This window comes from Paroedura picta, chromosome 11 (genome assembly GCF_049243985.1).
Source record: "Paroedura picta isolate Pp20150507F chromosome 11, Ppicta_v3.0, whole genome shotgun sequence".
Lineage (NCBI taxonomy): Eukaryota > Metazoa > Chordata > Lepidosauria > Squamata > Gekkonidae > Paroedura > Paroedura picta.
Window position 1 is genome coordinate 13,278,192 of NC_135379.1, and position 71,453 is coordinate 13,349,644.

Below are 71,453 nucleotides of genomic sequence, written 5' to 3' on the forward strand. Positions count from 1 at the left end.
TTGAGTTCCACTTTAGATTACTGTGAATTCCCTCCCGGGGAGGGGGAAAGTCCCGTTTTCCTGGGATTCACAAAATGCACAGCATACAGGGAGCAAAGTCAGGGCTGCACCTGAATCAGTGTGCAAGTAAGGAAATTCAGCAGAGTTTTATGGTTGCTGCAACAAAGTTTTGAGTCACTGCAGAAATGGCTCAGGAGAAAAGTTGGAATGGATGACTCTGGAGGTCCCTTCCAACCCTGCAGCCTGGAGGCCAGCTGTAAAAACTAGGGATCCCCAGGTCCCACCTGGAGGCTGGCATCCCTACACGAAGCGGACTTCAGAGTGCATCCCACCACAGGCCTTCCAGGTCAGTCCGGTCTCCCAGGAGGGAAGCGGCTCTCCTGCCTAAGGTGACCAGATTGTCCCACTTCTGGAGGGACATCTGGGGCTACCCGGCAAATTGTACTTATGTTGCAATTTAAATATATATATATATATATAGTAAAGGTAAAGGTATCCCCTGTGCAAGCACCGAGTCATGTCTGACCCTTGGGGTGACGCCCTCCAGCGTTTTCATGGCAGACTCAATACGGGGTGGTTTGCCAGTGCCTTCCCCAGTCATTACCGTTTACCCCCCAGCAAGCTGGGTACTCATTTTACCGACCTCGGAAGGATGGAAGGCTGAGTCAACCTTGAGCCGGCTGCTTGGATTGAACTCCCAGCCTCATGGGCAGAGCTTTCAGACGGCTGCCTTACCACTCTGCGCCACAAGAGGCTCATATATATATATATATATATATATATATTACAATACTATTTTTGCATTCTATGTGTTCTATGAAACTTTTTGTTGCTCCATATAGACCAAATTTTTAATCAAGACCCCCCCCCCCCCCCGTGTCAATGGTGTCCTCCTTTACCAATCTGGTCACCTCATTCCTGCCAGCTGAGGGGGCGCCGCCCCCCCCCTTTAGAGCCAAAGCCTAACTTGGGCCCGCCTTCCAGGTGCCGCTTGCCGAGAGAACGCCACACCTGCGGGGGCTCCCTCCCGCTCTCCTGCAGGCGCCGGTCCACGACAGCGCCCCCCGCCCGCCCGCCACGAGGGCGCGGGCGCGGGGACTTCCTCCGGTCCCTTTCCTCTTTCGAGAGGCCAAGCGAAATCGAAACCGGCCGCCGCCGCACACGAGCCTCGCCGGCCCGGACGGAGCGGTGCTCTGAGTCACGCGCGGGCTGCGGGCTCCTCCCCCGGGCGGCCGGGCGGCCTGCCTTGCTCCGACGCGCACCGGCCGAGCACAACCTGCGCCGCTGCGCCTGATGGTGGCCGCTGCTGGGCGCTCGCTTGACCCGCTGCCGTCCCGGACGTGCGCTCTCCGCCGCTGGACACGGGCCGCCCGCCGCGACGCCACCCCCGAGGGGCTCCACGGCGCCCCACACAGCCAGTGAGTGGGAGTGGGGTTGGGGTTGGGGTTGGGGTTGTCGGTCGGCTCTTCGTCTCGCCCGCTCTCCTCTCCTCCCCTCCCCGGGTCTCCTTTTGGGTTAAAATTCCATTACTCGGAGACCTCGTCACCCGCCCCGTGTCCCCGATATAGGGCGGGATACCAAAGCGCCCCGTCGGCCCGGCTTTGGGAAGGCGCTTTCCCGGTGGCGCTCTCCGAGCGGGGAGCCGAGCGGGGGAAGGTCAGCGCTGGTTTCCCATTTTGCTGCTGGGAAACTGAGGCTGGCGGCGATGGGGCGGAGGGCTTTGCCGGGGGCCGAGGGGCTGCCTTCGATGAGGCGGCTGAGATCGTCGTTCAAGCGGCTGCCAGTCAGAGCGGGCAATCCCCAGCTGGACAGGTCTGACTGGCAGCTGGCGGCTTCGGGTGTTCACGGTGGCAAAGCGGCATTAGCTTCATGCGGCCCCTTTTGCCCTTGGAGGTGAGAGTGTTGCTTCTTTTAGGGCTTTTGAAGAGTCAGGTGGGAATCAGCCTCGCACCTGGTATCTCCTGCTCTGACTTTATGGTAGATGCGACCAGGTCTCTGGGATCCCAACTCCACTCTGTGCATCAGATCCCGGGATCCCTTGTACCAGATCAGCAATGTCTACATGCCTTTCATAGCTCTTGGTAACAACCTCATAAGACAAACAAACATCAGAGGAACCCTGCTGGACCAGACCAAAGGTCCATCTAGCCCAGCATCCTGGCGCCAGCTGGCTCCAAGCAGCTTCATGTGACCCCCCCCCCCCAAGCTCACAGGCGGGGCTGATGGCAGAGCCCCCTCCTCTTTCACCCACCGAAAGAAAACACCACCCACCCCCTTGAGGAAATGGGGGACTCATCTGTTAAAACAGGGGTAGTCAACCTGTGGTCCTCCAGATGTCCATGGACTACAATTCCCATGAGCCCCTGCCAGCATTTGCTGGCAGGGGCTCATGGGAATTGTAGTCCATGGACATCTGGAGGACCACAGGTTGACTACCCCTGTGTTAAAATATACTGACAATGGTTCATTCTTCAGTCTGATCAGAGTGGGAAGCTAAATCCCTATGCAGATGAGGAGGCTCAATTGAATTATCAGTGCTGCTTTTGTGCAGAACAAAGGTTTGGAGGACTCAGGGCTTGCGTAGAGAAACCCAAGCAGTGGCGATCTGGGAATCCCCACTTCACAGCTCCTTTCTGCCGTGAATTCCCTCATCCAGGGTGCTGGGCAGGGTGCGTCTTGCAACCAAACGTCAGATGATGCCGGACGCTGTGCTCGAAAGGCCAGGGAGCTCTTGTTTTGCCAGCGCCGGCGTTGAAAACAACCTGTTGTGGAAGTGCGGCGTATTCCTCCCAGCCATGTCAACACAACCATTTTTTCTTAATGATGATCGGATGGCACTGGTTAACGAGGAGGTTCTAAGCGTCTTTACTGTACTGCCCTCGGTGTTTGTGGCGTTTCGTTAAGTGGCACAGAAGGAGAGGGAAAACAACCGGGGAAGGAGAGCAAAGGAGCAAAGAGGAAATGCGCTGACGTGCCGTGACGCTTAAGGTTTGCTTCTGTGGAAGGGAGGGGAGGCATGGGAAAGGCAAGTTTGGAAGGAGTATTTGAGAGAACGCCCCCCCCCCCGCCAGGAGAACATTGGTGCAAGGAATTGAAAGGAAGAATTTGGCGCTGCTTGCATATTAGGAGAGAGTGGAGTAAGAAAATCCGTATTTAGGGTTTAACATTGTCTGCATGCTAGAACTGTGGATATTTGTATAAAACAGATTGTATAAAAGCAGATGGCTGGAGTGTGGAGGGGACACATTGGCAGAGGTTGAATCTGTCACTGACTAATTTGTTTTATGTCTTTAAAAAGGTAAAGGTATCCCCTGTGCAAGCACCGGGTCATGTCTCACCCTTGGGGTGACGCCCTCCAGCATTTTCATGGCAGACTCAATATGGGGTGGTTTACCAGTGCCTTCCCCAGCAAGCTGGGTACTGATTTTACCAACCTCGGAAGGATGGAAGGCTGAGTCAACCTTGAGCCGGCTGCTGGGATTGAACTCCCAGCCTCATGGGCAGAGCTTCAGACTGCATGTCTGCTGCCTTACCACCCTGCGCCACAAGAGGCTCTTTTTATGTCTTTAGTACAGCCCTTTTCAACCTTTTTAGTGTCGAGAAACCCCTGAAACATTCTTCAGGCTTCGTTAAACCCCAGAAGTGGCACAAACATGCAGAATATTGTTGGGAAGCATAGCTGTGTACATGCCCACCCAGGGGTCTCTCCCTTTCTTACCCCCTCTAGGCCCATCATTGTAAATTTTGGGAGAAGAGGGTGGGTCAGCATGACCGTATGTGGTCATGTCTCCTGACAAATGTCTAAAATATAAAATATAAAAAATAATTAACTCCCCCCCCCATTCGGGAAACCCTTCCAGGGCTGTCAAGAAAACCCAGGGTTTCATGAACCCCTGGTTGAGAAAGCTTGCTTTAATACCTTGGTCTACATTGATTGATCTGTTATACATTCCAAAAATGAATTCTGACTTGTGCAAAATGCAGTAAAACAAATGCAGGAGCCTGAGCATTAGCAATAGAAACACAGCCTAAAACGCGAGTGGCCCAAACCACTGAGAAACGATGTGATCCGGCACAGCCAGAATATGCATAAATTCAGAAGAACACCTCCCCGTTAATTATTTGGAGGAGTAAGAAAAGGTGGTTGTTGTTTTTTCGAGCACTAAAAAGTTACTAAGTTTAATGCCAGGTGGAGAGCTCCAAAGAAGGGCTCTGGAGACCTGGGGCCACAGCAGACGAGGCCCTGACGCTTGTGGCCACATACTGTACTCTAGGACAGGGGTAGTCAACCTGTGGTCCTCCAGATGTTCATGGACGACAATTCCCATGAGCCCCAGCCAGCAAACGCTGGCAGGGGCTCATGGGAATTGTCGTCCATGAACATCTGGAGGACCACAGGTTGACTACCCCTGCTCTAGGAAGTGAAAGCGCTGGGAGCAGGACCACCAAAACTGGATCCTAGAACTTGGACAAGCCCATGGAGAAGCAGGAGATCCTTAAGTGACCCTTAGAGCTTTCAAGCTTTGAATTGAACTTGGAAAGGGCCAGGCAGGCAGGGACATTTTCGAAGCCCCGACAATAAGCATTTTCTCTTTCTTTTTGGCCCTTTTAATATAAGAAACATCACATCAGCAAGCAGTGTGTGTGTGTGGGCGGGAAGATGCTGCTAACCTGAGTGAACAAGAAAGTGAAGGGCTCCCATCTCTCATTTCATTGGGTCAGCAGCCCGTGGGTAGCGGAGGTGGGGTTGAAACCCCAGGGGAATTCTCAGATCTCTGAAATAGTGCTTAGATTTTCATCACGATGCACCTGGGTGTGTTTATCTGTGGATTCTGGACTGCTGGATCCCTGGAGTAGTCCTAAGACACACAAGTCGATCGCAGTTCATTTCTTTAAGGCTGCCTTTGCCTTGAGGTGTGACTATCTGATGGTAGATAGAGGCTTGGCTGGGACCTTTCCAGCCAGAGCCGTGTGTCAATTCCAGGCCAGCTGGACCAGTGGTCTCACTCAGAACCAAGTGGCTTCCCCATTTACCACGGTTCCTGTGTCCGGTGGTGACTCACGTGTGGTGTCCTCTCAAACCCTCTGCCTTCCCGTTTAAGGGAGAAGGAAGTTGTTGTGGGGGGGGGGGAAACTGTGCTCTTCTCATTCATCTCCAGCGTCGTGTCTGTCTGGGTGCCCCAGTCCTCTTGACTCACTTGCGGTGTTAATCTGATCGGCGTGTGTTGCATGATGCGGGTTAATGGAGAAGTGCGCTCGGAAAACGCCGGCCTCTGAAATTAGGTCACGTTTCTGCTCGACCGGGAAGGCACATGGGAGGCACAGGGAAAGGAATGCCGGCTTACGCCTCTTTTAATGGGCCGGCTGGCCAGCCACTTGATGCTGGGGTTCGGTGGAATGCTGCCGGAGTGGACCCTGGAGCCTCCCAGCAGGGCAATGGCCTTGCATCCCATCCAGAGTCTGCAGAGAGAGGTTGTCCGTGCCGGTTTCCTTGCAAGGGACGTCACCCTTTGTACTTGATTGTGCAAGCAGGTGTGAGGGGCAGGAGCGCTTCGGTCTGCCTGGAATTGCCTCCCAAACATCCTCTCTTTTTCCTGACAAATTTCCTTTCTTGAGAAATTCATCACTGCGTTTGCAGTCGGGGAACAAGAGGAAGGGACGAGGCAGGGCAGAATTCCCTTGCTCTTTCTTCTAGCCGGGTGACTCTGTAGAAAGGGCCAAACAATCGGGACGAGGAAGAGCATCAAATGCTTTGTGTGCAAAGGAGATACGTTGTTAGGAGATTCAGTTCTGATATTTTCCCACGGGGAGTTCTGGGATCTGTAGTTTGCAAGTGGGTGGAACAGGCATCTTTGGCAGAGGATTCTGAGCAATCTCGCCACATTACAGTTTTTAGGACTCTTTGGAGAGAATCACGTTTTGGGCTGAGATGCAGGCCCCCCAAAATACCGCAGCCCTTTCCTGTATCACTGGTGCCTGTTGTGCAGAGAAGTGCTGCCTGGCTAATGCATGTTTTCTAATGCGGCTTCTTCTGTGAGCTCCAAACACATGTGCAGGAATCGTAATCAGTTATTTTCTGTAGGCCTCTCCCCTTAAGAGCTCATTGGCATTCTTCATTATCTTGAGAGAGTTTGTCCCGACGTTATGAAGGAGCTTGAAAGGAGCTTGGAGGACAAGAGAGTTTGGGATGTGTGGGGCTTTGTGACTCACTACGACCTGGTTTTTGAAGAAGTGGACCTATATGCAGTAGGCAGGTGCTTCCCTCTGGTCAGGACATCCGAGAAGACAGGGCGGAGTTCAGCATTCTTTGGAAAGGGACCTGGCCTATCAGTTAAAGGGATGTGGGTCAACATCATGGGGTTCTCTGACAACAGATCTAAAGGTCTTATTCAAGATAACTTGCAAATGTCAACAGATGATCAGGCAAACAAACCCTAAATCGTGAACAGAACCGAGGGCAGACACATGCAGCTGCCTTGCCCAAGGTGAAGCGATTCTTTGTCTTGTAATTTTATGCAGTTTGTAAATAATAATTTATTGGTATCCAGCAGTCAACATGACATAAGGAGCCCTCAGACTAGGGATGCCGGCCTTCAGGGGGGACCTGGGGTTCCCGTGGAATTACAGCTCATCTCCGGGCTACAGAGATTAATTCCCCTGGAGAAAATGGATGATATAGATTGTGAACTCTATGACATTGCACCCCATTGAGGTCTTTTACCTCTCCAGGCTCCATCCCCGAATCTCAGCCTAGATCTGGTGACCCTACTCCTCCGTCCCCATGCTGGTGGTCAGGGGGACATGGCAACCTGACTCATAACTTACGTTTCCTAGGCTTGTGCTGCCGTACAGTTCTGATACAACCTCGAATATACCACACAAGCCTCCTCTTTGAGAGACCTCCACAAAGCCACTCAGTTGTCGGGGAAGTGTTGGGATGAATCTGTTCTCTGCTTGTTGAATTCCAAACAGGAGCTGCTTCATAGCTTGTATGTCTATAGCAGGCTTTCTCAACCAGGGGTTTGTGAGATCCTAGGGTAGCTTGACAGCCCTGGATGGGTGTCCTTAATGGGTGGGAGTTAATTTTTTAATATATTTTTAAAATTTGTTAAACGTTTATCGGGTAACATAACCATATATAGCCAACGATAGGCCTAGAGGGGGTGACAAGGGGAGGATCCCTGAGTGGGAGTGTCCACAGCTCTGCTTCCCAACCATATTCTGCATGATCATGCCACTTCTGGGGTTTCTCGAAGCCTGGAGAATATTTCAGGGGTTTCTCAATGGTAAAATAGTTGCGAAAGGCTGGTCTGTAGATCCCGTTTGTTTTGACAGCAATTCTAACACAAGTGCAATCCTAAACAGAGTTATACTCTTCTGAATCCATGGAAATCAGCGGGCGTACAAGAGGGTAACTCTGCTCAGGACTGCACCGACAAAGTGTTAGCCTGAGTCAGAAGAGTGCTAAAATCTCTTCCGGCTGCAGTTGTAACTGCTACGGGGCATTGGAGACTGTTGTGGACAACTGGGGCTAAACAACACAAAGGCTCTTGAACCCCCCCACAGAGGGAGAGAGTCTACTGGAGAATGGACATCCATTCTAAACCCATAAGAGCTTTGTCAAATTCTGCAGCAACTCTGGAGGTCTTCAGGTTTGAGGAAGCCATAAGTTTAAAAAGTTATCTTTCGAAGCCGTGAAATGTATGAGCCTTTTTTTTTTTTTGTTCATCGGAAAAAAAGAGGGCAGATTTCTCGATTTCTGCAGTGCGCCCGTGCTGTTGTGGTTTTAAATACTTTAGCCTCCAATTGAGAACTTGCCAGTTTGGAGTTGGAACTTGATACTGCTTGGGCTGAAGATCAGTCGCAGCCCTGCAGACACACCGTCTTTCCAGCAGCAGCTTCCCTGTGACTTTTGGTGACCTTTGTGCTTCGCAGTTTGGTGCACCCCTTAAAACAGTCTCCAGTTCACAGGCTTTGGGGCTGTAAATTGCAGGCACTCCTCTTCTGTAGCTAGCTCAGGAGCCGGCCATTGTGGAGTTCTGTTTCCAGGACCAGTAATAGGAATAGGAAATTGGGGGGGGAGGGGGAGTGACTATTCCAAGCCCACTAAAATGTAGAGCAGGGGAAGTCAAACTGCGGCCCTCCAGATGTCCAGCAGGGGCTCGTGGGAATTGTAGTCCATGGACATCTGGAGGGGCGCAGTTTGACTACCCCTGATGTAGAGGATGGGGAAATACCAGCTGGAAATCTCAGTGCTTTCTACCTTGTTCCGTCTACTTATGGGAGAAGCTGTAACAACTGAACTCGTAAATCTTAGCTTAGGCAGTCCAGAGAGAAGAGATACGGATCATGGAAATCCACAACGTCAGAGATAGCATTCTTCTAAAAAAGATGACAATCTCAAAATGTTTGCCGTGCTCCTTAATGACGCCATAAGGCCGAAACCACCCCGTGAGTGAGTGTTTCCCCTTCCCAGCTCTCGGGAAGAGCTCAGTCAGATTTGCCACTTCTCTTTTCAAGGACGGCAGAGGTTTGCTGACTGCTGTTTGCAGAGCGGGCCGTGATCCTGGGCTTGTGGCTCGGGCAGTGAGGCCTGGCCAGCACGCAGTTTCTGTGGATGCTTCATGAAGACCCTCACCCAAAAGTTTCCACCGTTTTGTAGCCAGGAACGTGAAGATAAGAACCTCGACCAAAAACTACAGCTAAGCAGCTACGCAGCCTGTCACCCCAGCTGGCCAGGTGGGGAGGAGCTGGCTGGCCTCTGGCTCTGCCTCCAGGTTTTTCTTTCCGTTTTGTTGCCTATGTGGGGTTAAGCCAGGGGTGGGGGTGGGTGGGAAATGAGACTTGCTGCTCTTTAGCCTGCCGACAGAAACAACTGGCAGAAAGGAAGTTAACTCAGATCATATCTTAGAAGAAGAGGGTCTACTTGTTCAGTCCTCTTGGGAAGTCCTGCTTAATCATGGGAAGGTTTTAATTTGTGCCTGCTGTTGTTAGGGGTTCCTATGTTTTCTCTCTGCCTTTTTAGTGGGTTTTCTTAGCAGTTCCTTCTGCTGCTTTAAACAAAGTAGACTCTCTCTGTTCTGCCTGCATGCTGGCAACAAGACACAGTCTGAACCGACTGGTTTTATCTTGTACGATCTCGGGGAGGCATTGTTGGTCTTCCTCGCAGCCACATAAGGCTGAAGTCCAATTTCTCTTTTCTTAAAATAAAAGCATTGTCTTTGGAAAAAGGTACGCGTTGGGGGATTTCCAGTTGCCGGCTTGTCCAAAATAATGCAATCCTCGTATTTTTTTCTTCTTCCAGATTTGTAAGGAGTATGTTGGGCACAGGCAGGTTTTTTCTGCTTTTGGACTGGGAAGGGCTTCCTAGTTGGCATGTCAGGTTTGGATTCCTGTATGTCCCTCCCCTCCCTGACCCACTTACTGAAACTATGTCAAGAATCTACCTGGAAAAGGAGTGCAAATATAAGCGGGAAGCAAGGCAGGAGGAGAGGTAGTCATGTGATAGTGTCACTATTCAACTTTAGAATATTCTTGGGAAGCCCCCAAAGGCAGACCTGCAATTTTCGTAGATGGTTGCATTTGCTTTGGAGCCCTGTCTCTGGACAGTGTTTCAACCCCTGTTTCAGGTTCCCTGTCTAACAGAAGGGCAGCTGTCCTGTTGGGTCATTACGGACTCAGTCTAGAGCAGGGGTAGTCAACCTGTGGTCCTCCAGATGTCCATGGACTACAATTCCCATGAGCCCCTGCCAGCGTCTGACTACCCCTGCTCTAGACTGAGTATAGTCTTTTGGCACAATGTCTTCGAAACTTGCGGGTGATGGCTGCCCGGATCCAGGCATCTTCTTCTAAGGTGCGCTTCTGTTTCGGCAATATTGCAATTTCTCAGCATGTCAGATACTGTATCTAGGTCCGGGGGAATGGGGGCTCTCCCAGCAGTGTTGCGCCATTCGGATAACTGCAGTTGGAATGTCATAGGCACCGATTGGCTAGTGCTCGTGACGTAATCTGCCACCAGAGACATATCCGTTCTGCTGTCTGCGCTGAATCGGAAGCTGTATTTGCTTTATTACCCCCCTTTATCTCCTTTCTTTGTTTGCTGGACGATTGTACCTATCCCACACTGTTCCAGCCGAAAGGCTGCGGCTACAGGCACTCTGAGGCATGTCACAACTAGACTGACCACATCACTATCGGGAACGAGTGCAATCACAACCATAGCAAGCCCTGTCTCTTCTTCAGCCGAAGGCACTGTTTTTCAAGCCCTGCTGGGAGGTGGAGGTGGGGATGAAAAAGCAGCTGGTGGCCCTTCTCTTGCTGAGTAGCTGCAACAGACCATTGTTCCTCCTGCAGAAGCAACAGGGTGCCATAAGGACAAAGACTCTCCCCCACACACACACCAGCCATCTGCATGGGGGGCTCCTGACAGTGAGCTGCCTCAGGGCTGCTTCTCTCATCTCTCCTCTGCTCCCTTCCTCTCCCCACCCACTGGAGATGGTTCAGTCCAACGATGATCTCTGCTCCATAGGATTGCCAACGAGGGGAGAAGGAGGGGGAGTCCTTTCCCTTTAACAGAGGCCTAATGTGTGGAAATGGGCATGGCATGGCATGGGGATAAGTGGCATCACCTGGAAAACAACACCCGAGCAAGTTGCGGTTAACGATACAGGACACTTTTCCATGCAGGCTGCTGCCAACCCACCCTGTGTGCTGGGAGCTGTTGCAGGGCCCCCTCCCTCCTCTTCTTGCCTCCTTGTGCCAGAGGGTCCCTCCCAGGGCACGAGGCAAGTACTGTGCCACTGTGTTCTCTTAGTGGTTAAGCCCTCTTGAGTTTGTTCTCTGGAAAAGGCTCTTGTCAAGCCCCTGTGAATTCAGTGGAAAAGTACGGAGGGAGCAGGCAGGTTCCAGTGAGTCAAATGGGCCTTAAGCATGCATAGTTCTGGATTGCCACAGTGTCTGATTCAATTACTTAATGTTTGTTTGTGTCTCATTGCCCTGTGGGATTGCAACGCTCGCTTGGGAAATTCCTGGAGATTTGGTGGCTGAGTTGGGTGGAGTTTGAGAAAGGGAAGCTGGGGAAGCTGGGGATCTCAGCAGGGATGGGACATCACTCTAGGGCAGGGGTAACCAAACTGGCTGTCCAGATGTCTATGGACTACAAGTTCCATGGGCCCCTGCCCCATGAGTTTGGCCACCTCTGCTCTACGGTTTGTGTCCTCTAGAGCAGGGGTAGTCAACCTATGGTCCTCTAGATGTTCATGGACTACAATTCCCATGAGCCCCTGCCAGCAAACACTGGCAGGGGCTCGTGGGAATTGTAGTCCATGGACATCTGGAGGACCACAGGTTGACTACCCCCTGCTCTAGACCAGGCTTTCTCAACCAGGGTTTTGTGAACAGGTTGGAGTTAATTAATTTTTAATATATATTTTTTAAATTTGTTAAACATGTATCAGGTGATATGGTCACGTCAGATCCAGTGATGGCGGTAGGAGGAGGGGTCCTGGTGGGTGTGTACATAGCCATGCTTCTCAATCATGTTGTGCACGATTGCACCACTTCTGGGGATTCTTGAAGCTTGAAGAATGTTTCAGGGATCTCTCAACAGCAAAAGAGTTGAGAGACAATATGGTATGCCAGAAAGTCCTCCTCCCCATGCCAAGTTCCAGGGAAACTGACCCCCTGGTCTGGAAATTCCAGGAAAAACCAAGACCCCACCTTGAGGTTGGTGACCCTGTTGCTTTACAAGGCAGCTTGAGCCTACGGGCGTTGATTTGGGGGTAAGTCCCACCATGTTTGATGGACTTGTTTCCAAGGACTTGCCCACCAAATAGCTTCTGTAGCCTTCTGCTGGGTCGCAGAAGATTGGGTGCACATCTGTAGACCCATGCGGAGATGCTTCCAGCTTCAATACCTCTTCGTTTAGCTCTTGAGTTGACTGTGAAAGCTGATCTTTTGTTTGTTTGTTTTTTCCTTTCCATTTGCAGATAAAATTAGGAGGAGAGGACAGCCAGTAATGGAGTATATGAGCACAGACAGTGTCAATAAAGAGGAACTTGACTTATTGCTAAGAGATTTAAATATGTCAGAAGTCATCGACATCATGGAGAACCTTTACCCAAATGGGGACCTGGCGGATTATGAAGGCAGCCTCATCTCTCTCTGCCCAGAGGACAATAAAAATGAGGACCGCGCAGATTCCTTGCTGTTCGGCGGGAGGGAGGTTTCCCTGCTGTCGTCCGTCAAGTACGGGACCGTGGACGACTTGCTTGCTTTTGCAAATCAAGTCTCCAACACCACAAAGCAGTTTGGCCGGCTCCGAAGACAGGAATCTGGGATCATATTAAATATGGTATGTTGTTTTCTGGAGACGCTGGCTGCTGTTGCTCACACAGTCCTTTGAGATTGCTGCTGGAGGCTACCGGAATAGCTTATAAATATGAAGACTTAAGGCCTGAAGGTCTTCAAGATCCACGTCTGGTTGAGTCCACACGATTTAAAGTTCACAGCACTCTCGAATGGACATCCAGATCGTGGTCCTGTGAGAGAGACCTGTAAAGAAATACAGCTTGTGCCAGTGGGTGTGACCATTCATCCTGTGACGAGGGAGGGGTGATGAATTATGTCATTTCTGTTCTAATTGTGGCCTGCACAGCTACACCCATAGCTTGTGGAAGGGGCCATAGCTGAGTGGTAGAGCACATGCTTTGCAAGTTGAAGGCCCAGATTCAGTCTCTGGCACTTCTTGGTTTGGAGAGAGGGCGAATGGCACTTCCAGTTTTGGGGTGGGGGGCTGTGTCAAGAATTCTGATTAGATTCTGCAAGAAGGTATCCTGCTGCAGCTCTGGCAGTGATGCAGATCAATCCTATGTGGCAGAAGATCTGGGAAAAGGAAAAGCTGATCTAGATGAGGGACCTTGGCTGGTGTGCTTAGATTCCAGCACAGGGCCTTCTGAGCTGATGCACATTTGTTGGGAAAGCTTTGAAGAATATAATGAGATGAAGATTTTGCAAATGTGAGGTTAGCCAGAAGTCCTGTAGCAAGCTATCCTCTGAATGTTCTTCAGATTTTATTTTTTTTTTAAATTCTGGAAGACAAACAAACAGCCCAGCTCTTTTATTGATGTTTCTTTTTTCAGACATCAGCCCAAAGTTGTCTCTGGGATTTTTTATCTGACAACCTTTTATTTTTATTCTATGAGATAACGCAATGAGAAATAGATCTTCCAGATGCAGCTCTCAGGAAGAAACATATCCATGGGAAAGTTTGCTGTAGTCCTTTCTTCCTCTTTTTAAAACGTTCCATAGCAAAGTAACCCATTGGGCCCTGAAAATGCCATGGGAAATATTTGTGTACTGATCACTACTTCTGCAAACCAGAGAGGCCAAAAGCTGCTTTTTCAAAATGAAAAGTGGATTCTCATCATACTACTGAGTGACCACATGCTGAAAATAAAGATCGGGAATGGAGACTCTGTGTTGCAAGCTCAGTAACACTTAAAAAAAAAAGAAAGTTAGGGTTTTATATAATAAAAATGGCCAATTTAATAAATTGACTAAACATCGCAACTAAACGTGACCTTTTTGTGAGATCAGAACCTCAACAGAGCTGACTCCTACTGCAGACTCTTAGCTAGGCAAACTGGTTTTGCTCGCCATTTCCTTGGGTCGATACAGACCTTCTTGAGGATGCATGACATGTCCATTCTGTCTCAGGCTTCCGTTGACACAGTCCTTTCCCTTATCTTTTGGAAAAGCTGCTTCCTGTGACCCCCCCCTCCCCCTTCCGGCACAGCCTAGGATAGTCGGAAATGTTGAAACCGTTTGCTTACTTTCCGAAGCCTAACCCATGGCTTTGTGGGGCAGCAGGTGAGCCGGTTCCAAGACAATCCTGCAGGTCGATTCATTACACAACCCTTCCTTATTAGCCTGTCAGTCACCCTGTTGTTGCCAGACGATTAATGACAATTTAGACTTCTCAGGGAGGCTGATGGCGGGCTGGAATTGTAAATATTTCCAGTGTGAATTGAATGCCTCACATGCTGTTCCCATTTGATCCTTCTTAATAAAGACGGCCGCTGATGTCACGAGGCCTTCGGCTCATTGGGAAGAAGGGATGCCACAAAGTGAAGTTGCGGGGCGGGGTCCTTTGTGGTAGAGCCCTGCCAGATTCTCATGCAGAAGGCCCTGGATGCACAAGCAGGCAATCTCCAGCTTAAAAGAGAAGCTAGGAAGGAAAAGATCCCTTTGCTGGACTTTGCAGAACTGCTGCACGGGAGAATTGGTAGCACCAGCCAAGGGAGATCGATAGTCTGACTCATGGTAAAGAAGCTCCGTGTGCTACGGCTCTTCTATTTCAATCAATGGGTCTGTCTCTACTTAGGTGTAATTGATTCAAGGGGAAACCTGTTCTAATTTCGCCATCTTTTTTTTGAAAACATTATTTTGTAGATCAGTCCTAAAAACGGGCGCTACCAGATTGACTCGGACGTGCTCCTGTGTCCGTGGAAGCTGACCTATAGGAATATCGGCTCGGACTTCATTCCGCGAGGCGCCTTTGGGAAAGTGTACTTGGCCCAGGATGCAGAAACCAAAAAGCGAATGGCTTGCAAACTGGTAGGCTACCAGGATTGGCCTTTGCTGATCTCCGCGGTACTCTGCTGGGGTTGTTGGATGCTCGCTTTTAATTGCAGTGGTTTGGGACTGTCCTTTTGTTGCTCTTTCTTCCATGATGAGGGGGGATCTCAGCGGAAGCTCTCTGGTATGCACATGGGAAGTAGCGGCACAGGTGTGGACTTGGAGCAGGGTCTGCCCTGTTCTCTTTTGGGAAATGCTTGATAGGCACATTGATGAGTGCAGCCACATCGTCCCCCACGATCAGAGGGAATAGAGCAGGGGTAGTCAAACTGCGGCCCTCCAGATGTCCACGGACTACAATTCCCATGAGCCCCTGCTAGCGTTCGCTCATGGGAATTGTAGTCCGTGGACATCTGGAGGGCCGCAGTTTGACTACCCCTGGAATAGAGCATCCATGCTCACATAGCAGAGCCTTGAGAATCTTTGATGGTTTGTTACTTGGTGGGCTGTGTCAGGCGAGAGTTCACCACTTGTGCCGTGCTTATGGCAGCTAAATGCCACAAACATGGTTCACTCCAGCACAAAGTTCAGGCAGCAGTTAAAAAGAAGAAGAGTTGGTTTTTATACCCTGGTTTTCACGATCTGAAGGAGTCTCAAAGTGGCATTACAATAGCCTTCCACTCCTCTTCCCACAACAGACACCCTGTGAGGCAGGTGGGGCTGAGAGAGCTCTGACAGGACTGCTCTGTGAGAACAGCTCTACCAGGACTGTGACTAGTCCAAGGTCGCCCAGCTGACTGCATGTGGAGGAGCAGGGAATCAAGCCCAGTTCACCAGATTAGAAGCCACTGCTCTTAGCCAGTACAGCAAGCTGGCTCACGTTTGCATAGGAAGTTGAGTGCATCAGTTAACTTACTGTAGCAAGGAAGTTATCAAATAGTATGATGTAAGTTCTGTTCTGATGCACACATTGCTACCCTTGCCTGTACTGTCCACACAAAACTACTTCCCATAAATACAGACATTGTAGCAAACCAAGGTTTGCACTGAGCACAGCCCAAGTCTGTAGGCAAACCACAGTTTAATCCTGCTGGTTTGCTTTCGTTTTCAAACAGCTTAACATTTTTGTGTCTATGGAGTGGGCAGCCCTTCAGAATCTGCCTCTAATTTGAGGTTTATCCATTCAGACATCACCCCAGACTATCAGTGACACAAGCCACAGTCTGCAAATGCACTTCAAACCGTGGCTTATGCCAGTGCTTCCTACCCTGACAGTCACAACAAGCCAGTCAAATTTCCATAAGGGTGATTTTGTGTGTTGTTCAAATGGATACTGCCCAAACAGAGAATGAGTTGGTGACTCATTGGCTAACGCAGCCTTTCTCAATTTTAACCATTGAGAATCCCCTGAAATACTTTTCAGGCTTCAAGAGACCCCAGAAGTGACACCATTGCCCAGAATATGGTTGGGAAGCAGAGTTTGGGCCCTTCCCCTTCCCCTCCCCTCCAGGCCCATCATTGGCTATTGGGGGGGAGGGGAGGTTGACATGACCACATATGGTCATGCCACCGGATAAATGTTTTAAGAAATTTTTAAAAATAGATTTAAAAATTAATTAACTCCCCCCTCCCCATTCAGGAAACCCTGATTGAGAAATTCGGGGCTATTGTGTGGAGGAGAAACACTGTCCATTTCAGCTCCGGTGTGTTTTTCAAAAGCGTATTTGGAGAATGTCTCACTTCTTAAGAAGCTATGTAATATTTTTGGGCTTTCCAGTGGAAAGCACCCAAGTAGATTTTTATTTTCCCCTCAGTGTTTCCGTGACTGTCTCCTTCACAGTTGCAAAAATGTCACCTGAGGGGCTTCCCCCCCCCCCCCACAGCTCTCAGGTATATGCAAGAAAACTCACTTGGACACTCCAGGGTATGCTGTAATCCAGTTTGTATGCAGCCAGGGAACTCCGTGTCTGGCTGCTGTCCTGTGCCGTGTTATCCTCGCGTCTGTGGGCTTCTCCTTGAAGGGTGGGGCTCAGGACTGTGGAGGCTCCCATGCAGCGCTGGGGTGGCTGCAGGCAAGACGGTGCTGCCTCCAGAGTGGGAATTCTCTCCCTCTGTAATCTTCCATGTTTTCGTGAGTAGCCAGCTCTGTTTTGGCAGATGACCCCGGGGTGGAGGGCTGGAGCAGAGGTATCTCTGAGCACATCTTCCCACCCCAACCTGGCGTTGACTTCAGTGGACTTAGAAGGGTGTGACTCTTCTTGGGATGGCAGGGTTGATCTGGTTCAGCTGGCTGTAGAGGATTTATGGGCCTCCACTGCCTGGGAGCTGTTTGTCCGGCCTGGAAATGATACGGAAGGCTCCCAAGAATGGCTCAGGATCTCCACCGTCCTTTCTGGAAGGCAGAAATGGGGAGGGGTCAGGGCCATCGCTTGGATACCAAAAGGCAAGTCTCGGACCCTGTCCCCAGAATTTCATTTCAGGGCGTAAGTGAATAGTTTTTTTTGGAGGCAAAAATAACCTCCCTGCTGCTGACTTCAAAGGGACAGTCAGTCACGGTGCATAACATGTGCGGGTGTAAGAACAACTCATTTTCTATGAGCTGTTAAGTATTATGATTAGGAAGCAAATGTTTAGTATCTAATTAAGAGCAGGTTGGAGCGCTCCGTGCATCCCTGGCTGTGCGCACACCCTGCCCTTCCTCTAGGCTAGGGGCTAGTTATGTAGGCCCTCCTGCTTTGTGAGTCAGAGAACAGAAATGGCTCAGGTCCCTCTAAATATTCATTTGCTTCGGGGGATCCGAACGTCATTACCCCCCAAAGGGCTTCTGTGTCAGAAATGACATGTTTACATTATTCTAGCAACCTTTCTTTCCACTGGGTAAAAAGGCAGCTCTTCCCTTAGTTGCCATGTTTATAGTCACTTGGAATGCAGTTTGCAAGCACCTGTTGGCCAGCACCTGTGACATCTTCGGTGGAAAGTTACCTTACCCAGGCTTTAGAGTTTTATGTTAATTTTTAACCACTCTGTTTTAAAACTATTTGCAAATGCCCCCTTTACACAATCACAGTTCATCCACTTGAGGAAATCTGGCGGCTTTACTTAGGCTACCTGTGTTTTGGCATCTTAGGTACCCGTGGAGCAGTTTAAGCCATCGGACGTTGAGATCCAGGCCTGCTTCCGCCACGAGAACATCGCAGAGCTTTACGGAGCCATCTTGTGGGACGAGACGATCCATCTTTTCATGGAGGCAGGAGAAGGCGGCTCTGTCCTGGAGAAAGTGGAAAGCTGTGGACCTATGAGAGAGTTTGAGATCATCTGGGTGACCAAGCACATCCTCAAAGGACTTGAGTTTCTTCACTCAAAGGGAGTTATCCATCAAGACATAAAACGTAGGCTTTGCGTCCATTTGTAAATAGCTGTTTCTTTGTACACCTCATTAGAACTGCATAATGTCAAAACCATAAAGGTGGTCCTTACCTCTCCAGCTGGAAGACCCTCTGATATGGTTGTCAGCCCCAGATTAAGAAATACCTGGAGATTTGGATCTCTGTAGCCCGTCTTCATTTGGCGAAGTTGATCACTCACAAGTGATTCTGTCTCTGCTCTTTACCCAATCCTATCCACAAGGTCATCTGCTTTGGAAACAATAGTCTTTCAGGCTTGATTGTTTTAAGCGATCACTTGTTTAACTAGGGCATTGGTGGTTTAAGAGCCATCTGCATATTTAAATAGTGCATGTTTACTCTGAAGAAGGTCCTGCTATGTGAAATGGGGTCTGTGGTATGCTCAACTGTGGTATGCTCAACCCGAGACAGGGGCAATAGGCATGGAGGGCTTTCGAGATGGGGAAAGTCCCATTTTGGAAGCTCGTCAGTCAAGAAAATATTATCCAAGAACTGATCCAAGACATGGGGTTGGAAGAATAAATATACAGCATTTGACCCAAATATAATTTAAAATATTGTGATTGGTCTGTCTCCCCCTCTTGGCTGTGACTGGAAAGAGTGGTTGCTGCTTTTGGAGAAATGTGTCCCATGAGGTTCAACAGGGGCGTTACAGATCTTAGCTTAGCATTGTTCTTCTCGGCTTTGCGATCCCCCCCCCCCCATTTAGAATGAGAACCGCCTGCGTCTCTTGGCTTCTCTGATTAAGTGGCATCTTCTCTCTGATTACAGAGCGTCTTGAAATGTTCCCCCAAGATCCTAAATCCTCCTTCATCTCTTTGTTTCTAGCGAGCAACATCGTTTTCATGTCAACCAAAGCCGTTCTGGTGGATTTCGGTCTCAGTGTTCAAATGACGGAAGACATTTACTACCCGAAAGACCTCCGAGGAACAGAGGTAAAGATCCAGCCCTGGGAAAGGAGGCCCTGCTGGTCTTTTTGGTGCTGTTTGTCATTAAAGATGAATGGGAAATGGGGCACGATCCACTGGCAAGTGGTAATGTGCACTCACATTTGTTTTAATGGAGGTTGAACAGTTAGACTTCCCAGCGGATTGCACTCTTTGAACTGAACTGGGAAACTTGGCTTGAAGTTACAGTTAAAAACAATTGCCTGAAACTTGTATCCAGTGTTAGTTTTGCAGTGGTGGAATAGCAGTATAACAGGCAGATGTCACCAATTTCCACTGTAAACTCCACGCCTTATGCTCATCACTGTTCCTCTAGCGGTAGAAAAAAATTAAAGACTGACAAAATTTGAGGTGAGGTAGAGTCTCTTGTGGTGCAGGGTGGTAAGGCAGCAGACATGCTGTTTAAAGCTGTCTGCCCATGAGGCTGGGAGTTCAATCCCAGCAGCCGGCTCAAGGTTGACTCAGCCTTCCATCCTTCCGAGGTCAGTAAAATGAGTACCCAGCTTGCTGGGGGGTAAACGGTAATGACTGGGGAAGGCACTAGCAAATCACTCCGTATTGAGTCTGCCAAGAAAACACTGGAGAGCATCATCCCAAGGGTCAGACATGACTCAGTGCTTGCACAGGGGATACCTTTATGGCTTTCAAAGTGAGCAACGACAGAATTATCTTAGTCTTTAAGGTGCTACTGGATTCTTGCTCTCTCATTTATTTGCACTTATTTATGAATTTCTTGATTTATATATCACCCCTCTCGGTAGCCTCTCTCGGGGCGGTTTAGACGGTCTAAAAACTCAATAAAAACCCAATAAAACAGTAGTACATAAGATAAAAACCAGATTTAAATTATATGAACCACAATTCAGCACTGCTGCCGTCATCCGAAAAGCTGGATCTCAGGGGCACCCAATTAAGTTGCTAGGAAATAGGTTCGGAACAGACAAAAGGAAATGTTTCTCCATTCGACAAGTCATTAAACTGTGCCGTTCGCCCCCAGGGGAGGCAGGGGTAGTCACAAGATTTGAAAGGGGGTTCGACATATCCTTGGAGTCCATCATGGAGCTGCTGTGCTGTTTGCCCTCCAGGACAGCAGGTGGCTCACTGTGTGAAGCAGGATGCTGGACCAGGTGGGCCACTGCTCTGACCCAGCAGGCTCTTCTTACATTCAGGCCAGACACCGAATGTAACCAGAAACAGACACTGATTTTCCTCTGAATTCCCTTTGCAGATTTACATGAGCCCAGAAGTGATTCTTTGCCGGGGCCACACGACCAAGGCCGACATCTACAGCCTGGGAGCGACCATTATCCACATGCAGACGGGCAGCCCGCCGTGGGTAAATCGATACCCTCGCGCTGCGTACCCGTCCTACCTTTATATAGTAAGCGTCAACTAAGGAGGGTCCACAGAGCGTCTAACCTTTATGTATTTGGAATGTTTCTCAGTTTCGTTAAGCCACCCTGAGTTCCTTTTTGGAAGGAGGCTGAGGGTAAGAAGGATCTTAATTTACATGCAGTTCCCTCCTCCCTCTGTCTCTCCCTCTTGCTGACATCAGTTGCACCTGGCAATAGACTACTCCAGGGGCAAAAATGGCAGCCTAGGTCTAGCATCGAGGTTGAGTTTTGCAGCCCCGTTTGAATTTTGGTTTCCCCTTGCAAGAAATGACCTGGTTAGTTCTTGTTTGCGTGCTGCTTTGTGTTTCAGTTTTTTTGGGAACAAAATTTCCCTGTTAAAATGAGCACGTTTCCCAGCAGGTCTTATTTTTTTTTTGCACAAGGTGAATGTGTAGGGCAGGCAGGAAAGGAACCAAGCAATCGTCGGTGAGGGCCACACAAACTGGGCAGACCTAAGGTGATGCTGATGACAGCCGTGTGAGGAATCAAAGAGTAACCAAAGCAGCCACACCCACTCCGTCCTTAACTGGGTCACCCCACACAGCAACCAGAAGGGAAATGTGTTTTCTGACTTCCCAACAAGGGCTTAGAAGGGGTGATGCTTAGGGCCAAAACAGATACATTGCAGGTTAATTGCTCTGTGAAAGGGAAATTCCATGTGTGTTTAACCGGAAGGAGAGAACGGGGGTTCCACCTGACCACCTTAGTTGATTTCATTAATACCAACAAGGCTCTCGGCATTATGAGCTGCACACGCAGTTTACCTTTCATAGAGTGGCAGAGCTCTGTGGTCTTTATCAAACAGAATCGGCAAATCTGCATGCGGGCCATACCGCCATGATGGCACGTGTCAGAGCAGATGTCAAGACAATGGGGAGACCCATTCTCGGCTAGCTTTCCCCCTGACCTCCAGTTCTGCGTGCGAAGGGATTCTTTTTTTTTTAATGGAAGGCCTAGTCAGACATCTTTGACGTTGCCTGCAGTCCCAAATGATACATCTTTGACATTGCCTGCAGTCCCAAGTGATACATCTCTGACTTTGACTGCAGTCCCAAGTGATACAACCTCCATGCACAGCTTGGCCCTCTTCTTGGGAACTCAACATTGCTTCCATTCTGCCTCTGACCCTTTTTGCATTCCTGTTGATTAAACTTGGTAAACTTCCCGCAGGATTGTGGAAATACGAATGATACAAAGAAAGGAGCAGATTTGTTTGTCTTGGGCAAGAGCGGGAAGAGGAGGGAAGCCACAAGCTTGCCAAGTTCAGAGTGTGAGCTTTTAAAAAATGAACTCCAAAATAATGAGCAAAAATGTCTCCAGCTATCCCAAGAAGTGCCAGCTTTGGCCCTTTTGAGAGATGCATACCACTACAGGTTCAATAATCAAGTTGTCTCTAGGACTAGAAATAAGTCATGTGCAGGGTTTCTTGTTTTGATTTTTGCTCTTAATGGGGTGGCCTGTGTGACGCATGCAAAGCATTTGAGGGGAACGCACTGGCACTTTGTGCTCGGGGAGGCTCCAGCATGTGTCCAGGGCTCCCAAACATTTGCCCAAATTGAATTAAGTCTACTGTTCTGTCATGACAAATAGAACTCCTCTTGGCCCATTCCGCACACATTGGATAATGCAATTTCAATGTGCTTTTGTAGCTGGGTTTTCCTGTGCAGATCAGGGCCTAGCCTGCACACAATAGATAATGCACTCTCAATGCACTTTAGAAATAGATTTTCCTGAAAGTGCATTACCCTATGTGTGCAGAAAGGGCCCAGGAAAATCTACTACTAAAGTGCATTGAAAGTGCATTATGTAGTGTTTGCGGAATGGGCTAGAATAGGTCACACTCTTGTGGTTGCTGCTTAAAGCCACGTGTTCGCCTTGAGTTTGGATTGAAGAACTTTGCCTGAACTTTGTGCAGCTTTTCGGTTTGTCACAGAAGTGCGAAACTGGCTGAGCTGCCAGTTTGGGCTCGGCTGTCATAGCAGCCGAGTGGCAATTGGCCAAGCCATGAGTCACCAGGGTGAGGAAATTCCAAGGGCGGGAGCCCTAAAATGGAAAAGGCCCTCTCAAAACTCTGCTTTCTCTTTCCTTCCTCTGTTGGGAGCAGCCTGTTAAAACTGCTTTTATTTTTTAATTAGATACATAAGCAGGCACCACCGTTGGAAGACATCGCAGAAGACTGCAGTACCGGCCTCAGAAGGTTTCTGGAGGCCGCTCTGGAAAGGAACCCAAACCAGAGGCCTTCTGCTAAGGAGCTTCTCAAACACGAGGCCTTGCACCCGCCAAGGGAGGAGCAGCCGCGGTGTCAGAGTCTGGACTCGGCCTTGTTTGAAAGGAAAAGACTGCTGACCAGGAAGGAGCTGGAGTTGCCAGAGAACATTGCTGGTAAAACTCTCCCTTTCCTTCTACCTCGAGGCCTTCTGGGTCTCCTTATTAGCCTCTGTTTGCAGTGAGGTTGAACGGGGCCTACTGTCGCAACGTGTGTCTCAGTCTTGTCAAGATAAGGTGAAAGAAAGAACACTTCCAAGTATGTGGCAGAAACCCTGCCAGTTGCTCAGTTCGTGCCAGCGAATAGAGCAGCAAAAACCTGAGGAGACAGAACTTCAGACTAGATGTCGTACGTTCTAGCATTACTTCGCGTAAAAAAAAGAGAGCACAGCCGGGGGACAAATTTTAGCCATTCTGTTTTGTTGCTTTCTGCACAGAGGGCTAAGAAATGGGAACGTTTCCAAGCTCAATTGTCCCTCTGCTGGTATGGCCCATTCTGCCACCTCATTCCCCTTCATGCCTCGTTGGGTGGGGAAATACCTGAAGTTTTGGGGGGTGGAACTTTTGGTGGGTGGCGTTTGAAGAGGAGAGGGACCTAGCAGGATACAATGCCCTAGGATCTAGCCTCCGAAGTAGCCATTTTCTCCAGGGGGACTGACTCTGTAGTCTGGAGATAAGTTGTAACAGCGGGAAAAGTCCAGCTCTGCTTGGAGGTTGGCAGTCCTATCCTAAGTCTGTATAAACCATGTTTGCCGTTTTAGCCTTGAGTTCCTCTGGAATCTATTCAAGAGCAACTGTTAATAGTCCTCCAGGAAGCTCTCCTGCAAACAAACCAGAAAAAATTATGGACTTTCCAGAGTTATGAAATAATTGCCTCCAATATTTGGAGTGTTGGATTGTTTTGTTAACATCTCGAGTGAGGAAACAGCAGCAGTTCAAAGCAGAATCAAACCGGAAGCTGCATTATCAGTAGAATGCTACTTGGACCGTTTACGCACTGGAGGTTTCATGCCAGGCTGTAGGCTGGAGTTTTAGTCGTGGCAGGTTGCCCCAGCTCTTCCTGCACCCACACGGGGGAGCATTTGGCCCAGTGCACCACATCCGCCCCTGATTTGTGCTTCTGCAGGGGAGCTGGGGCAGTGAAGTTCCCAGTGTGTAAATGGTCTTGGGGAGCCGTTCCTTTGTTTCTTCCTCTCTCTGAGACCCATCCCAAAGTTATCTTTTCTTAGGGGGCGTGTCTGCTTGTTTGTGCCCCTAGCTTGGAATTCTTTTCCCAGGTTGTCAGGAGACCTGTACACACAGCTCTCATGGTGCCAGATGGTCTTCTAAATGTTAACTTGGAGCCTGTAAGAATTCTGTCTGAACACATATGGTCTACCGTGAAGGGGGTAGCAGGAGCAAACCCTCTCCCATCTTGTGTATTCGTTTTCCCTCAGGATCCTTGTGGTCCACTGAAAAGTTTTAAGTGAATACTCAGGACCTCCAAATACAAATTAGATCTAGCCAACGTTTGTGTTCTGTCTTACAGCTCATCTTTCTACAATCCCCACCATATATGGCTTTTGTCCAAGAAAGTCCCATGAACCCCACATAGATATTTTGGGTTTTCAAAGGAGGACTCTCCTGTCCTTCCTTCCCTATGCTCCCCCTCCCCTCCTACTGATGGAAAATATGGTTGGAGACATCCCTTATGCCTTAACTGGAAAAAGAACCTGAGTATTTTGATGGATCAGACCAAGGTCCACTCAACCTGTTCTTTCCATGAATTCTGGAAACTAGGAAGCATGATGAGGTTCACCAGAAGTTAACTAGCAGTCCATCGATGCTCATCTTTTTGTTCTGGCTTAGGGCTTAGGTAGCCAACCGGCAGCTATGGAGTAGTGACCCCCTATATTGTTGACTGAATCTCCTATACTGTGCCATTGACTCAGCAGGATCAGAGACTAAATTCACTCTCGAAACACAGGGACATATATGGACGGTAAAATACACTCGAACTCCACTATCTCAATACTGGACATCACTGACGGGATTGCAAAAATGAAACATCCCCTTTTCTCACTGACATTTTTCATTGATGCCAGAATTGAGAAATGGAGATCTATAGACAAGTATTACATCATTGGTGGTGAGCTCCCCCTCACTGGCAGTCTTCAAGCAAAGGTTGGATGCACACTTTTCTTGGATGCTTTAGGATGCTTAGGGCTGATCCTGCGTTGAGCAGGGGGTTGGACTAGATGGCCTGAATGGCCCCTTCCAACTCTATGATTCTAGGATTGTATTTTGAAAGTTTGATGTATTATCTATCTTGAGAAGAAAGGGGTTCCTTTACTTAGAAATGTGCAGTATCCCACCAGAGAATGCAGCGATGGTGATCTTTCTCTAAATCTTTTTTTTTTGTCAGATTCTTCATCTCTTGGGATTTCCGAGGAATCAGAACTGTTGAAGAGACAACGATCACTGTACATAGACTTGGGGGCCCTAGCTGGCTACTTCAACATTGTGCAGGGATCGACGACCCTGGATTACGAATAGATTTAGGGATTTCTTACTCTGGACTGAATTCCTCCAGTGACAGAAGAAGACGACGGTTATTTCTTATCATTTGAAGGATTTTATACAACTATATGAAGATACAGTTAGCACTAACAAAACAGAACAACTGAAGGTTACTCTTTGGAGTAAAATATTACTCTTTAAGGACTTGGCATAGACACAATAATGTTCATTGTGTGAAAGTATAAAGATATACATGCATGCACTTTTTCCTTAAAAAATTAAAAGACTTGAATGGGGGTCAGAATAGCCTAACTAAGCTATGCTTCTCCTCTCCTCCTGATGGATGTTGCTTTAGGCCATACTGAATGCCGCTAATAAGGTTATTTCTAAACAGCATCTGCTTCTGGTAGGTATGTGGCTTTGGATGAAACAGAGGTCCATAGGGACACCCTGGCTGTAATTCCACTATGTTGCAAGCTTTTGAGTTATAGCACTGGAGAAATTTCAAGGCCTGGAACATTGTTACTTGTTGAGATATAGACTCATTCATGTTCTTCTTGGCTTGCCAGTTTGGGGATGTGTCTCACGTGGGCCCAGAAACAGCTCAGTGACCCACAAAACAGCATCACATGAGCATCTGTGTTCTTCTCCACCCAACCACCCACCCACTTGGTTTATTAATTGATTTGAATTGGTTACTAAGGAAGGTCCTTAACTAAGGAACTTTTCCCTCCCTTGGGTTCCTCAGTATTCTTCTCAATTTTGGTTGGTACTGATCCTTTTGAACTTCCAGGTTTTGGGCTAAGTGAGAATACATAAGATACCAGCTTGTGTAGATCATCAGGACAAAATAAGAACAGATGATTAGCCCATGTAGGAATACTCAAGATTTTTCCCCTTGAATTGAGGACCAGCTGTCCTTATTTAGGATAACGCTTGTTTTGAACCTGTTGTTATCGCCCCTCAAAACACTCATTACCTTTCCTCAGAATTCCAAAAGGGACTCCTGCTCCAGCTGTTTCTGAAAGTGCACTCCTAAGGTGATGCCTGATGTTGTATTCTGAGGCACCTCATGTCCCAGTGATACAAAGGGAAGCCAGTATTGGCTCATTGGTTTGGGAAGAAACAAGTAGGCCCCAAGAAATCATTATCAGGCATGATGTTGGGTATCACTGGAACAGGAAGTCCCATGGAGTCTCTGTGCCTCATTAATTTTCCTTCTCTTACTGGTTGAGTCTTAGGATGGGGAGCAGGCACAAAAAGTTCATTGTAACTAAAGGTATTATGCTTAAAGCGTGTAGACTTTAAGCTGCTACCCAGAAACCACTTCAATTGGCCTGCATGTATTTTGACTGGGCCAGCCCACCTTGGATGTAATTTTCCAGAAAGTTTGCTTATACAGGCCTTACCAAAATGAATGAGACCATGAAATACGTGCAAGTATTCTAATTCGAGTGGTTGAAAGATCACAACAAAACTAGTAATTCTGTCAGCGTGAGCCATTTGAAGTGTAATGTTAGCATTAGAATATTGTGCAATATTGGGGAATTTATGCCAATTCTGATGGTGGCTTAAACTTCTAACTGTGGGACCACAGGTTTAAGATAAACATGTATTAGAATGTCATGAATGATAGATTATTTTATGTTCCTATGGAAACAGACTTCCTTTTCTCTTAAAGATGTTGTATACATTTAAAACACGATGTTTTGGATGGCAGTAAAACTGTTTCAAGAACATACTGTTGTACATCCCATGGGATGAATATATGAACCTTTATAAAACTTTTCAGTACTAAGGATTAATGTCTCTCTAAGCATTTTCTTTTTAAGGTGGCATACTATGTATGTTGTAAATAGAACTCTTCGTAAAACAGCATCCCTACTTTAAATTGTAAATATAAGACCGTTTGTATACACAACATGATCTTTGTATTTAATATCTTCCCTGTTTGCAAATAGCACTGGTTTAACTATTTGAAGGAATAAATCTGTGCTTCTCGTATAGTGGCTCTGTTATTTTCGAAGGGGGGTACACATGAACAGCTGCATTACTGACAGATTGTTACTTCTGTATCTTCCCTAATGAAATCCTTTCCAATCATATTAGAAACAAGGAAACACTCCATAGTTCATCAGAAATGGGCTGATGGCCAACTCGTGTTTTGTGCTAGCTTACAGCGTAGCTCATGGGGTGGGGTACATAAAGTTCTCAAGAGCTCTCTTATCTTCAAGTCTTTAAAAGGCTGCCATATGGGGGATGGAGCAGAGTTGTTCTCTCTTACCCTGGAGGGGACGGACCGCCGCATCAGAAGTGCCCCTGGCAAAACAGTACCTGGAGGCAAGTCAAAAGTGCTATCGAGTTATAAGCAATTTAGGCAGCCCCCTTGTGGGGTTTCCAAGGCAAGAGATGATGAGAGGTGATTTGCCATTGCCTTCCTATGCAAAACAGCCCAGGCCTTCCTTACTGGTGTCCCATCCAAGTGCTAACCAGGGTCAACAAGGCTTATTAGTTTCAGAGCACGAATAAGTCCAGGGTATCCAGGCTGCTAGAGCCTCTTGTGGCGCAGAGTGGTAAGGCAGCCGTCTGAAAGCTTTGCCCATAAGGCTGGGAGTTCGATCCCAGCAGCCGGCTCAAGGTTGACTCAGCCTTCCATCCTTCCGAGGTCGGTAAAATGAGTACCCAGCTTGCTGGGGGGGTAAACGGTCATGACTGGGGAAGGCACTGGCAAACCACCCCGTATTGAGTCTGCCATGAAAACGCTGGAGGGCGTCACCCCAAGGGTCAGACATGACTCGGTGCTTGCACAGGGGATACCTTTACCTTATCCAGGCTGCTACAGAGAACACAAAAGCCTGGATGCTTTAGGCCTCAGTCTGTTCTCAACTTCCAATCAGTTCAGCATATGAGTTCAAAGCAACATACAGCCTCCAAGGAACAGTGATGAGCCCTCTGGCTCAAGATCATCAGCAGTGGAATGGGCTGCCTAAGGAGGTGGTGAGCTCCCCCTCACTGGCAGTCTTCAAGCAAAGGTTGGATACACACTTTTCTCGGATGCTTTAGGATGCTTTGGGCTGATCCTGCGTAGAGCAGGGGGTTGGACTAGATGGCATGTATGGCCCCTTCCAACTATATGATTCTATGATCATCCTTGCGAACATCTCTTTGGGGAAGCCCAGTCTCTCATAGAATAAGAGCAACCATTAAGGGCTTCTTGTAAGGGAGGAGATACCTTCTCTCACACCCTGTGGGCAATACAGTGCGTCAGGTCAAGAATAAGACACGGAGTTAGATCCAACGATGCATCAGCCCTGAGGGCTGCCGAGGTTTTTCCATGCGCAATCCGAGGAAGTTTATTCCCAAGGCCCCAAAACTCACGCGGATTAATAGGCACATGGGCTGGTGGGCAGCAGTGAGGAGAGTGGGAGGTGGCTACAGAAGCTGTTTTTTATATCCTGTTTTTCACTACCCAAAGGAGCAGCTTACAAACACGTTTCCTTTCCTCTCCCCACAACAGACAACCAGAGAGGTAGGTGGGGCCAAGAGAGCTCTAAGAGAACTGCTCTATGAGAACAGCTCAAAGAGGACTGTGACTAGCCCAAAGTCGCCCTGCCGGCTGCATGTGGAGGAGTGGGGAATCAAACCCAGTTCTCCAGATTAGAATACCCCACCCTTAACTGCTATGCCATGCTGGCCCTAACTGCACATGCGCCAGAAGAAGTGTCAATGGAGATCCACAGCAGTCTTCAAACAGAGGTCCCTGAAGGAGATACTGGAGATCTGCTTGGAAGATACGTGATAGTCAGCCAAGTCACATTTTAAATGTTTCAGAAATAATGACCTGAACATGGCATCTGGTGACTCGAAGGCTGAGATCCACATGTATACGCATCGCTTGCATTGTCACCCTGAGGGTTATACCTTTCTAAGCCTTTTAAGAATGTATGGATTTGTTTACTTTAAAAAAAAATTCTGTCCCAGGGAAGCAGGCATCAGCCTCCCCTTCCTCTGATTTTACCCTCAAAAACAGCCCTGTAGGGTAAGTTAGGTTGAGAAAGTAAGACTGGTCCGAGGTCACCTATCCAATTTCACAGAAGAGTGAGGATTTGAACCAGGGACTCCAAGACCCTAAACCGACACTTAACCACTACATGAAGTGTAACTTTCTTTATGACTGCATCATCGATGTCTTGACTTTCGGTGACTCATTGCTGAATTCGTGAACTGCCTTCAAGGAAGGGCATCGTAGAGTAGAACCAAAATTTGGTCCTCGGATCATGCGCATGTCACCAAATGATGAACAGTGAGAGTTTCCAGGATCTTCTTTTGCTCGTTTGCTGAGCCCAGTGTCTATGCTGTTAATGGTGGCAGGTATTATATTCCCCTTATGGCTTTTTATATAAGCCTCTTGTGGCACAGAGTGGTAAGGCAGCAGACATGCAGTCTGAAAACTCTGTCCGTGAGGCTGGGAGTTCAATCCCAGCAGCCGGCTCAAGGTTGACTCAGCCTTCCATCCTTCCGAGGTTGGTAAAATGAGGACCCAGCTTGCTGGGGGTAAATGGTAATGACTGGGGAAGGCACTGGCAAACCACCCCGTATTGAGTCTGCCATGAAAACGCTGGAGGGCGTCACCCCAAGGGTCAGGCATGACCCGGTGCTTGCACAGGTAAAAGCTTTTACCTATGGCTTTTCATAGGGAACATTTAAAGATCTCCAGAAGTTTATTCGGCCTGGCCCAGCTGAAAGGTAGCAACATATAACCGTGTTGCAAATGAGGGTGCAGCTGTGGTTGCCCAGTTGTTTTGTTTTACTCTGATGCCCCATTACAAACAAAAACCACTCAAATTAGCAACTGGCCAGATCTCTAGGGTTTATCCAGGATTTGCATTTGCCATGAGTTGCCTTGGCACTACTACACAGACCCAGGAGGACTCCAAGTGATGTTATGGCCAAGCAAGGGCTTCAGGATTCCCTTCTGTGCCTTGTGGTCCATTCCATTCAAGTGAAACAAAAAGGGCCAAGCTGGGTTTGCCCACTGACAAACAGGCCTGGAGACAAGCAAAAGGAGTTTTTACCCGTTTCCTTCCTAGCTCCCATGTCCCTATATCTAGATTTATGCACTAGGAATAAAAAGCTGAAGAGCGTAATAAGGGGCAGATCTCTCTTGCCTTTTCCGGCTGCAGACGAGAGAAGCTTTAAAACCTTTGTAGAGTGCCGCTGGGTGAAATACTGCATAATTCTGACTGAATCTTCAGATGACTTCAATTCTATGTGTCCGTGGGGGGGGGGGGTCACTTGGAACAGGACCAAAGTGCAGGGCCTGGAGTGGCTTGGACCCGCTATCCTGCCTCCTTGCCCAAAATCTCCCAGGCCTACAGGCCTTCTAGGAGTGAAAGTGTCTGAGGAACATATATATGTGTGGACTGAGGAATGATCTTTGCGATACATTTACCAGTTGGCCAGTTTTCCATTGGCATGACAGGATTCCCCCCTTCTTTGCTGGTTTCCCAATGATGGTTTTTCTCTTATAACAGAGGAAAGAAGAACCAGGGCCGTGCTATTTATGTGTTTATTGTTCCCTGCATGACTGGAGCGACTCTGAGAGAAACTCCCTTCCCGCCTCACCGGCAGTCATCCAAGTCACTGTGATCATGAGGAACATGAGTGGGGACGGTGGGCAGAACTGACCGAGCTTTTGCAGCTGCTGACTGGGCCGTGCTTCCTTCCTCTTCTCCCTCAGGCCCCGTGCAAAAGGGAAGGAAGCAAGCCAGGCCAAGCTAAGTGCAGCAGTGGCTTTGTCAATCCTACCCATCATCTCCGCTTGTTCCCTTCACAGCCGGAACAACCTGGATCAATTTGGCTGACCCTTAGTTTTGCCAGCCTTCACTTCTCCCACTATTACAACTGATCTCCAGGTGACACCCTACTAGAGAGGTGGGCATGAGAGAACTTTGACAGAACGGCTCTGGGAGAACAGCTCTGACAGGACTGTGATGAGCCCAAGGTCACCCAGATGGCTGCAGGTGGAGGAGCGGGAAATCAAATCTAGCTCTCCAGATTAGAAGCACCCGTCTTAACCGCTACACCGTGCAGGAGAGAATGGTTTCCATACAGAAGACAACTCATTTCACAGGGAAATTTTTATCAAGATAAAAAGAGAGCTTAGCAACAGGGTTTTTTTGTGGGGGCGGGGAGTTGCTCTGGGTTGGAAAGTTGCAGGAATTTTCCTCCCATCTGACCCGAGCTGGCAAGTGAGTGAGCCCTCGGTGACCTACCCATTAAAGGGGCAGCCAGGCCCTTCCTCTTTTCCGGCAACGGGCTACTTGCTGTCACTCCGGGGTGGCCGAGTCGACACTGAACTTTATGACCAGTTTCTCTGTGTTCCCGAGAAGCGCTTGGCCTCAGATTTTTCTGATGGAAAAGCTCAGGCCTCACTAAGCAGTTCATTTCTCCCCCAGGATGGCTCATGGGGCGTGTAGGTACGGAACAGGGTGAATAGCGTCACTGCACTCCACACGCTGCTTCTGGGACTTGTTTTGGTCTTTATAGGCAGCTTGTTTTGGCAGAAGCCCTGACCTGTGTGACCCAGGCTTTCCTGATCTTGTCAGAACACTTGGAGGGACACATTGATTGATTTACTTGGCATATTCCTGTGTCATTTCTTCGAGTTCTGACTAAGGAGGCGTACAGTTGAAGTCATACAGCACTACAAGCAGGAAACCCTCGAGGACTCGCAGGGACCCACCTCTCTTCCCCCTTCCCCACACAATTTCTTCTTACTCAGCTTCCATAGCCCCACTCCTTTCCCTGCTTCCTTCTCGCCTTCCCATGTGTCACCTCGGTGTAGTGGTCAGAAGAGTAGCGGACTCAAATCTGGAGAACTGGGTTTGATTTCCTCAGTCCATCACAAGTAGCCTGCTACGTGACTTTGGGCCATCCACAGTTCTCCAAGAGCTCTCTCAGCTCCACCTCCCTCACAAGGCGTCTGTTGTTGGGTGAGGAAGGGAAGGCGCTTTGAGGCTCCTTTGGTTAGCAAAAACCGAGGTACAAAAAAAAAAAACAGCTTCTCCCATTTAGCCTTTTGTTTATCTCCCTCCTCGCTTCAGCTTAATTTATCATTGATTTACTCCATTTGCACCCCACCTTTCTCCCCAATGCCCTGCTGCAGAGGCCCAGAGAGCCTTTGTTTTATCTACAAATTAAGCTTCTGCGTGGTTAATAGACAGAAAGAAGAACTGGGACACTTATCTTCAAAATAACGAGGAGACGGATGACTGTACCGAGGACCACGCTATCTATGCATATCAAACACTTGTCAGAACGATCAAACATTTTACTTATTTTTGGTTTACATACAGTTTATCTTACTGATTTTTTAAAAATTATTTAACCACATCCTTTCTCAAAGAATTTCTTTCCCCTACCATGAATGGGCCAGGGTTCCACGGGGCGTCTGGGGGGTTCGAGGGACCTGGGAGTGTTGGCTTCAAATCAACCAGGGAAGCTTGCTGGGTGATCTTTGGCCAGTCACTGTCTCCATCTGGCCTACTCCACAGGGTTGTTGTTGTTGTGAGGATAAGAGGGATAACAACACTATAAGCTGTACCAGGCCCCATGCAAAGAAAAGTAGTGTAGAAATATGGAAGTGTATTTTATTGTCCTAGGCCAAGTTTCTCAACCAGGGTTTTGTGAACCTTGGGGTTTCTTGATGGCCCTGGAAGGGTTTTCCAAATGGGTGGGAGTTCATCTATGTTTCATCTATTTTTTAAATTTATTGAACATTTATCAGGGGATGTTACCATATATGGTCATGTTGACCCCCCTCCCAAAATGGCCAATGATGGGCCTGGAGAGGGTGGGAAGGGGAGGGCCCCTGGGTGGGCGTGTCCACAGCTCTGCTTCCCAGCCATATTCTGCATGATTGCACCACCTCTGGGGTTCCTCAAAGCCTGAAGAATGTTCCAAGGGTTAAAAAGTTGAAAAAGGCTGTCCTGGTAACTTTGTGATGCCATAGTGCAGAGATCATCCAGTGATCTTTAAAGTTTAGCAGAGGATGGGAGCTGTATCTTTCCCCTAACCATTAGGCTCCACTGCCTCTCACCGACGGCCTTCCCGCCCGCCCATCCCCATCTGTTGCTGAAATGGGGACATTCGCCCATTGCCAGCAAATGGGACCAACTATCTTTCTGAGATCCATGCAGGCATGAAGTTCAGTTTTCCCTGTCCAGATTCCCTCCCTGCACTACTATTAAGAAGTAATGTCTTGTTACACTTTCGGACACAGGCAGAGTAGAATTGAAACGTAATAATAAAAAAAAATCCTTACTATGGAAAAGTACCTGAGCTGGCAAGAGAACCTCCGTACAGATGACTCATGGAGCATTTGCCATTTAGCCATCAGGTGCTCATTGTGTTTGCACATTTTCATTGAGCAAAGCACATGCTACAGAGGGGCCGCATCAGTGCTCCATTCCAGAGGGCTTGGCCCCAGTCTTGCAAGCACCTGGGTGAGTCAGGATTCACACGGGGAGTCACATTGGTTTCAACTGCAATGCCCATAATGCTCATTGGCATGTGTATTTAAATGAAGGGGACACAGTAAGAGAATTATGAAATAAGGAGTTGCACGGCGACAACGGATAAAAATGTGTGTGCATGTTCCAAAAAGACTGCTGACTGGTTTCTCCATCATCCCCTGCTTCCAAGCTTCTCAGGGGAATCTGGGTCAATATGTAATGGCAAACATTGGTTTGCTGCTGTGAGGTTGCTCCATGAAGGAGATTCTCTGATTTCCTTTCCCACCTACTCTTCCAGGGGCAAGCAAGTTAGGGAGCTGGTCTCAGCAGGTATCCTCATTGTACGTAAGGCTAATGGAGGGGGGGGGGCAGATTATTCGGCCTGAGACTTCAACTAAAAGAAGGCCTCCAATTTAGAGATGTCACTTTTTAAATTAGCATGTCAGCTTGTCTTAAGTATTCGCTAGCATATGTGGTGGACTTGTCAGAAAGTCAAGAAATATTGGATTATGATTAATGATGAGATGCAATAGATAATGAAAGATAAATTTGTGCTGGATCCATAATGTATGCTATTAAATACGGTACCAAATAATATTAAAATGTATAGTGAACTTGTTAAATATATGGTAACAGCAGCTAGGATTCTCTGTGCATCCAGACAGACAAAGAATCATTACCAAATATTATGGACAGGTTAATTAAATGGATAGAATACGGGCCAATGGCAAAACAGATATGTTTAATATAAAACAAATTAACATCGGAATTCAGAAGAAAATGGGGTCCAATATTAGACTATATTAAACAGCAGAAACTGAGATGATCTCTGGTCTGTATATGCAAACCATGGGGAAAATACACTTTGTGATCTGTAATACTGAGGTGATGTAAAATAACAAAATATGTATTTTTAAATGCAAACTCTATGTATATCCTTTTTCTAAATAGCAGTTTTGTACTAAATAATATGTCATAGAATCATAGAGTTGGAAGGGGCCATACAGGCCATCTAGTCCAACCCCCTGCTCATTGCAGGATCAGCCCTAAGCATCCTAAAGCATCCAAGAAAAGTGTCTATCCAACTTTTGCTTGAAGGCTGCCAGTGAAGGGGAGCTCACCACCTCCTTAGGCAGCCTATTCCACTGCTGAACTACTCTGACTGTGAAATTTTTTTCCTGATATCTAGCCTATGTCGTTGTACTTGTAGTTTAAACCCATTACTACGTGTCCTCTCCTATTAGTGTATCCCTCTAAATAAAAAAAATCAAACAGCAAAAAACAAGAAATACTTTTACACACGAAAGAGCTGGAAAAGCATTTGTTAATTTTTTAAAAACTCTTAAATTATATGTCTCATTCTTTTTAAAATGGCTTCTTTTGCTTCCATGTGTCAGCACTTTTGTGTTGTTTCTATTATGGCCAAGGCTCCAAAAGCTGGAAGTGGGCCAGGTGTCTTTGGATCTCTGAGAGGGCCTTTTTGCATGTAATGGCAAACAAGACCCCTCCTCACACAGCATATTTACATAGCTGCATTTACATCGAGACCCCGTGTGGCGTGGTGGTTAAGAGGGGTGGACTCTAATCTGGAAAACCAGGCTTTCTATCCCACTCCTCCTCCATGTGCAGCCAGCTGGGTGACCTTGGGCCAGTGATAGTTCTCTCAGAGCTCTCTCAGCCTCAACGACCTCACAGGATGTCTGTTGTGGGAAAAGGAAGGGAAAGAGATTGTAAGCCATCTTGAGACTCCTTCCAGTGAAGAAAAGTGAGGTAAGGAAACCAACCCTTCTTCATTCTCTGGAAAGTCTATAATGGTGCAATGCATGTTCATACACTTCTATGTGTTTGGGGCCCTGATCACAGTTTCTGGGTCCCTGATTACACAGAGAGGTGCCTTCATGTGTTCAGGGGCACACCTATAGGACACCTGCAGCCCCAAGCAATTTTCTGCAATCGCCAGCCAGCTCATCTGATATGACCCTTTTTGAGGCAGGGCCGAGGTGGTTGCTGTAGAGACACATATGAGAAAAAAAGCAGTTGTGAGTCAGACCTTGAGAAGGTTCCTATATTTGAAAATCAATTGGAATTTTCTCCCAGGTGCGCTTTATCCTATATCATTAAACTATTGCAGTGCAAGAGGAACCACACCCGGAACGCTTCTGATGACTTCACAAGGCAATCCTGAACATTGCTTTTGCTGTCAATTCACAGCTGATTAATGGCAACCCCATGGGATTGACTCCCTGTCTGGTGCTGGTATGCTTTGGCAGTCTTCCTTCCAAAGACTGACAAGGACTGACCCTGATTAGCTTCTGAGATCACATGAGATCAGGCTAGCCTGGGCTGTCCAGGCCTTACCTTCCAAAGTCCAAGGGCTCAGACAGATGCAATTCTCTGCATAATAGAATCCTAGAGTTGGAAAGGGTCTTACAGGCCATCTAGTCCAACCCCCTGCTCAATGCAGGATCAGCCTAAACCATCCAGGATAGGTGTCTGTCCAGCCCCTGCCTGAAGACTGCCAGTGAGAGGGAGCTCACCGCCTCCTAAGACAGCTCATTCTACTTTTGAACTACTCTGTGAAATTTTCCCCCCTGATTCCTAGCTGGTACCGTTCTACCCATAGGACTGCAGTCTGCACATTTGCTATGGCACATGCACAGTTGAGCTCTGTTCCTGGCTTTTAAGAAGGCCAGGTGGCAGGTGATATGAGTGAGCTCTAAGATCTCTAAGAGCCTGGAGAGCCACTCTTGGTCAGAGTAGACAATCGGGACGTTGATAGACCAATGGTCTACCAGGAAGTGATGCCAGCCAGCCACGCCGCCACGCCTCCCTGCCACCACACACACACACACACACACACTGAAAGTGAGAGAAGCAGCTTCTGCTGGCAAAAGTTTAAATGGCTGGGGCTCCTCCCCTTCCCATCCCTTCCAGGCCTATCATTGGCCACTTTGAGAGGGGGTGGGTCAACCTACCCAAATAAGGGTACATTAAAAAAAAAAAATCCTCATACACACACACACACACACACACCCTTCACTTGGGAGCTCGAAATGGCAGGTACAGGGTGGGAGGGCTCTTCCCCACCACCCTTTTGAAAACCCCCACGCTGTGCCACCATTGAGGGGCCTTCACAGTGCCATACAGCAGGGGTAGTCAACCTGTGGTCCTCCAGATGTTCATCGACTACAATTCCCATGAGCCCCTGCCAGCGTTTGCTGGCAGGGGCTCATGGGAATTGTAGTCCATGGACATCTGGAGGACCACAGGTTGACTATCCCTGCCATACAGTATCACCGTACCGTGTTTGGGAAACACTGGCCTAATCAATTTCTCACATGGGAAATTACCAAGGAGTCTTGTTTATCTTTTCCATGTCCTCCTCCATGTCCATGTCCTGCGTTGAAAACGTCGGATGGTTCGAAAAGGCGTTTCTGTTGCAGAAATCTGTGAACAGTCACTGGGCCCGCTGTGACGCATTGCAGACAGGTCTGTTCAAAAGGGCTGCACGGGCCACAGTGGTTGGAGGAAAAGGAAAAGCCCCATGAAATACCTGCCTTGCAAGCTCACCTGCGCTGACTCACTCCTTGCTTCGGAAAAGAGCCAGTTGACGTCAGGAAGAGACGTAGGGGTCCCTCAAATGCGTTTAAGGGCAGGAGGCAACCAGCAGATCTCGGCATTAGGACCAGTCCAAGGAGCTTTCAGCTTCGTGTTGACAACAATTGCCAACTGGTGGTGCTTCCAAAGTGCTTGAAAGCAAAAATGCTGCAAGTCTGGATTTGGAAAACAACAACAACTCTCATCTCAAGCTCCTGCTGGCTCCTGTCCCTACCTGCACCAGGAGACAGACGGGCCTTCTTTAGAACGTTAACTATTTATTAGCTGCCCAATCTTTGTGTATATTCTTTATCACAATGTGTCGAATGGAGGTCTGTTGAGCTGTGCTGCGGAGGAAGCAAAAAACACAGGTCTGGCAAAACCCTTGGGGATAGGGTTGCCAACCTCCTGGCGAGGACTGGAGATCTCCTGGAATTACAGCTGATCTCCAGATTGCATAAACTGCTTATTTCTTTGTTTGTTTGAAACATTCTCATGGGGGAAATGGCTGCATCAGATGGTGGATGGTACAGAGTCCTACCCTACTGAGGCCCTTCTCCTCGCTAAGCCCCAGTCATCCAGACTCCACCCTCAAATTCCCAGGTATTTCTGAGCCTGAAGTTGGCAACCCTACTTCCAGCAGTGCAGGAAGGGGGCCAACTGGGAGATGAGGGGCAAAACCTTCCATGCCCCACTTCCCTTGGGAACCAGGTAAACCCTGTGGCTTGTTTTGAAGTGGCTTAGGTCTGGATGTTGTGAGCGGAAGTCCAGCAATCTTTTTTTATATACTTTTTTAATTTTAAAAATTAAAAAAGAATAATAAGCAATTTCAGATAGTAACACATCCCCCATCCCTCCCCTCTTGGAGTCTGAGAAACTTCTTAGAAGATCACTTGTAAAGGTAATCCATGTAGAAATGCCATTGTTCTTGGAGTTCTTCAGGCAGTTTTCTATTGACTATTGAGGTGAGTTTTGCCACTTTTGATAATTCAACCACTTTATCCAACCAATATGGAATAGGAGGTGTCTCCATGGATTTCCATCTCTTGGCCAATGTTAACCTTGCTGCCATTGTAGCATAGAAAAAGAAAGTGGGAATCTTTGACTGGGGGGGGGGGAGGTCATGATTACTCTTGAGAAGAATCCCTTGAAATACTTTCAGACCGTCAATTCCCAATTTTTTTTCCTGGTCACTCTTCTTCTTTTGGTTCCCCAGCCTCTCCTTTTGCTTTCCCAGCCAGGGCCCTCCCGGTTGAAATGATCAGCAGACAGCCTACTGGGAGCTCATATTTTATTTATCACATTTTAATTATTATTTGATTCAGTACTTTCCACCAAGGATCTCAGGACAGGACAGAGTGTCCTCTCAGCCTCCACACCAGAGCCCTGTGAGGCCGGTTAAACGGAGGAAGAGTGACTGGCCCAGGATGACCCAGGACATTTCCACATCAGAGTGGAGATTTGAACCCGGTTCCCCAAGATTCCAGTCTGCCACTTGCCATGGGGAGTGACTACTTAGGTGACATGGTTGGGTATATATAACACATGGAATAGTTCCGACAGCGAGTCCACTAAGCCCATGCTTCTTCTAGAAAGGGGCCAGCTGGATGGAATCCAAAACTCATCTCATGGGTGAAGCCTACAAAGGGGTCATAGTACTTTCGCCTTCTGTTTCTGGAAAAACCCATTTGCTAATAAGGTACAGAAAAAGTGCTGCCTGTGGGATCCTTTCCTTTCCCCTTTGATGCAGCTAGCAAAGCACCAAGCAACCCTTGCTCAAGGTGTTAATATGGGACAATATAGAATTCTCTGTGGGTCACCCAAGACATTTCACTCAACCCACCATGTGGGTGGCAAGTGGGGCTGCCCTCCCCACCACAATCTGCTGGCTGCCCCAAAAGGACTTATTCCACCTGGACCGCAGCCAAGGAAATCCAGGCCCAGTGGCTTCTGCCAATGGCCAGTGACCCTAGTCATGGGCTGCCCCATTCGTTGTTCAGATCTGTTTGCAGCTCCCCATTTGTAAGCAAGGGATCTCGCCCAGTAGTTGGGGCCAAGGGGCCAAGGCATCTCCATGAAAACATTTCCAAGAGCAGGCTGGTGGCAGACCTTGATGGGAGTCTGTGGAAAGCAACCGCTGTAGCATCTGGCTCTGACTCTCAACATGGGAGGCTGATGTGGGAGAGGCCTGGAAATAAAGAAGCCACTGTTGTTTTAGAGTGTAATAGATTGTAATCCATGCTATTTCAAATAATGCACACCGCCCTGAGACAACTGGGCCAGGAGGGGCAGCCTTATCCTTATCCATTGTTCCTTTTAATATTTGTGAAACAGCCCTGGGGGTGGAGAGTGTCCTGGCTGTTCGAGATGGAATAGGGCCCTCCCTCTCCAGCTCCTGCCCTCCTTCCCTGGAGGCTAGCCACTTTGCTGTCAGACGCCTGAGAGACACACACAGAGACACAGAGAGTCTTGCCAAACTGCAAACAACCCCTAATTACCTGCTATGGCTCCCGCTGCGAGGGAGAGAGAGATATATATAGGGACAAACTGCAAATGAGCCCCAAACTGCAAACGACCCTTGCTTCCCTGCCCTGCTATGAACTATCTCCTATGGCTCCTGCTGCAAGAGAGAACTGTGCCTGCCAGTGTCCCCTGGGTCCTAGCGCCCATTGGATTCCTAGTAGCAATAGGCTTTCTTGCTAGTAAACAAATAAATAGGTCAATGAATAAATTTGGAGCAGACAGCCCTGGGCTGTGGTATGGGGCAGCTTCATCTGTGGCCAGGGTTCTTTTTTGTCCTTTTGTTAGTAGCTGAAAATGGATAAAGCCACCTGCAGGATTACTCTGCTGTGTGGCGTAGGCAACCTTTGCATTCCTTGTGGCTCAGGGATGGTTTGGGATCACACAAAGAACCCTTTGAACTTAGGAAAACCTAAATGTTTTTCACCACCCTTCTGCTGAAGCAGAAAGATGATAGTCCAGTCCAGTGGAATGGTTGTGGTTTTTATCTGAGGCCTGTGAGATTTTTCCACCAGCTCCACAATGTGTGGAAAGACCTGGGAGTGGTGTGTCTTTTCCCCCAGATAGGTGGCCCAAGTATGTGTGCCAACCAATTCTTTGGAATGTTTGGAATGACAGGAAACACACTCAGCAGTGGCTCTGGATGGAGGCTACTGGTAGGAATGCACTCATGCTTCACAGCACCTCGTTTTTGACCAGGAAACCCCATTCCAGTGTGTTGATTTCCCCCAGTAGAAAACAAACCTGTTGGCTAATGCTATCTTTCTTCTGTTCAATGTTGTGATGTTAGCCATTCTGCCATGCCTGACCCTTGGTGATCCTATGGCTCAGTTATCTTCATGTGTTCCGATCTTGCACCGCTTTTAGTTGTGTAATGCTCTGGCCGGTGTCTCTTTTGATCCTATCTAACCACCATGCTCTTTGTTGGCCTGGTTTCCTTTTATCTCTGACCAGTCCTAGCATAATTGCTCTCTCCATTGGGTTGGATTGCAGGATATGGCCAATAAGTAAGCGAGCCGGAGTTTTGTGATTTTGCCTTCCAGAGACAGATCAGGCTTTATGCATTCTAATATTTCCTTGCTTGTTACTTTTGCTGTCTGTGGAATCCACAGAAGTCTTCTCCAGCACCAGAGTTGAAACAAATCAACTCTCCCCATGTCCAAGTTCTTTATCGTCCAACTTTCACAGTCATAAGTGCCTATCGGAAATAGTGATAGGTTGAACGAACCTACTCAACTAATACAACTTCAGATGTTATGTTGGTGTCGGTTGCAAATAAATCGGGGACATTGGCAATGAAAATGGGCAAAATGGAAAGTTTCGTGACAATAGCATACAAAAAATGAAAAGGCATACTTGTACTCCCCTCACTACCAGGAAGACTATCATACTGAGATATGCAATCTCAACCGCAGAACAAAAGTCTGCTAACCTATCAGGGATCCCACACTAAGGCCTAAACACAGATATGTTGAGATGCAGTTCCAGCCATCCGACCATCTGCTAGAACTTGGTTAATATTCGAGGTCAGGAAATATGTGTGATTCTAAGAGACAGTTCCTCTCCTCTTGAGTTGACAGTTGAGGTTACACAATGATGCCCTGAACAGATAAGCTATGACTCAGGGGACTACCTTCCACGGTTTCTTCTTCCTTTCCGTAAGCTCTCGGTTCTGTTGAAATCTTGCAAGTGGAATCCGTCTTCCTCAACGGTTTTCCTGCAGCTTCCAGATTGTGGCCATTTTGACAAAAGGAGTTGTGGGCTACCACCAGTCCAAAGTGGGAAGCAAATGTTTCTTTTTGAAATCCCAGTCGAGGGGCATCTTAAAGACTAAAAAGATTTCTTCCAACGTGAGCTTTCACGAGCCACAATAAATTTCACCAGAAAACGGTAACCATCCTCTTCTGGACAAAGGACTTGTCTTCTGAGGATGCACTGCTTCTCTTCCCATGGTGTCTCTAGAAAACCTGGGCCTGGAGTGGAGTTCAGCTGAGCTGTTTCTTTTATGCCACTTTTCTCTACCCGAAGGAGTCTCAAAGCGGCTTACAATCCCCTTCCCTTTCCTCTCCCCACTACAGACACCCTGTGATGGAGGTGAGGATGAGAGGGCCCAGATATTACTGAAGAAGTGTTGGTGCTTATATGCTGCTTTTCTCTACCCGAAAGAAGCTCAAAGCGGTTTACTTCCCTTTCCCTTCCCCACAACAGGCATCCTGTGAGGTGGGTGAGGCTGAGAGAGCCCTGATATCACTGCTAGGTCAGAACAGCTTTATCAGCACCCTGACGAGCCCAAGGTTATCCAGCTGGCTGCATGTGGGGGAGTGCAGAACCGAACCCGGCTCACCAGGTTCAATTCCGCACTCCTAACCTCTACAGCAAGCTGGCTCTCTCTTAATGTTGAGGAACAATCAGTTCCCTGTTGCATGTGGACTCTGTGTGTGTGTGTTTTGCAATGTTATGTGTCAAAAATTCTACCTGGCCAAACCCCCTTGGAGGACATGAGAAAAAGTGGATTCCACCGTGTTCACGGACACCCCATTGGGGACCCCTGTCATAGCAGGTGTACCACAGAAAAGTCTGTTAGGTTTGTCTTAGGAGGGCTTTGTTGTTGTTGTTGTTATTTGGGAAGAGGGGTCTTTGCATTTATTGAAGCGGTCCAAGGTTCATATCAGAGTTTGCTGACTGCAAAAGGAATCCTGTGGTCATTGAAGGTGGCTGGCTGAGGCTGGTGAGACACGTGTTCCTTCCCTATTGGCACCCCTGAATGCACCGCTGTTCCAAGGTGGAAATCCTAAGAACGCTAACCTGGGAGTAAGTCCTGGTGGCGGAAGTGAGATGCCCTTCAGAGTGCCCTTGCCTGGATTGCGCTGCAAAGGGCTCTCTGGGTTGCCTGTCCCATTAGCCTGGCCCCAGGCTAACTGCTGTCTGAAATTGTCATGCTACAAGCAAAGCCGTCAGTGGCAGAACCCATTTTTCTCGTTTGTGCAGTGGTTCCTTCCCCAGTGACTGTTCCTGTGTGTGAGCACGGTCCTGTGCTGAAACGAACTCTGACCCATCCCGCTCGGGCTTCCCCCTTGGATTTTAGCCGCAGTAACCTTAGCTGGTTCACAGTAGAAGCAGGAAGGAAAGGGATGTGCTTCTCTCCTGTGTGACAGCCCTGCTACATCAAGCAGCTGGTTTGACTAGCCTTTCTCCTGGTCAGGAGAAAACAGAGGCTTCCTATGGGGAAGTATGTTTGCTGGCAGGGGCTCATGGGAATTGTAGCCCATGGACATCTGGAGGACCACAGGTTGACTACCCCTGCTCTACAGGGAACGGCATCCTTCGGGTGGTGTTGCAATGATGGAACGCCCACCTTAGAGAGGTCCTCCAGACTCTGTAAATCTTGAGCTGGTTAGAAGAGTGGCCCGAAAGCCTGACTCCCATCAGGCATCTTCTTGCTTTGCCACCTATGCACTGCCTTGAATACCTGAAGGAGGAGCAGAAACATGAAGAAAGCAGATCGGCAGAGCGGTTTGACTCATGCCTTGGGAATGCCAACCACCACCTACGAACTCTTCTCGGCCCTGAGTCACCTGCCATGATGGATTTACATGCTGGGTGATTTCCACATGTGCAGGACCTGCCGCCAGACCTAAGAGGAGGGCTAAGGGTTGGCCCCTTGCTGATGACTACATCGCTCTGGAGAAGGTCCAACACCCCTTTAATAACTTTCTCAGCCATGACAGCTTGAAAAGTCTCGTGTACGAACTCAAGTGCGAAGAGGAACTCCTATTCGTGACAGAAGCTCCTTGGCCTTCTCCCTTGGGCACGCAGAAATAGCCATCAGCAATCCGACTCGTTCTTAAATGGTCTTCTAGAATGTAGGATGGGTGGGGAAAAAGGAGCGCTTGAGATGCTGAGCACATGGCATGCACGTTAAATGCATCATGCTACTTTCCCGTAAGCTGGGCTCGTCCACGGATGTGGCCCACAGATATGAACTTCTCATGACTCACTGAGTTCCGTGAGCCTTGGCGGTAAAATGAAGCCCCAGTGGATTTAATATGTGTGGGAAGAATTGTGCTAAAGAGCCGCAACTGAACCTCAGGAAGTCAGAACTGGATGGAAGTCCAGACATTAGTAAGCGGCATGTTGCAGGCAGATACATGTAACAGTAGACAGAGGCAGAGTCATGAGGAAGAGGAAGTGCCATCAGCCATGGGGTGCTTAACCCATTCCCTCCTGCTGTCTCCTAGGTTGACTCTGAAGTGCTTTTTGCCCCCTTTCGTTTTTTTTTTTTAATCTGAACATTTTTATTTATAGCCAAAAGATGAAATTCCTGGAGTCATTCCCCAAGGAAATCCATGGTCCGGAATGCATATAAGAGTCTCCTTGTGAACTTTGACAAGCCCCTGAAGATTATTTACCTGTAGAAATCAATAGCGAGGCTTACACTACAACATGGTCAGCTTTTTTTGTGTGTTGCAGGCATGTTATCCAGAGATGGCTAGGAAGTCTTGGTGTTAGGAGCCAGACCCCCTCCTCATTCATGTATTCATTAATTCATTTGTTTGCTTGTTCATTTATTCATATCCAGTTTACAAGCTGGCCTTCCCTGGAGCTACACAGGGCGGCTTACACTTTGAGGGGAAGTTCTTCTGTAAACACCCTCAAGATTGTCTCCATGTTGCCTCCACATTGCTTTGCAGTCACTCCGCTTGACTGAAATGCACCAAGGGGTGTGGGTTTTGCCCAGACTGATGGGTATTTTACAAATCCCAAGTAGAATGGAAAATGGACACTCCAGTGGGATGCCATGCTTCCAGGAGCTGCCTGGACTCTTCGGACGAGATCACTGTGACCTTCACCAGTCACAATTCTCTCAGAAAGCCTCACCTGTCTCACAAGGTGCTTGTTGTCGAAAGAGGCAGGGAAGGTAATAGGAAGCTGCTTTGAGATTCCTTTAGGTAGTAACAAGCCGGGTGCAAAAAAAAAAAAAGTTCTTCTCTTCTTCAAATATTTTAAAGCCATAGTCAGTGCTCTCTTCCTCTGAGGCGAGCTGTGGGTGGGTCATCCGTGGAGCTGGCAGTGATTTTTCAGCCAGACTGGCTTGCCCATCCCTGATACCCAGTAGGTGCGTCGAGCGTGGTTCTAAAAACAGCCGACACTGCCTTTCCTGGGAGCTGGATGATAAACAAAAACATGAGAAGAGTGGGCAGACAATGCAAACATTGTTTGAATCTGTGTCAGAGTTGAAAATGGTTTCTCGGCTAACCTCGGAGGTGGGAGTAACCGTTTGAGTCACACCTTAACCTAGTGCTCTTCTAGTGGGTTGATACATGACTGACCTGTCTAATGGCTTCTGTGCAAAACATGTATCCCCAGCAGGTATTTCTACACTTCCAGTATAAATATTTTCTGGGAATGGGTCATAACAGTTGCTCTGCTCTGACCCAGTGGATACCTGAGTTAGATGGCTCCTGACTATGGCTACTTTTATTACTACTAAAGAGTCAGCTTGGTATAGTGGTTAAGAGTGGTGGTCTCTAATCTAGCAAGCTGGGTTTGATTCCCCGCTCCTCCACTTGCACCTAGCTGGGTGACCTTGGGTTTGTCACAGCCTGGATAGACCTACCTCACAGGGTAGTTGGGACAGGAACGGAAGGCGATTGCAGGATTGGACCTGGTATGTGGACCTGGGCTCGAGTTCTGCTCTCTCTGCAGGGGAATCCTAAGGCAATTGTAGTAGTCCTGTGGCCCTTTTCATGAGCCACTCAGTGGAACCGGTCAGAACTTGGCTACTACAGAAAGCAAAGAATCTGCATAACAAGCAGAAGGTTCCCAGTTCAATTCCTGGCAGCACACCAACTGTGTGCACTGGCTCACTCATTCCTTCCTCCCCCCAACAGGGGGCAGTGTCGAGGAAGGTGACAGAGGAGATGCCACGGATCACCACTGCTGTTGACCAATCGGAGCCAAGTGGATGCAGTAGCCCTGGCAGGGCTGCTGGGGACAGGCTCTGCTTGCTCCTGGCCAGTAGTGGCCCTCCAGGAGAGTCAAATACCTGTTAAGCTATTATGGCCAGCCTTTTCAACCATGGTTTCATGAAACCCTGGGGGGTTTTGCCAGCCCGAGAAGGGTTTCCCAAATGGGTGGGAGTTAATTCGTTTTTAAATATATTTTTAAAAATTGTTAAACAACTATTGGGTGATACGACCCTCCCTCCCTCCCTCCCTCCCTCCCTCCCTCCTTCCTTCCTTCCTTCCTTCCTTCCTTCCTTCCTTCCTTCCTTCCTTCCTTCCTTCCTTCCATTTCTAACCCACCACTCTCAGCAATGCTGGCTCATGGCAGCTTACAACAGTTTAAAATTACAATATTAAAGACAGCATTAAAACCTTAAATCTCAAACCCAATCCTATAAAAGGCATCCCAACAGTATCCCGCACAGCATTAATAACAATCCACAACCGACTGGTTCTCTCTAGCAGCAGAGGGGTATTTTGATTTAAACATTGACCTCCCCTCCCCCTTCAAAATGACCACTGATGGGCCTGGAGGGTGGGAAGGGGAGGAGCCCTGGGTGGGCATGCACTCAGCTCTGCTTCCCAACCATATTCTGCATGATCCTGCCACTTCTGGGGTTTCTCAAAGCCTGAAGAATGTTTCAGGGGTTTCTGAATGGTAAAAAAGTCGGGAAAGGCTGTATTATGGTGACAATGCCCCCAGGATCAGCAGTTTCTAGCAAAGAGTTGTCAATTTTGTGTCAGTTTCAGTTCATATTTGTCACATGGAGGTGCATCCTGCTGTAGACTCCACTGTAACTCTGCCTCTGTGACCCATAAATCCTGCATCAAAGAGCAGTTGGAATCCATTATGTCCTTTCAAAGATGGCGAACCACAGGATGTATTTGGGTGGTATGGGTTTGTTCTTTTAGCAATGGCGATGTCAAACCATGAGGAAGGACAGCTGTGGAAGAAGAGCTCTCCCCCACTGACTTCAGTAAACAACAGTCACGCATTTCTAAAATGAGTCCGTATAATGAGATTTTTCTTTTAAAAAATTAAATGACATTTGATGTCTGTGGCATACGACACAAGTGTCACTAAGGTCAATGGGATGGATCCAACTGCAGTGAAGGGGATTCTCTCACTGCAACAGGATTGTCTGACCTTCCCTATCCTGTAGCCATCTGGAATGCTGCTTCTGAGTGAGACTGGGGAATCCCAGGAAAGGCACGAGGGATGAGTCAGAAGTCTGCAGTGGAAAGGGAAATTGGTAAAACCCTCCCACCCCAGCATCCACCACTGGTACTCAATCAGTGGGCTGTATCTAACCAGCCACCCCTGGAAAGCACTGGCAGATGTGGATTATCCCTGCACTCCTTTTGATCCCTAGAAAGATGACGCCTGGACTCTTGAGCCCTCAAATGCAAAAAGCCACCGAAGTTGAGAGCAGTTCCTCAGTGTAACCCTCCCTATCCCATTTGTGTGCATTTGTGTGTGTTTTCCACATTGGTTCCGTGACTCCCGGGATCTTCTTCTGAGGAGCCCAAAGCGATTGTTGGAGAAAGCATGTTGACCTGTGCTGATCCCTTCCCTTACTCGTTGGGTGGTCTGTCATTTCTGACAATGGAATATTTCTTCCAACGGCCTGAGAGCAACACGCACGAGGTTGCCAAGTAATATCCTTTCTGGTCCATGGCCAGACGTGGCCTATGAAATCTGAGATACGGCACTACATCTGTCTAGCTACAAGCAAGGAGTGGGTGACGGTGTCAAGCTAGATGCACGGTGCATCTGGGAAAATCCCCTTTTCACACACACTTAGTACAATCTGTGACAACAATCACTCGTAGTTTTACTACCTGTTTTCTCTAAGTTTAGAACCAGAGAGGACTGACCCTTTCCACCTTCCACCTTCTTTCTGACTTAATTTCATTTCTAAGGAAGCTGAATTTATCGAGTTTTCAATGCAATTGTAGGTCCTGAGTAGGGCAACCTAAACCCCCGTCTCTGTGGAGCTGTCAATCTTTCTGCAGAAGTCGACTGGCAGCGGTGAGTCAGAATGAAGAGGGCAGCTATGCAGAAAGTCAAGTTTATGGCATGTGACAAAAACATTTGCTTGCCTTGGGAAGCAACGAAGAGCCTGGAAGTTGAGAACGTGACTTCCTCTGTCATGACTTTACTCGGCATAAAATTATACCTGAGATTCCTCTGGTTGGTGAACTTGTCCTCTCTGTCTTTCCCCAGTAATGAAAGCTGCCCATTAGGAGCAAGTATAAAAGGAGATCTAATAGGGTTGTTAGCTCTGGGTTGGCAAATATCTGGAGATTTAGGAGGTGGAACCTCAGGAGGGCAGGGTTTGTGGCGGGGAGGGACCTCAGGAGGGCATAATGCCAGAGGATCCACCCTCCCAAGCAGCCATTTTCTCCGGGAGGTCAATTATAATACCAAGAAGTTGGCAAGCAGACTGAGTATGATTAAATAAACAGAACTGAATGGATCACAATGCAAACTACCTTCATACCTTAGGCCTGAAGCTTAAATACAGTTTTCTGCTGTTGTTGAATTGTATGTAGCTTTGTAATAAACTGTGACCATCTTGGTAATGTGCGGTGGAACCCTTCGGCAATTCTCAGAGCTCTCACCTTGGCTTTCGGGTTGGCGCGATCAACCAGGATTGAACTGCTCCCCAAGAAATTGATATCAAGGGCTGAAGACGCCAGGAAATCATTCTCAGCCCAAGCAACCGCATGATGTAGATGGAGTCACATGAAACCGCTCCTTGAGACTGGTTCGTTCCTCCATTGACTTTGCAGCAGACGATGCACAAGTCTAATGCGCCATCTGTTGGCAGGCTGGTAACTTTCACTCACCAGTTTCTCTTCAGGACGGCCTTTTTCAACCTTTTGACCATGGAGGAGGCCCTGAAATGATGTTTCAGGCTTCGAGGAGTCCTGGAAATGATGTCAGCTGGCCACGCCTCCCTGCCATACTTACCGGAAGTGACATCACCACCTGCATTAACAGGCAGTCTTGAGGAGGACTAAGGGGAGGGGGAGAGAAAGGAGGCAGTTTTAGGCGGGAGTAGGCGTGTGGGTTCCTCCCCCTCCCAGACACAGAAACCACAAGAGAACTTACGCTCAGGAGGGGGAGCAATGGAAGCCACCAGTTCCCTAGCTTGTGGATGAGTCCATTAAGGCTGGTGGGAAAAAGCCGCGGACCCCCCTGGAGTGGACTGCCAGGGGTCCTTGGGCCCCTGGTTGGGAATCCTTGCTCTAGGAGGTCAGTGGGCGGTGAAAAACCATGGCTGCACCTAGCCTTCCTTGAAAGGGAAGGAAAAGGGAAGAGAGAGGCCTCACCCGCCATTGTAGAAGATGTCACCGCCTAGCAACTACATACTTATGGGGGCTCTGGTACCTTGAAGAGCTGTCGAAGAAGGCGTGTCCAGCTCTTAGTTCCCCTTACACCAGGGGTAGTCAATGCTGGCAGGGGCTCATGGGAATTGTAGTCCATTGACATCTTGAGGGCCTCAGTTTGACTACCCCTGCTTTACTCACTGGCTCACAAAATGATTGCAGGGAGTGGAACCCCTTTGCCCTGGCATCTGGCCATGCTGTGCGAAACAGCCACCCCATCCTCTCTCTTTTTCACAATTATCCCCGTAAACTGCTTTCACGGTTTCGTTGCTGTCAGTCTTCTGCTGTTGAAACCCCCTCAGTTGTGTCTCTGTGGTTTGGCCTCTTCTGCTTTTCCCTTAAGGCCCCTGAAGGCTGAATTTACAAACAGAGTCCTCGAAGGGGTTTCACAACGCCTTTTTCTCACAGTTGCTCAAAACGTTCCTGACTGGGGAAATCGGTTGCCAGACAAGCATATGCTTCCTATATGGGGACAACTGTGCACATTAGACGAAAGCACACCCAATAGATCCTATGGGAATGTGAAAAGTGATGTTTGTGGACGTGTTAGTGGTGGCTGAACACTCAACAGTTTGGAAGGAGCGATAGCTAGGGTTGCCAACAACCTGGAGAAAAGTCTTGTGTTTTTTTTCAAAGAAGCTTAATAGGATTTTATTTCCCAGGGGAGGCTGTTCAACTCCATACCTTGAGAAGCTTCACCTACCCATTTACACACATTAAGCCTCTATTAAAGGAACAGGATATTTCCTTCCCCCACCCCTTGGGTGTTAGTGACACTAGCAATAGCTGAAAAGCCAGCAGCCCTGGCTATATTCTCTGGCTCACCCCTCCAAAGCTGAAATCCCTCCGGCACTTAGGGAGCTAGCCTGAAATGCAAGCTTTTAGAAAGTAGCTGTAGTTTACAAGGTGAAGTAGTATTCCTGAGAGTGGGTGAATGCAAACCAGAGGAGTCCTTGGGCTACCAGTGACCTGTGTGTATAAAATGTCATCAGGTCATAGCTGGCTTATGGTGACCCCAACAAGGGTCTTTCAAGGCAAGTGAGAAGCATAAGTGGTGGTCTGCCATTGCCTTTCTCTGCATAGAGAGGCCCTGGTGGTCTCTCTGCTTAGCCTCTGAGAGCTGATGAGGGGGTGGCTATACCACGTGTTGCTGTCCTTTCCACATTCCTCCCTTAAGAGCATAATCCAATGCTGAGCAGCCACACACAGCCCATATTCTCTCCAGAACCCCACCAACACCTTCAATCTTGAAGGCAGGAGATTCCTTTCTCAGTTAACCACTGCTTCCTTCTGTTCAGAGCCTCCCCCCCTCCCCCCGTGCTGGCCTCTTTCTCTTCTCTCCTCTAAGAAGTCACACTTTCCAAAGGGGCTGTACCTGCTCACTATGGGTGTGATCCATCAACTGGTTTTTAAAAGTGTCCCTTTGGTATGCTTGAGTTCAGTACATTTTCGTCCCACGTACAGGGTTGCCAGCTAGCCTGGAGAAGAATATCCTTCCCCTTTAATAGAAGCCTAACAGATGATGCAGGGGGGGGGGTTCTTGATTAAAAATTTGGTCTCTATCGAGCAACAAAAAGTTTCATAGAACACATAGAATGCAAAAATGGTATTGTAATATATATATATATATATATATATATATATATATATATATATATATATATATATATATATATATATATATATAAATTTCAACTTAAGTACAATTTGCCAGATACCCCCAGATGTCCCTCCAAAAGTGGGACAATCTGGTCACCTTATCCCAGGAGAGATCAAGGCCCTGCAGGACCTAAATCAGTTCCACAGTGCCTGTAAAATGGAGCTATTCCACCAGGTTCAAAATAAAATAACGTCCACCAAAAAAGCTGGTCTCACCATCAGAGGAGGAGAAGAAGAACAAGAAGATCAGCTCCTTAATAAACACGACCTCCACCCCCACCCCACCCCCAGTCTGGGACTTGTAATTGGGGGCATTCTGGAATGTAATGTTTTTAATGTTTTTAAATTTAATTGTATGTAATTTATACATTTTTTCCTGCCCTGAGTGTTACGGAAGGGCAGGTTAAAAAATAAAATTTATTATATTATTAATTTACAGGCATGCTAACATGCAAGCACGCACATAAATAAATGGGTGGATTTTGTTTGATTTTCATTTGATTTTTCTTATCGGCAGGTAGGAAACACCAGGCCTTTTTCAAACCCCCAGGGAGGAGCAAGGCCTCTTGCCAGTGACGGAAAGGCCTGTTTCCTTTCCCTTTGACACCACAATGACGCTATCTGCCGTCTGTTCTAGAAACATCTGTATATTGAACCTCATTCTTCTCGTGACTTGTAAAATACTCAGTTGCAGGGCCAGTTTGTGTGTGTGTGTTGGGGGGCGGGGGGATTCTTTCAATTCCTCATTTACTGATGGGCCTTATAAGATGCTAAGGAAATCCTCTGTTTCCATTCATATCCTTGAACCCTACATTAATTCCAGTATTTTCGGTGAAAACAAAAATCGCAACAGCAAAAGGAAATGGAAAAACAAACAAACATCAGAATGAAAACAGAAATGGCAATCAAGAAGCAGATTTTAAAAACCATCAGAAAAGAAACCCCCGGGTTTAAGATCATCAGAACATTATTCGGTTATATAATCTAGAGAGAACTCCTGGGGGTCTCCTGCACGACAGAAAACTAGTTGAAAACCCGTGATTATATTTTAGTGTGCTATATTTTAGCTCTACACATGAGAGTGGATTTAGTCCACAAAAGCCACTGTTAAAATTAACTCTGCATGTTTAACCCCGCCATGGGTGCTTCATACGTGTTATCGCCGTGGTCTGAAGAATTCGTTGTGAATAAAAGATTCTTGAAAATCTTTTCATTAAAATTACATCTTCACCTTCTTGAGCTGGTTGAATTTCTGACTGGCCAGTAGATGGCAGCTAGATATAGACTATTATTCATCTCCTCCCTCCCTCCTCCCCCCCCAAAAAAAAAGAAGGAAGAGGAAAAAAAGAAACAGAGATACCACACAAGCTAATATTTGTACTGGATCAGCTCCCTTTGCTAAGATGATGGTGCCTCAGAGTCCTGAATTGAAGAGAGAATAATACTAGTTTGTGTATCCAGTAAAAGGGGTAGTCAACCTGTGGTCCTCCAGATGTCCATGGACTACAATTCCCATGAACCCCTGCCAGCATTTACTTTTACCCCTGCAGTAGTACACATTAAATGACAACAGTAGCATGCTAGAGCATAAGTTCACACATTCTGTGCGCGTGCATGAAGGCATGCATGAAGAGAATCGTGCAATTCCATCAAAGAAGGACAATGCCGTTTGAAAAGACAGGTCTATCTTTTCAAACAGCATTGTCTTCGATGGCCCTGCTGTTGGATATGGAGGCTTTGTCAAATCCAAATCTGAAAGTCCAAATTTCAAAATTCCATGTTTTAAAAAGTTTTAAATTGGCCCTTGAATATACCTTTGGGTCATTTCATCCAACTGTCTGATTTCAGTATTGTGACAATTCATGGGAGCAATTCGGCCCAAAGCAAAGCACTGTTATTCCAGAAATTTCCAGAGAAGACTTAAGAGGAAGTTTGAGTTTTCATGGGAGATCCAGGTGATGATTGTTGAAGCAAGGCTCCATAATATGATTCAAGGTGCGATTCCCCCACCCGTTGCTATTCCTCGTATTGAAATGGTACCTCACTTGATGTCAGGGGGAAATGGCAATTGAACTATCATTTTTTACATTTAAGAGTTTACTGCCCTCCTTCCCCCATCAAAAGGGACCCAAACTATGCATGAGTACTTTGAAAACTTACTGTGTCTTATTGAAATAGTATTCTTGAATCCATCCATGCAAAATGTCCTTATGGGCTCCTACCAGATTGGATTAGAGTTTTATCTAGAAGCAGAGCATTTTTGCAGTATTTTATAACTGTAATAATTTAAATAATTCTGACAATTGTTACTGTTTTTAGGATTGTGCTTATATTTTATGATTTATGCTATAAACTGCCCTGAGCCCACAAGGGAAGGGCAATATGAACATCCATCCATCCATCCATCCATCCATCCATCCATCCATCCATCCATCCATCCATCCATCCATCCATCCATGCTTATTTAACAATTGCCATCTGACCTTACTATTTGTCTAGTACTCAGAGGTACATTACTCTAGAATGTGGAGGTTCATCCAACAATCAAATCTAACAGCCCCGGTTAGGTTTTGAGCAGTTTCGCTCCCACCATTCATCATAGATGGGTGAGAAGAGGGGAAAGTCATGCATCTGGCAGCCAACAGTTTCCACAGGCCATAACTTAGCACATAAACTCTGCCCAACTAACATTATTGCATCAGCATGGAATAGAAGCCTTCTTGGGTTGTGTTTCCCACATGTCAGCATGATATGCGCTGCAGCGACACCACAAGACCAGATGTTGTGCATTAAGAAGGGGGAATGTTTGGCAGGGTTTTTCGTTGTCACTATGCATATCACAATGGCACACAGCGATGCTGCTTGTTTCTTCATGGGAAACATCTACAGCCTGGACGAGAGATAAAAATAGAGTAGACAATGAAGTCCAAGGCATCCTGTGAGATCTTTGTTATCCACCAAGAGGCTGGCCATTGCTCAGGTCAGGGAAAATAGCAGTCAAGGGGGTTAAAGGAGGTCTTGACAGAAACCTGAAAGAGGGCAGGAAACAGGACACGTGGCAAGCTGTGTTGGAGCCAGCGCGAGAATAAAGCAGGTGCATAGAAGTGAAGGTAAGAGTATCTGACTCAGGAAATAAAACATTTGAAACAGGACTCAAGTAATATCAAGGCCAGAAGTATAGAACATGACCCTCGGAAGCACCTGGTTCAAATCCTGCCTCTGAGATTGACTTGCTAGATGACTTCATGCAGTCTTGTTTCGACTCCTGCTCGTCCTCAGTTTTCTCTCCCCTCCCCCTATCTGCAATAGGGTCAAGGCCTGAAACATACCAGCCCCGCCCTTTTTGTTTTTAACATCCAGTGGGGAAATCAAAAGCTTGTACACTGCTTTGTGTCATTTTGGCTGGTCCTCACAGCAGATATTTTGAGGCTTCTAGATTGCAATTCTTTGTTTCAGCTTTCACTACTACAAGTCCCAAGAACCCACGAAAAGGTGGGCAAGTTACCCTTGCTGCTGGCCACGTGTTACGACAATGAAAGTTCACAATGCTGTAATGGCATCCTGGCTTCCGCAAACACAGGGTGCCAAATCTTCTCCTAAATCACCATTATGTTTTTAACATCCCATTATTGTCTCAGACATGATGTCTGGCCTCAGTAGCACAGTGTTCTCGCTGAGGTATTCAGGAGTATTAAGCAAAACAGGGGTGCCAACTGATTAGACAAAAGCCAGACGGCTAATCAGCCAGCAGCACAATCCAATCCCAAACCATTTCAATTTGGGGCCAATGAATTCAAGAGGATTGCACTTTCAGAATCTTAGTGAGAGACAGCACTCACATTTGCAAAATGGTGAGAGCAGTGCAATAATTTATAATTTGATTCAGAAAAGTTGCCACTCACTAGGGATGCCAGCCTCCAGGTGGGACCTGGGGATCCCCCAGAATTGCAGCTCATCTCCAGATTACAGAGATCAATTACCTTAAAGATAGGGCATATCATTGTGTAGACCAGGGGTAGTCAAACTGCGGCCCTCCAGATGTCCATGGACTACAATTCCCAGAAGCCCCTGCCAGCGAATGCTGGCAGGGGCTTCTGGGAATTGTAGTCCATGGACATCTGGAAGGCCGCAGTTTGACTACCCTGTGGGAAAAGTTTTAAGATGAGAACTGATTTGAATCGACACCAAAGAGTTCACATGGGAGAGATACCTTATTAGGGTTGCGTGCTCCGGTGTACTTTGGTGAGCACTTTTAATACGCTATCTGCACATCTCTGATGCTTCCTGCAGGACATTTGCAGTTTCAATGTTTGGAATTTATGTCATTTTTATGTGGTTTGATGATGTTTTTATGTTTTTGTATTGGATGTAAACCGCCTACCCCCTCATTTCAGTATTCCATCCTTTCATTACCAATTCTTTTGCTGGAATGTTTAACAAGTCAGCCATTTGCTCTCCGAACCAACAAAAGCTCCCCTTGATTATTCTACCAGCTTTACAACGTGAAGCATGCAGCCCTATTAAAAAACAAGTCCCATTAATCTGCTTTCAGTCAAAATCTTTCCTCGGTTATTGAATGGAAACTGTCCCACTAAAGGAGTCAACATATCACAGAAAGGTGAAGGAAACAGCAGCAGAAGGAAGATGGGTTGCCAGTTTTGTTACTGCTCTTTACACAGGAATTAAGCAGTCAATATTCTCAGAGCCAAAGAAGAAGAGGAGGAGGAGGAGTTCGTTCTTATATGCTGTTTTTCTCAAAGTGGCCTTCCCTTTCTTCTCCCCACAACAGACACCCTGTGAGGTAGGTGAGGCTGAGAGAGCCCTGATATTACTGAAGAAGAGTTGGTTCTTATATGCCACTTTCCTCTACCAGAAAGAGTCTCAAAGGAGCTTACAGTCACCTTCCCTTTCCTCTCCCCACAACAGACACCCTGTGAGGTGGGTGAGGTCTGCTCAGTCAGAACAGCTTTATCGGTGCTGTGGCAAGCCCAGAGTCACCCAACTGGCTGCATATGGGGGAGCAGGAAATCAAACCTGACATGCCAGATTAGAAATCCATGCTCCTAACAACTACCACATCAGAGATGTGCAGATAGGTGGTTTTGCATGATGTGGGTGAGTGGTATAACATCAATGAGCCAAGAGGGTAAAAAGCTAAGCAGCAGAAAAATCCTTGAGCACCTCAACAAGCTTTTGTGAAGCCCATCAGATGTTTCTGATTTCTCTGGTCCACAAAAGCTTGGAGCATGATAAATCTGTAAGTCTTTAAAATGCCATAGATTAACAAGTGCAGCCCTATGGAGAGTTGCTGTATCCTAAACCCCTTGCTTTAAATGGGGCTAAGATAGGATTAGCAGGACCACCCTCGCCACAGGCAGGGAAGGGTGGGGTAGTGTTAACTTCATGGGTTCAGAGGTGGACCTGGACACCAGCAGTGATTAGAGCTCTTTATTAAGACCCCAGCTTGGTACAAGCAGAACTGAGAGCTGAACCAAAACCTACCCAAACACCCCAACATGTATACACAAGGCACACAAGATCTCTTACCACCAGCGTGCAGCTGGATTGTTCTGTGCAGAACAGGAAAATCTACCTCTAAGGTGCATTGAAGGTGCATTAACTCTTGGGTGCAGCAGGGGCCCCAGTTTAAGACTGGAAATAATGGTGCAAAGTATTTGCACAGTAATACTGCTGCCCTTGTGGAATGTCCTTTAAAAGAGAAGTCAGCCGCCCTAGACAGAAGACGTGTGTGCGAATTAAGGAGATCAGACTGTGACGATCGAATCTGGCTGAGAAATGCACGGAGTTCTGGGTATCAAATATACACAACATGGATGTCTTGCTGCACATTCTTGGGGTGGGGTGGCAAAAACCACACTGTGCAGTCAGCCAAAGGATATGAGAGGAGACATTTTCATAACTATCAATGTAATGCTAAACAAATGCTGAAACATTAATGGGAGTAATTTAAACATATTTCCTGCAATTTGTAATATTTATTTTGATATATGTTCCGAATGTTTATGTAACTTTTTTTTCCCCCTTCTGGGTGCATGAGCTGACTCTTGGCAAAATAAAGAGATCTTCCCAGCCGTGCAAATGTGCTATTATGATTGGCTGCGCTTTAAGAAATGATCTGTCGTTCTGAACGCGGGCCATGTGTTTGGATCAGAGAGATGCCAGGACTGCATTGCCCAGGGTTCCAAAGTGGAAATATTGACTCACTGGAAATGGACTGACCTGCTTGACTTCCAAATGACCCCGTGGTAAATGTTCAGCGATGGAATGGCCCCTTTTACCTCCAGGACACTCTCGCACCCAGAAGCCCTACCTGCATTCAAGGGTAGCTGTGGTACAACCTTAGATTTATATCTGCCTTTGCTGAGGCTTGTCAGGAGCCGTCCCTGCATGGAGGAGAGCCTCCGATGCATGATTCACAATTTGGGAAGCCTGATCTCAGATGCTAAGCAGGGTTGTCCCTGGTCAGTATTTGGATCAGAGACCATCCAGAAAGTCCAGGGTCATTATGCAGAGGCAAACAAAGGCAACCCACCTCTGAACGTCTCTTCTCTTGAAAACCCTCCAGGGGTCACCACGAGTTGGCTGGGATTTGAAGGCACTTCCCAACAGGAGTTTCCCTGACCTTTGCCTATGCCAGGGGCCGCCAGACTGTGGCTGTCCAGATGTCGATGGGCTGCAATGGCCATGAGCCCCTGCCAGTGCTTTGCATTGTAGTCCACAAACATCTGGAAGGCCACAGTTCTGCATTAACAGGTCTGTAGTCATTCATATTGGTGCCCAGGCACGTGCTGACTAACGGCTGCTGTGCTGAAAAAGGAAATGTATGGGGCTGATCCTGCCACTGCTGAAACATGTACATTGGCCCTTAGTTATGAGGGAGGGCTGCCATTCACTATCTGTCCAGCGCAGCTGTTCTATGGAACAATGAAATCCATCACCATGCGAAGGTGGTAATGAATCTGCCCTTTGTTATAGCTGATGGACCTAGAATATAGCTTGGACTTCTGCCACTTAATAGTGTGATGTCATCTGCTCTAAAGGTCTACGCTAGCATTTAAATAAAAAAAAAATAATATTGCAAGATTTAAAAAATAATGTTGTAAAGTCTTTATCTTGTATGGTTTTAGCATCTGGGATCAACCTGGCAGTAACATTTTTTTCCTAGTCTTTACTTTTTGTAACTTTTAAACTTTGTTTTCTAGCACCATCTGGTGGCCCTGCTGAAAAGTGAAGACTTCTTGCGTAATGAAAACAAAACCGTGAGCAGTGAAATAAAATCAAGAGTCCAGTAGCACCTTTAAGACCAACAAAGGTGTATTCCAGGCATGAGCTTTCGAGTGCAAGCACTCTTCCTCAGACTAGCAGTGAGTGGTACCACCAACGTATAGGGTGTTTATTGTGATATATCATTTAGTATCTCTTTTGTGTCAACCTTCCTTTGGGGCTTGTAGGCACCAAGTTTAGAAAAACTTGGGGGTACATCTTGATTGCTGGTCTATGCAATTTTGACACCATGGGAAAAAAATCTTTAATTTTTACAGCTGCTTGACCCATTGTCCAACTAATAGCTCACATAATGCAAAGTAAAGATTCTAGCACTTGGCCCAGATCCTCACAGGAACATCTTGGAGGGTGCATATTCAACCTGTGCTTTGGCAGCTGCACTGGCTCCCAGTTGAACTTAAGGTGTTGGTACTTACCTTCAAGGCTATTCATGGTCTGGGCCTGGCGTACCTGAGGGACCGCCTCTTTGCCTACTTCCCCTGAAGAGGGCGCCACTTCCCTGAAGAGGGCGCCATCCAGTTGGTTCTTCCTGGTCCCACGGAAGTATGTCTGGCCTCAACCAGGGTCAGGACATTCTCAGCCCTGCCTGGCCCCTACTTGGTGGAATAAGCTCCCAGAGGAGATCTACACAGTTCTGCAGGGCCTGCAAGAAGTAGCTCTTCCACCAGGCTTTTGGTTGGGGACAGTGATCCTGTAACATCTAATAGATTCCCCCCCCCCCCGACTTAAAAACACGCCATGAAAACCTTCTAATCTGGATAGATGTGTTGATAGACAGTCTGTTAAAATAGTGATGATAATTGATGCGGCTGTTAACTGCAGATGCTGTTTTGAGTTAACATAAGTAAAAATAATAACAAATTATTTATTTATCTCTTGGATTTTTATCCTGCCACTTTCTGTAGACTCGTGGCGGGTTACGTAAAAGCGGATAAAATCCCAAGCATACCATACTCAGGCCCATTTCGCACGGCTTCAAAATAGCACAATGGTTGCTAATTGGAAACGCTACTAATTTGCCATAACCCACGACGTCGTAGACAATCTGCAACAATCCTGAAACCGACCCGCAAAAAGCGCTTCGTTGTGGCGCTTTCAGGGGAATCCAGAAAAGTGGATTCACCCTCCGGATAGCGATACACTCCTGCAACCAATCTGCAACAGTAGCGCTAAAGACCTGTGCGTTACCATTGTTGCTGGTTCTTCAAAGTCCCTCCCCCTGGCTCTCTCCTCCAAACTTCCGGCGAAGCGATCGCCATTTTTTTTTCTCCGAGCGAGCGGGGATAAACGCACCGGCGAGCCTCTTTCTGTTTAGAGGCTTCCCTGGCTTCAGTCCTTCACCTTTAGTCACTAAGCACAAACCACTTAAAAGCCCGTTTGCTGAAATAAAGTCCCTTTATTTTTTACACATAAATTCAGCCGAAAATCGGGCCCGTGAGAAGGGGGGGGGGAATTTTTTTTTATCACTCGAGGCAGCATGCAAACGATCATACAATCAAACGACAGCTCACATTAGGCAGCTGGATGGGTCTCTCCGTAGCAACGAATCTACCTAGATTCGTTGCTATGGGTCTGTTTTTTTTTTTTTTTTAAACCTTTCTTAAAGGGAAAGGGGCTGTTTGGGAGCATGCTAACGGCTGCCCATTGGCTGCTTGACGGCCAGGGGCGGGACGAGCTTGGCAATAGCGCTTCCTTTCTAGCGATTTCTGCCGAGACCGGAAGCCTGTGGGAAACGCTAAAAAACGCAACTGATTCCACTACAAAGGCAGGTATGCATAACGACGAATTCCACTATTTTAAATGGCGATTTTTCATTCCGCAAACAATTTGCAACAAAGATCCCCGTGCGAAAAGGCCCTCATAATCAAAGTGTAAATAGGTTACAGCAACAAGTGACTGGAATGCATAAGTAGTGGCAGAAGGCCACAAATAGAGCAGGGATGAGACATGTAATCTTGATGCCAATATAAGTATTGCACAAGTTAACCTGATTACATGGAATGAGTGGTAGTGTTTTTGAGAAGAAGATGCGGGGGGGGGGGTGGAGAGAGAGGCAATCCTAGTAATCCTAACTGTCTAACTTGTTGTTCTTTATTCATTATTTTGTGGAGGCAAGCAGGAAATAAGTATGTTCAAAGGAGTAGGATGTCTCCAGAGGGTCAATCAGGACACAGGAAAAAAATACTAGGAAGTTCCTAATTCACTGTGCTAGTTACAGCTCTCCCCTGATGCCCCCTGTAGGTTATTCTTCATATCCTTTAGAACAGGGGTAGTCAAACTGCGGCCCTCCAGATGTCCATGGACTACAATTCCCAGGAGCCCCTGCCAGCATTGTAGTCCATGGACATCTGGAGGGCCGCAGTTTGACTACCCCTGCTTTAGAATCATGCACATGACAGGTCTTGCATACTGCGACAGTATCAATAAACCCAGTCACGGGCCATTTTCTAATTTTCTGGAGGCACTCAGAACCAAGCCAAGTCCAAAAGTGCCAACATAGAGTAACAGCAGTTACTAATGAAAAAGCTTTTGGATGGCACTTCTGGGGGAATGGAACTCGTGGCCATGACTGTAGGACAAGCCAGTTGCACTGCTAGAGCAGGAATAGACTGAAACACCCTGTTGGACGGCCGAAAAGAAAAAAGAAAAAGATAAAGACTTTTTTCCTGAGAAAAACGGCTGTGTGCGTTACCGAGACCTGCTGCTATTGATTGCAGCGCTGATTTAGCTACATTGCCGCTTGTGCGGAATGGCCCACAGTCATGCACATCATAGGCAGCAAAGGCTCTGCATTGTATGTACTTTTCTTTATAGAGGATTTTTTTTTAAAAATCAGTGTGTGGTGGAAGAAGAGCATTTTTTAATGAATACACCCTGGGCTGACCAGTTTGGGTGCGATGTACACCCTAGCGGTGGCTGTGGACTTCATTTCCATGGCAATGCCTTGACAATCGGTGCTTTGTGTAGCAAACAGCTGGAGCCCGTTTCGGAAGTATTATAGCAGGCCATACCAGAGACATTATCATCTCTTAATGTTTACAGAAAAGAACCAGATGGGTCAAAATGGAATGCACAAGTATGCGCCCCAGTGAAGATATTAGGGTCCAGGCAGGGGACCCATTCTCTGACATGTGGCCTGCGGCTAGAAGTGTTTCTGCAAAACCTCTCTGGCAGATTTTTGTTTCTTGGTTTCATTTTTTTATCCCATTGGCTTTGGCTTTGAAAAACCTCTCCACAGGCAGAGCTGAACAAGGTTGCTCATTTGTCTCATCGTTCCAGAATCTGCCAGAGCCACAAGATGAGGAAAAAAAATGTCCGCGTTTCACAGCTGGAGAAGAAGTTTTGGTGACTCAATAAGCAAGCATATTAAAATATTACGGTTATTACTTCTCCTGTGTTAAGTTAGGGTGTGGGAGAGCAGAGCCAAGGGGGATCCTAGCCATATTTAATTGTTGATTCCCAGTGATGAGGGGCTTCATGAAAATTCTCAGGAAGGAGTGATTCAGCTTCCTAGGAAACCAAAGAAAACCATGGCTGCTAGGAGGAGGCTCTAAATAAACATGAAAGGCTGTGAGGTAAATGAAGGCATCCCCACTGAGAGAGCGTTGAAAATACACCTCCGTTTCGTCAAGTCTGCCATGATGCTGTTTTGAGCGATGGCCACTGTATTAACAGTTCATGACAGAAAACCAAAATCACCTCACACGCTCAGTGCATCATGCTGGTGCTGTGGTTTATTGGCGTTTGGACGCATGGTTCGGACCAAGGGGACTTGGAATGGTGACAATGAATGAACTGGGCTGTGTTGTCATTTATTTTTCTGAGGAAAATGGTGGCTTGTGCATATACGTGTACCATATGCAAGCATTGGAGGGCATGCATTTTCGCACCTCACATTTCCTCTGTGGACGTCAAGACTGACGCAGGGGGAGTTCTCCCATTTTATCTTCATGCTAACTATGTGAGGTAAGGAGGACGGGGGGGGGGGAATGGCTGAAGATTCTTCCAGAGAGCTTCATAAGAAGGTGGTGATTTGAACCCAGGGTTTCCAGGTCCATTTTATCCACTACATCACTATATCCAAGATCAAACAGGATTGTAAGAAGCCTGTCTGCTTCATCTTGCCCAGCTAGGCATACAATTATAAGAGATAAAGCCTTGTAGATGTTCTAAATAGAGTCTTATAAATGCAGTGGGACAAAAAGTTGTGCGCTGAGATGGACTGTAAGAGAGGGATTATTTATTTATTTATTTATTTATTTATTTATTTATTTATTTATTTATTTATTTATTTATGACGTTTCTATGCAGCCTCTTCGGCGCTCTGCTTGAGGTGGCTTACAATTGCGACCACCGCAAAATAATTTAATTTTCATTGATCTGGTTTGCAACATTGATTAGCCTCCTTTCTCCCATGGGGAACTCAAAGGCTGCTTACAACAGACGGAGAGATTGTTTTCTTAAGCCATTAAAAACAACGTTATATTTTGTAGAAAGTTCCCCACTGTGAACATTTGCCTGTCAATGGAAAATCTGCACAATATCTAAAAGGCTAGACGACCTCGCCCAGCTACCCTATTCTTTTAATCTGTGAGAAGGTTTTAAAGAAGGGGAAATTAAAAATGTGAATCTTTGACTGGCCCTCTGAAACGATATGGCTCATTCCGGCACCTCAGGATTCTGCCACTTCATACTGCTCATATGAATGCATGAAGCTGCCTTTTAATGAGTCGAACCGCTGATCTGTCAAGACCGGCATTGCCTACTTTGAGAGCCAGCACCTCTCTTAGGTCTCAGGTCACCTACAATCTGTCTTTCAGGTCATCTCCAACCTGACCACAGGAATACTTAAGTTGCCTCATACTGAATCAGAGCATTGGTGCATCTATTCCATTATTGGCTATTCCAGGCTTTCTTAACCATGGTTTCTTGAACCCTTGGGGTTTCTTGATGGCCCTGGAAATTGTTAAACATTTATGGGGTACTATGACCATATATGGTCATGTTGACCCACCCACCTCTCCCAAAATGGCCAGTGATGGGCCTGGAAGGAAAGTGAAAGGGCCCTGGGTGGGTATGTACATGACTATGCTTCCCAACCATATCTGCACTTCTGGGGTTTCTCGAAGCCTGATCTATGTTTCACGGGTTTCTCAGTGGCAAAAAAGTTGAGAAAGGCTGGTCCATTCCAGCTGGCAGCCAGGGTCTCAGGCTGAGGTCTTTCACATGACCTACTACCAAATCCTTTAAACTAGAGTTGCCAAGGAGTGAACCTGGGTCCTCTTGAATGTGGAACGGATGTTCTACTTCTGGACCTGATCTACACGAACAGCAGAATGAGGGGTCATGAGATATCAGCAGGGTTGGAAACTCCAGCTCTGGAAATTCCTAGAGATTTGGAGGAGGGCAGAATTTTGGGAGGGAGTTAAGCTGGGATGTGATGCTATAGAGCTCTCCAAAGCAGCCAAACTGGTTTCTGTATTCTTGTACTTCTGAGAGAACTCAAGGCCACACCATAAGTAGCGGAGTATTGAGTTTGGACTGGCACTTTTAATGGCCAGGGGCACTGAGCAAAGCTGATTGGGGGGTAATGGACAAAATTCCACTCAGCTAGAGGGCCCTTAAAGCCAGCAGCCCACTGCATTCACAGACTATGTTCATCAGGGACATGATAGCCCTCTTTAAGTATTTGAAAGGTTGTCACTTGGAGGAGGGCAGGATGCTGTTTCTGTTGGCTGCAGAGGAGAGGACACGCAGTAATGGGTTTAAACTTCAAGTACAACGATATAGGCTAGATATCAGGAAAAAAATTTTCACAGTCAGAGTAGTTCAGCAGTGGAATAGGCTGCCTAAGGAGGTGGTGAGCTCCCCCTCACTGGCAGTCTTCAAGCAAAGGTTGGATACACACTTTTCTTGGATGCTTTAGGATGCTTTAGGCTGATCCTGTGTTGAGCAGGGGGTTGGACTAGATGGCCTGTATGGCCCCTTCCAACTCTATGATTCTATGATTTATTCTAATTTTTATAATATGGCTCTTCACTACTGCCCCTAGGGGCACAGTAAACAGCAGTTCTTCCGACTCTGCCAGCTGGTCCTTTCTTCAGCAGATTGGAGATCCTGCTAGCTCTATCAGCCATGCCAGCACTGGGGCAAGGCAAGACCAGCCAGGACATACTGTGGTCATTGCCAGCTGCAGCCTTTTAAAGTGGTCATTATCTCTGTGACGCCCCTCTTCCTTTAGTTCAACCCAGCTCCATGTTTTTTTTTTTCGTGTGCGGCAGCAAAACAAATGGCTAAATAAATCTATCCCAACTTCAAGTTTTCTTCCCCTCCCCTTTTATTTTTCAGTATCAATATTTACTCTCCTAGTTTTATTTTCTGAAGAGTTATGCCTGCCGCAAATGGGCAAACAGATGGAAATGTCAATCCTTTTACTCTTGTAGATGCATGTTAACCCCTAGCTAGGTAGCAATTTGTTTTGTTAGGATATTTGGTTTGGATCGAGGGGGACCCAAATGGAATCTTTGTCTCAGTTCCCATGGTGGCTCTGGGCAGCCCTACACAGCATTACACCAGCTTTTCTGCTAACGTAAAAGGAAGGAAGGGTTCCCTTTGTCCGCTCAGGACGTTTATGCTAGGCATCCTGGGACCAGTGGATTAAGGCCTTGTGTGATGGGAGCTGTTGGAGATGGGAGGGAAGGAAAGGGAGATTGCATGGGGAAACTGGCTGGGCCCAACCCTACACCTCAAATTAATTTGATGAGGCACAAGTTTCCATTTTCTTCCTGCCATGTCTGTAAACCCTTGACCTCCTCAGAAAGAAGCAGAGTCCTCGTTTTGTGTCCACGTGCAAGACTGCTTCAACAGTCAATTTTCAACTGTGGTCAACATAGTACATGATGTTTACTGAGGCAGGTTTTTCCATTATACACAGATTTCTAGATATAAATGGTCATGTCAAAGAGCCCGCAATGCTCCACTTTTACTCAGGCCTAATAGATGGAAATGTTTAATTTGCGGACTATGTCAAAATCACCCTCAAACAAAGCGTATATCATTAGAATCTATTTATAAACGGTTCTGCCTTCTGAACATGAGTAATGTTAAACCTTTAAGTCTTGTTTTGCTTTGAAAAAATATACACAAGTTGAAAACAGTAAAGAAATATTTGTTTTTCTCTGAGTTTGAAGAGCTTTTGTGAAAAGAAAAATGATGTTTAAAAAGTAGAGACCATAGCCCAGCGGGCCACTTGAAGAAGATGGATGGCTTGGTTGTGTCCATCAGGTTTTCAATATTTCCCCCTTGCCTCTGTGGTTTCCTTAAAGTTTATAACTTTATGAGAAATAGCTGCCATGGGAATAGAGTTGCCAGCCTCAAGACAGCGCCTGGAGATCTCCTGGATTTATAACTCATCTTCAGGTTTCTAAGTTCAGTTCCCACAGAGAAAATGACTACATTGGAGGATAGACTCCATGGCACAAGACCCTGCTGATCCCTCCCCAAACCCCATTCTCCTCAGACTCCTCCCCCAAATCTCTACAAATTTCCCAGTATGGAATTTGGCAATCCTGACTCTGAGATAGCTCCCCTCTCTCTATGCAGCTCCACCATTCCAGTCTCCCTACATGAGTACATGCCACCATTTTAGTATGTTTCCTTAGTTTACAGGCTTATCTGCACCTTTTCTCTCTTCCTCACCACTGGATTCTTGGCTGCCCTAGCCCTCAGATGCTTTCCTCCTTTTCTCCATGTCCTCAGCCCAGATTTTCTCTTTCGTCAGTCTCATCCCACGTCCCCGAGTACTCCTGTCCTCCAACCTTTTCTCTTGTCCCTGTTCCTCCTTGGTTAGCTCAGAAATAAAAATAGCATTTTAAGCCAGTTTTGGGAGGGCGATATAGAAATTTAACAAATAATAATAAAATAGTATGCCTAGCTGGGCAAGATAAATAATAATAAAATAATAATCAAGGTCGACTCAACCTTCCATCCTTCCGAGGTCGCTAAAATGAGTACCCAGCTTGCTGGGGGGTAAACGGTAATGACTGGGGAAGGCACTGGCAAACCACCCCGTATTGAGTCTGCCATGAAAACGCTAGAGGGCGTCACCCCAAGAGTCAGACATGACTCGGTGCTTGCACAGGGGATACCTTTACCTTTACCTAATAAAGTGACAATAACAATTCATATACTAAAGGAGTGTCTATCGCAAGAGGCCCCATCCTGGAGTAAAGTAGTTGGTGGCTCCAGAAATATGGAAGTTCTGGTACCAACACAAGATACCTTTCAATTCACAGACAGTAGTGGCAGCATAGGACCTCCCTCCCCCAAGCCCTGCCCACTTTTGGCTCCACCCAAAGTCTCCAGACCTTCCCCAACCCAGAACCGGCAACCCTGACTTCTGAGAAGCTCAAGCAAACTTGGGAGTTTGCTACAAGCTCAAGCAAACTTGGGAGTTTGCTACAACAGCATGGATACGTGGGATCTCTTCTTAAAGATGGTAAGTTACAACATAGAATCATATAATCATGAAGACTTCAGTTTTCTTTTCCTTCATGTATTTATGAAACAACCTTGCTCATTGTTATATATAAAAAAACAGGTGTCCAGTGGCACAAGGTTCTCACTGCCCAGTTTCCCACACCCTCAAAATACATCCACGTGATTTTAAAATTAAGTTTAATAAAGGTGTGTCTCATGTTGTATAACAGATATTGCTTATTCCAACGTAGTTCTAGTCTCTCTGGAGAACAACAATGGTCCTTTCTCTGCGATGGTTTCCCTCTACTTCTCTCATCCATACTGACTGCTAGACATTGATACATTCCAGGTAGGCCCTTGGATGCGCAAGGAGGAAGAGCACCTGTTATCCTCCATCTTTATTTATTTATAAGCAATACAGGTCAAGCCAAGCATGGCTACCCAGAAAGCTTTGCGTGATAGAAACAGGTCAACTGGCAGACTCCATATATCACAGGAGTAATGCAATCATTTGCACAGGGCAGGGCAGGACGTTTGTCCTCACCCAAGTACAACTAGAACAATGGATGGGACTCCATCTGGACCAGTGGCAGATCTAATTCATTATTCTGTATTGTTTTACCATATTGACTCTTCCTGGTGCTTCTAGCAGCTTCCTTCAGTCTTTAGTAACCAGTACATAAGAATCCCATTTACAAAGGGTTCTCCGCATATGGTTCTCCACATCTAAGAAGTGTTGGGTTTGGGGGCAGGGGAGGCCTTCTTGCCGTAGAGTCACCCTCCAAAGAAGTCATTTTCTGTGGGGGAATTGATCTCTGCAGAGTGGAGATAAGTTGTAACTCCAAGACAACCACAGTTAATCATAATTGCATTTTTTGGGGTGGGTGGCTTTTGAATGGGAACACCCTGGCACTACTCTGGTGTTTTTCCGAATTACTGAGATGTTTGGCCTGAGCAACGGCGATGAAACCAGGATTTGTTGAGGCCGATCAGATTGCCTGTGAGCTGAATCCTGATTTCACAAACTAAGCACAGTTAGAACAAATCATGGCTTCAAGTTATGTCTGGATTAAGCCAGAGAACATTGCTGGACTAGTGACCAAGGCTGGTGCCTGAAGGGTTTTGGAGCTGGGTCTAACCACTGTGCCAGGCTGGCTCCCATGATAATTTCTGCCTTGGAATTACCTCTTTATAATTCATCCTCAGAGCCAGTTTGCCTTCTAAGAGGAATGTTATTACCCACATCATCTCGGATCCGTCGGTAGAAACACCCAGTTCCTCAGCAGTAGGAGAATGAGCCCTCTATGGATGACCTGTTTTGATGAAGAAATACTTCTGTGTTGTTCAGGAAAGACAAAACTCAAACCTGGAAGCTTTTTCAGGCAACAGGAAGGAAGCCAGCAGTTCCAAACCTTACCGCTTTTATGTAGCGTAATTGTGAGTAAAATGATCAGCAGGTCTTTGAAGAAATTAAATCTGGGGGGGGGGAGTGTTTATGCATACCGAACCAAGCCAAATAGAAAATGAATCTCATTAAATAAAATGTTTTCATAGGAAATGTAACCTCAGTTAACTTCTAACACTTTTTATTTTTTTGCACAGCTCTTGCAGCGAAGTGTAACTCTGCTGCCAATTTTAGGCTCCCCTTGGGCTACTGGAAGTGAAATGATGAATAGAAATAGAGCTGCATATGAGCTAACATAATTAAGAGTGGAATAAGGGGTTTAAGCCACATAGTGATCTGTATTTGGGGTTCCATATGCCTGTAATCCATAAATCATTTTCTGTATACCTGTCACGTGCAGTTCTTCTTGTGAATCATAGAATCATAGAGTTGGAAGGGGCCACACAGGCCATCTAGTCCAACCTCCTGCTCAATGCAGGATCAGCCCAAAGCCTCCTAAAGCATCCAAAAAAAGTGTGTATCCAACCTTTGCTTGAAGACTGCCAGTGAGGGGGAGCTCACCATCTCCTTAGGCAGCCTATTCCACTGCTGAACTACTGAACTCATGTTGTGAACCATTCCATCACTTAAAATGTCGCCTACCGCAAGTGGGTTATGAGTCACAACCAGCAGGAGACCAGCGGAGGGGAAGTGCCAACATGCTTCTCTAGGAATAACCAGACACTGTGGTAGAACCATAGGAGTTTGGGCCATTTGTAGAAATGGCTGACACTGCTTCCAGGTTTCCCAGGAAGTGACATCAGTCCTCTCTAGGAATTGCTAAAGAACATATAGTTTCTGGTGATTCATAGAGGTATGATGTCATTTTCAGCTGAGTGCAATGATGGTGATTTTAATTTTTTTTAACTTTCTGGCAGCTGAAGTGCCAGTAGCCCTACTACTACCAATTTAGTTCCTCGGGTCACTGACTTTTATTTTAATTAAGAAATGGGTGCTCCATCTTTACAATGTGCTATACAGTTAATGCAAAATGAGCGATCGATACAAAACCTACTAAAGCACAAGCAAACCATTCATTAAAGCAGTTCAAATAGATTAAAATGGCATTTACAACCATTTCATAATTAAATGCAAGTAGCTTATAACCCATTTCAAAATACCTTGCAGTTTCAACTAATAAAAAGGGACGATTTGCAGCATCTCTGAAAAGACATTAATCAAGTTGCCCTGCCTGTAGCTTTAAAGATAATGCAGAGACAGTATTTGGATTGGCATTTGGGCCTGTAGAAGGTGGAGAGGTGAGAAAAATCACATTCTGTGGGTGGAAATTGTGCCATTCATAGATATACTCTGGTGGATCCAAACCATCCTGTTTGGGATTTCTCAAGCTTCGTAATGGAATCCGTAAACAGATATTTAAAATGTTTTGAATCACGATGTTCCGTTTATTTGATACTAAATCCCTTTATGTTGTCTACGGCCACTGTCTCCTCTTTCCCATCACCTCTTCTCTCTATTTAGAAATGTACATACATTTATCACACATGAATACAAACACTAGGAGATGAGGAGACGTAGTAGTAGTAGTAGTAGTAGTAGTAGTAGTAGTAGTAGTAGTAGTAGTAGAAGAAGAAGAAGAAGAAGAAGAAGAAGAAGAGTTGGTTCTCATATGCCGCTTTTCTCTACCCGAAGGAGGCTCAAAGTGGCTTACAGTCGCCTTCCCTTTCCTCTCCCCACAACAGACACACTATGAGGTGGGTGAGGCTGAGAGAGCCCTGATATCACTGCTTGGTCAGAGCAGTTTTATCAGTGCCATGGTGAGCCCAAGATCACCCAGCTGGTTGTATATGCGGGAGCGCAGAATCAAACCCAGCTCTCCAGATTAGAAATCTGCACTCCTAACCACTGCACCAAACTGGTGTAGACTGTACACTGCAATCGTAAATATATTTACCATGGAGTGAAACCCATTAAACTCAATAGAGTTTATTTCTTGGTAAGAATGTATTAGATATTGCTGCAGAGTTTCTAAAATCATGACATTGACCAGGCAACCAGGAGACATTAGAATATTATGCATCATAACATACCATTCAAAAATAGAGGTGGATTGGGGAGAAAAAACAAAAAGCACAACTCCATCATGCATCCTTCCAAGGCATCATCTGCTGACGTTTCAGTCGCTGTATTATATTTGCATTCAGGAGGACTACCAACTCGATGTGTTTTTCCCCTGATTTTAGCTTAGGTGAGGATCTTTCATAGGTGATATCTCCTGCCCCCAGTATAGCCCCCAGTTGGATCCTTCTATATCAGGGGTAGTCAAACTGCGGCCCTCCAGATGTCCATGGACTACAATTCCCAGAAGCCTTCTGGGAAGGCTTCTGGGAATTGTAGTCCATGGACATCTGGAGGGCTGCAGTTTGACTGCCCCTTTTCTATATGAAGAAAGTAAGTGGTGATCCACCAGCCGAAGACACCAGTACACATCCTACAGAGAATCCCCATCGGCACAGTTCACCTGCAAGCATATCCGTGAACAAAGTTACGGCATACAAAAGTGTGAAAAATAGACAATGAATTGCAGACCATCTATCTAGCACAGGCTTTCTCAAACAGGGTTTCATGAAGCTCCGGGGGTGCTTGATGGCTCTGGAAGGGTTTCATGAATGAATGGGAATCCATTTTTAATTTTTTTTAAATTGCCAAATGTTTATTGGTTGATGTGACCATATATGGTCATGTCGACATGCCCCTCCCCTCCCAAAATGGCCAACGATGGGCCTGGAGGGGGCGGGAAAGGAAGGGGCCCCGCTGTGCTTTCCAACCATATTCTGCATAATCGCACCACTTCTGGGGTTTCCTGAAGCCTGAAGAATGCTTCAGGGGTTTCTCAATGGTCAAAAAGTTGAGAAAGGCTGGTCTAGGAAGACAGAATACATATCTGAATAATCATCATCAGATTGAGGAAAGCCTTAGAAACCAGCGGTTGATTATCCACATGGCCAGAACTACTGCCACCAATTGCCAAGAGTGGAAACATATTATAAACAAGGTGAAAAACCCAGAGGCATCTACAACAGCATACTGGCTGAGAGGACAACCTGCTCCACCAATCGCCAGCTAAAGGATAAAAAGAAGAAAGAAGAATCATCAGTCCTATCTAAGTATTGCATTCAGTTGCATGCAGTACTGATCCACCTGTAAACTTCTCTGGGCCAAGCATAGGGGAACAACAACCAGGATGGTGGGGAAATGTCCCTCTGCTTCTGAAGGATTTATTTTTACTCTCTCTCTCTCTCTCTCTCTCTCTCTCTCTCGTCCATGTACTTTATCTTGGTGATACTTCAGAGACCATGAGAATTTTACCTTTTAATGCTTGAGCCCAGTTAACTTTTGACCTGTGTCAGCTGTCAGATTAGAATGAGTTTAGTCACATTCAGCCTGAACAGGAATTAAAATCAAGCCCAGGGAGGTGAAAGGGCA

At 46.9% G+C, this 71,453-nt stretch overlaps 1 protein-coding gene across 3 annotated transcripts; it reads left to right on the forward strand.

Moving 5' to 3' along the window:
- The first annotated feature begins 1,171 nt into the window (after positions 1–1,171).
- Positions 1,172–27,090, forward strand: MAP3K8 (mitogen-activated protein kinase kinase kinase 8). 3 transcript variants are annotated; one of them, XM_077303566.1, is made up of 8 exons: positions 1,172–1,418; positions 11,988–12,352; positions 14,452–14,616; positions 17,705–17,966; positions 18,810–18,916; positions 20,157–20,309; positions 22,458–22,704; positions 24,992–27,090. In XM_077303566.1, the coding sequence occupies exons 2-8, from the start codon at positions 12,017–12,019 to the stop codon at positions 25,120–25,122; spliced, it is 1,401 nt and encodes a 466-aa protein (XP_077159681.1). In that variant the 5' UTR covers positions 1,172–1,418; positions 11,988–12,016; the 3' UTR covers positions 25,123–27,090. The 3 variants fall into 3 exon arrangements, with proteins under 3 accessions (XP_077159681.1, XP_077159682.1, XP_077159679.1); XM_077303567.1 differs by lacking the exon at positions 1,172–1,418 and adding an exon at positions 2,731–2,988; XM_077303564.1 differs by lacking the exon at positions 1,172–1,418 and adding an exon at positions 8,491–8,739.
- Positions 27,091–71,453: the final 44,363 nt, after the last annotated feature.

Excerpts from the sequence above, each read along its gene's own strand:
- MAP3K8 (XM_077303564.1), top strand. The coding sequence starts at position 8,625 with ATGAAGACCCTCACCCAAAAGTTTCCACCGTTTTGTAGCCAGGAACGT. Across the intron at positions 17,967-18,809 it reads TATCCATCAAGACATAAAAC|CGAGCAACATCGTTTTCATG; the intron begins GTAGGCTTTGCG and ends CTTTGTTTCTAG. Across the intron at positions 20,310-22,457 it reads ACCCGTCCTACCTTTATATA|ATACATAAGCAGGCACCACC; the intron begins GTAAGCGTCAAC and ends TTTTTTAATTAG.